General features: G+C 42.8%; 4 protein-coding genes across 6 annotated transcripts; 2 read left to right on the top strand and 2 right to left on the bottom strand.

Moving 5' to 3' along the window:
• Window positions 1–16,110: 16,110 nt before the first annotated feature.
• Window positions 16,111–18,240, bottom strand: LOC121548658 (ADP-ribosylation factor 6-like). 3 transcript variants are annotated; one of them, XM_041860175.1, is made up of 3 exons: window positions 17,863–18,240; window positions 17,407–17,708; window positions 16,111–16,913 (listed from the first exon to the last, which is right to left on the bottom strand). In XM_041860175.1, exon 3 carries the CDS (start codon window positions 16,883–16,885, stop codon window positions 16,358–16,360), a length of 528 nt encoding a protein of 175 aa, XP_041716109.1. In that variant the 5' UTR covers window positions 16,886–16,913; window positions 17,407–17,708; window positions 17,863–18,240; the 3' UTR covers window positions 16,111–16,357. The 3 variants fall into 3 exon arrangements, with proteins under 3 accessions (XP_041716109.1, XP_041716112.1, XP_041716113.1); XM_041860178.1 differs by having other exon boundaries at window positions 16,111–16,909; XM_041860179.1 differs by lacking the exon at window positions 17,407–17,708.
• Window positions 18,241–27,327: 9,087 nt separating this feature from the next.
• LOC121548657 (pre-mRNA-processing factor 39) lies at window positions 27,328–37,127 on the top strand. Its single transcript, XM_041860174.2, has 15 exons — window positions 27,328–27,466; window positions 28,499–28,632; window positions 28,851–29,402; window positions 29,899–30,024; window positions 30,242–30,360; window positions 30,557–30,724; window positions 31,925–32,111; window positions 32,658–32,765; window positions 33,053–33,217; window positions 33,697–33,823; window positions 34,061–34,329; window positions 34,495–34,679; window positions 35,266–35,340; window positions 35,507–35,609; window positions 36,536–37,127. Exons 1-15 carry the CDS (start codon window positions 27,454–27,456, stop codon window positions 36,626–36,628), a joined length of 2,424 nt encoding a protein of 807 aa, XP_041716108.2. The 5' UTR covers window positions 27,328–27,453; the 3' UTR covers window positions 36,629–37,127.
• Window positions 37,128–37,497: 370 nt separating this feature from the next.
• On the top strand, window positions 37,498–40,667 carry LOC121548655 (ubiquitin-like protein FUBI). The gene is made up of 5 exons (XM_041860173.1): window positions 37,498–37,586; window positions 38,700–38,781; window positions 38,951–39,095; window positions 40,211–40,266; window positions 40,445–40,667. Exons 2-5 carry the CDS (start codon window positions 38,707–38,709, stop codon window positions 40,568–40,570), a joined length of 402 nt encoding a protein of 133 aa, XP_041716107.1. The 5' UTR covers window positions 37,498–37,586; window positions 38,700–38,706; the 3' UTR covers window positions 40,571–40,667.
• Window positions 40,668–41,811: 1,144 nt separating this feature from the next.
• On the bottom strand, window positions 41,812–44,301 carry LOC121548654 (peptidyl-prolyl cis-trans isomerase FKBP3). Its single transcript, XM_041860172.1, has 7 exons — window positions 44,162–44,301; window positions 43,605–43,706; window positions 43,384–43,482; window positions 43,061–43,196; window positions 42,780–42,847; window positions 42,532–42,629; window positions 41,812–42,228 (listed from the first exon to the last, which is right to left on the bottom strand). Exons 1-7 carry the CDS (start codon window positions 44,264–44,266, stop codon window positions 42,174–42,176), a joined length of 663 nt encoding a protein of 220 aa, XP_041716106.1. The 5' UTR covers window positions 44,267–44,301; the 3' UTR covers window positions 41,812–42,173.
• Window positions 44,302–71,353: the final 27,052 nt, after the last annotated feature.

Raw genomic sequence — 71,353 nt, 5'->3', positions numbered from 1 at the left:
TGCCTCAGATGACCTGGCCTCCACAATCCCCCGACCTCAACCAAATTGAGATGGTTTGGGATGAGTCGGACCGCAGGGTGAAGGAAAAGCAGCCAACAAGTGCTCAGCATATGTGGGAATTCCTTCAAGACTGTTGGAAAAGCATTCCAGGTGAAGCTGGTTGAGAGAATGCCAAGAGTGTGCTTATATATGTATATATATATATACACTACCGGTCAAAAGTTTTAGAACACCTACTCATTCAAGGGTTTTTCTTTCTTTTTACTATTTTCTACATTGTAGAATAATAGTGAAGACATCAAAACTATGAAATACAGTGAGGGAAAAAAGTATTTGATCCCCTGCTGATTTTGTACGTTTGCCCACTGACAAAGACATGATCAGTCTATAAGTTTAATGGTAGGTTTATTTGAACAGTGAGAGACAGCATAACAACGAAAAAATCCAGAAAAATGCATGTCAAAAATGTTATAAATTGATTTGCATTTTAATGAGGGAAATAAATATTTGACCCCTCTGTAAAACATGACTTAGTACTTGGTGGCAAAACCCTTGTTGCCAATCACAGAGGTCAGACGTTTCTTGTAGTTGGCCACCAGGTTTGCACACATCTCAGGAGGGATTTTGTCCCACTCCTCTTTGCAGATCTTCTCCAAGTCATTAAGGTTTCGAGGCTGACGTTTGGCAATTCGAACCTTCAGCTCCCTCCACAGATTTTCTATGGGATTAAGGTCTGGAGACTGGCTAGGCCACTCCAGGACCTTAATGTGCTTCTTCTTGAGCCACTCCTTTGTTGCCTTGGCCATGTGTTTTGGGTCATTGTCATGCTGGAATACCCATCCACGACCCATTTTCCATGCCCTGGCTGAGGGAAGGAGGTTCTCACACAAGATTTGACGGTACATGGCCCCGTCCATCATCCCTTTGATGCGGTGAAGTTGTCCTGTCCCCTTAGCAGAAAAACACCCCCAAAGCATAATGTTTCCACCTCCATGTTTGACGGTGGGGATGGTGTTCTTGGGGTCATAGGCAGCATTCCTCCTCCTCCAAACACGGCGAGTTGAGTTGATGGCAAAGAGCTCGATTTTGGTCTTATCTGACCACAACACTTTCACCCAGTTCTCCTCTGAATCATTCAGATGTTCATTGGCAAACTTCAGACGGGCCTGTATATGTGCTTTCTTGAGCAGGGGGACCTTGCGGGCGCTGCAGGTTTTCAGTCCTTCACAGCGTAGTGTGTTACCAATTGTTTTCTTGGTGACTATGGTCCCAGCTGCCTTGAGATCATTGACAAGATCCTCCCGTGTAGTTTGAGGCTGATTCCTCACCGTTCTCATGATCATTGCAACTCCACGAGGTGAGATCTTGCATGGAGCCCCAGGCCGAGGGAGATTGACAATTATTTTGTGTTTCTTCCATTTGCGAATAATTGCACCAACTGTTGTCACCTTCTCACCAAGCTGCTTGGCGATGGTCTTGTAGCCCATTCCAGCCTTGTGTAGGTCTACAATCTTGTCCCTGACATCCTTGGAGAGCTCTTTGGTCTTGGCCATGGTGGAGAGTTTGGAATCTGATTGATTGCTTACTTCTGTGGACAGGTGTCTTTTATACAGGTAACAAGCTGAGATTAGGAGCACTCCCTTTAAGAGTGTGCTCCTAATCTCAGCTCTTTACCTGTATAAAAGACCCCTGGGAGCCAGAAATCTTTCTGATTGAGAGGGGATCAAATACTTATTTCCCTCATTAAAATGCAAATCAATTTATAAAATTTTTGACATGTGTTTTTCTGGATTTTTGTGTTGTTATTCTGTCTCTCACTGTTCAAATAAACCTACCATTAAGGTGGTCCTCTGTAGCTCAGCTGGTAGAGCACGGCGCTTGTAACGCCAAGGTAGTGGGTTCGATCCCCGGGACCACCCATACACAAAAATGTATGCACGCATGACTGTAAGTCGCTTTGGATAAAAGCGTCTGCTAAATGGCATATTATTATTATTATTTATTATTAAAATTATAGACTGATAATTTCTTTGTCAGTGGGCAAACGTACAAAATCAGCAGGGGATCAAATACTTTTTTCCCTCACTGTATATGGAATCTCAAGAGTGTGCAAAGCTGTCATGAAAGCAAAGGGTAGCTATTTGAAGAATCTCAAATATAAAATACATTTTGATTTGTTTAACACTTTTTTGGTTACTACATGATTCCATATGTGTTATTTCATAGTTGTGATGTCTTCACTATTATTCTACAATGTAGAAAATTGTAAAAATAAAGAAAAACCCTTGAATGAGTAGGTGTTCTAAAACTTTTGACCGGTAGTGCATATATATAGTAAAATCATTGCCCCAGCTGCAAAGATTTAAAACGGTTTAGGCCTACTCAGTGAAAATCAGACTGGGAAAAAAATCTGTGGTCTTCAATGAGACCATTTATTGACAAGCAACAGCAAGTAAGAGCTGCCAATGTGATGGGGTAATGAGTTCACACACTGAGTCAGCCAAATAGTCCCTTGTGGTTATAAAGGACCAGTGGCTAGCCAACCAACTCTCCATAACATGTTGTTTCCACAAGATGTTTCCATAACACAGACACCAGACAGTGAAAATTAATACACAGTACTAAGTTACAATAACAAGATATTACAAGACATTTCTTACTCAACATCTTTGTGTTTCATGTATCTAAGTGGCCACCTCTCAACAAAGGCATCACATCCCTGTTGCAATCCATCTAGGAAAAGAGGCAGTATTGTCCCAGTCTGTAATGTGAGACCATGAAACCAACCACCCTCATCACCAGCAATGCCTGTGGGACAACAACTGCAGACTAGGTTAGCGTCAGCTGGGAGGAACAGACTGGTCGCAGTGTGTGTGTGTCCTCCCAATGCATGGAAAGAATACTCACTTGCATCGTCTCCACAGACACAAAGACACACACGTACACACTGCTGGTCTGGGACCTGTTGACTGCCCTACAGAAAGAGCAGCTGGTTCCTCAGGGAGGTCGTTAGAAAGAATCAGTGGAAGGTGCGTGTGTGTGTGTCCAGCAGGTGTACATAGCAGGTGTTTGAGCTCTTGGCAGGGAGGTTATTTAAGGATAAAATGTCTTGTTGAGGGAGAGTGGAGTGGCAGGCTATTTAAGGATGCAGTGTTAATGTGAGGGTCTGTCTGCGGCAGGTGTGTGTGTGTGTGTGTGTGTGTAAGAGAGAAATAGAGGATAGACCATAGGGAGAGTGACATTTACAGTAATTGACTTCCTGTTCTCAGTTCCTCAGTATCAATAATTTAATTTACAGTGAATGGGAGCCTCCATCTCAGTTCCACCCCAATGTTTATCATAGTTGTCATAATGTTGGGTAACAGAAAAAAACAGGTATTTATGTTTTAGCATTTTTTTTTTCTCAAGCCATTTTTTCTGATCTCAGAGGCTTTGAGTGTCTTTATGAATACAAACAAGATAAAAGATACAAACGAAATATATGTGTGTACGTGTGTGTGTGTGTGTGTGTGTGTGTGTGTGTGTGTGTGTGTGTGTGTGTGTGTGTGTGTGTGTGTGTGTGTGTGTGTGTGTGTGTGTGTGTGTGTGTGTATGCGCGCAGAGGATATGAGTCAGCTGATTACACCGTTCCACATGGTCTTGCTGACCTGGCAGAATTCCTCTTAAACTCAATCCGGATAATTGCAGTGGCTTTACTAATTAACAAACACACAACACGATTGATATCTTGGATTTGAATCGGGTAATGTGTCTTTGATTGTTTTATTTTTTTGGATGTACTCAAGTGGATTAGAGAATGTCTGTGTGCTGTAGTAGAAGGGTTATTATCCCAGTAGGCTGGTGGGAGGAGCTATAGGAGGACTTGCTGGAATTAATGGAATGGAGTCAAACGTGTGGTTTCTATATGTTTGATACCGTTCCATTTATTCCATTCCAGCCATTACAATGAGCCCGTCCTCCAATAGCTCCCCCCACCAGCCTCCCCTGCCTGAATATGACCATCTGTCTCTGGACCTCACAGCAGCCTCTTTCACTCCTCTCTGTAGCACTGGATTGGTCCAATGCTTTTATACTGTATCCTACAGGTGGAGATAACTGCAGACTTCAGGAAGGAGGAGAATCAAGATTGAGATCTGCATTGGGGAACATAAAACACATAATTCCTTTTATATTTGGGACCTGTTACAACACTTTTCAAAAACACATCCATCCTTCCTCCCTTCCCTGGTAGTAATCACTAAGCAATCAGCATGATTGGATAAGCCTTGTTTTCACCTAACCAATCGTGATCAGTGACTCCAAGTAATCTAGAAAGGAAGGATGCATTAAAAAAATGAACAGGGCTCGATTCCTCTCATATTTATTTAGATCTGGCAGCTTGCATCACATCCTGTTTTAGAGAGCCGCAGCACGCATCCCTCTCACAAAACACCGCCACCAGATGCACTAGGCCCTCAAGGCCCTGTATAATTGTTAGCATGTGGCAAAGGCAGAGGGAAAAGCTTTCTGTGACATTTTCTAAAGCGGCTGGTTGCAGCCTCAAGGCTGAGCGACACTGTTGAAGCACAGCATGGCTGTTTTATAGAGCAGTGTAAAGCATCCACAGCTGACCAGACAGTGTGTATCTCATTAGACTAAAGTGGCTTCCTCTCCCATCAGCCTTCATATGAAGGCACACTGGGTATTCAGTGGGGGGAAAAAAGTATTTAGTCAGCCACCAATTGTGCAAGTTCTCCCACTTCAAAAGATGAGAGAGGCCTGTAATTTTCATCATAGGTACACGTCAACTATGACAGACAAAATGAGAAAAAATTTCCAGAAATTTCATTGTAGGATTTTTTATGAATTTATTTGCAAATTATGGTGGAAAATAAGTATTTGGTCAATAACAAAAGTTTCTCAATATTTTGTTATTTACCCTTTGTTGGCAATGACACAGGTCAAACGTTTTCTGTAAGTCTTCACAAGGTTTTCACACACTGTTGCTGGTATTTTGGCCCATTCCTCCATGCAGATCTCCTCTAGAGCAGTGATGTTTTGGGGCTGTCGCTGGGCAACACGGACTTTCAACTCCCTCCAAAGATTTTCTATGGGGTTGAGATCTGGAGACTGGCTAGGCCATTCCAGGACCTTGAAATGCTTCTTACGAAGCCACTCCTTCGTTGCCCGGGCGGTGTGTTTGGGATCATTGTCATGCTGAAAGACCCAGCCACGTTTCATCTTCAATGCCCTTGCTGATGGAAGGAAGTTTTCACTCAAAATCTCACGATACATGGCCCCATTCATTCTTTCCTTTACACGGATCAGTCATCCTGGTCCCTTTGCAGAAAAACAGCCCCAAAGCATGATGTTTCCACCCCCATGCTTCACAGTAGGTATGGTGTTCTTTGGATGCAACTCAGCATTCTTTGTCCTCCAAACACGACGAGTTGAGTTTTTACCAAAAAGTTCTATTTTGGTTTCATTTGACCATATGACATTCTCCCAATCCTCTTCTGGATCATCCAAATGCACTCTAGCAAACTTCAGACGGGCCTGGACATGTACTGGCTTAAGCAGGGGGACACGTCTGGCACTGCAGGATTTGAGGCCCTGGTGGCGTAGTGTGTTACTGATGGTAGGCTTTGTTACTTTGGTCCCAGCTCTCTGCAGGTCATTCACTAGGTCCCCCCGTGTGGTTCTGGGATTTTTGCTCACCGCTCTTGTGATCATTTTGACCCCACAGGGTGAGATCTTGCGTGGAGCCCCAGATCGAGGGAGATTATCAGTGGTCTTGTATGTCTTCCATTTCCTAATAATTGCTCCCACAGTTGATTTCTTCAAACCAAGCTGCTTACCTATTGCAGATTCAGTCTTCCCAGCCTGGTGCAGGTCTACAATTTTGTTTCTGGTGTCCTTTGACAGCTCTTTGGTCTTGGCCATAGTGGAGTTTTGAGTGTGACTGTTTGAGGTTGTGGACACGTGTCTTTTATACTGATAACAAGTTCAAACAGGTGCCATTAATACAGGTAACGAGTGGAGGACAGAGGAGCCTCTTAAAGAAGAAGTTACAGGTCTGTGATAGCCAGAAATCTTGCTTGTTTGTAGGTGACCAAATACTTATTTTCCACCATAATTTGCAAATAAATTCATAAAAAATCCTACAATGTGATTTTCTGGAAAATTTTTCTCAATTTGTCTGTCATAGTTGACGTGTACCTATGATGAAAATTACAAGCCTCTCTCATCTTTTTAAGTGGGAGAACTTGCACAATTGGTGGCTGACTAAATACTTTTCCCCCACTGTATGTGAAATCTTTCACCTCCCTCTTGACTATACTGGAAGATTCCATGCTCAAGTGAAAGGATAAAGGAAAGGAGATGAGGAGATAGGAAGCTATTTTGAGTATTGAAATGCACCCTGGGTTATGTCACACCTGAACAGGCTGGCAGGAGAGTAGAAGGCGCAGATAATTACTACTCATTGATCAGACTACCTGAAGGTAGAATCTCCCAGTGTGTCGGTTTATGTGCTTGTCACCAAACAATAGGCCTTCCTTCCTACTGATTCTGATGCTAAGGACTTTCTGTTTGATGTTTTACACATCAGATTGCTGCTTGTGTCTGAGAATGAAGTTTGGGACATAATCGGAAGGGATAAATATTACTCAAATAAAAATTAAATAAAATGTTATTGGTCACACATATTTAGCAGATGTTATTGCTGGTGTAGCAAAATGCTTGTGTTCCTAGCTCCAACAGTGCAGTAGTATCTAACAATTCACAACAATACACACAAATCTAAAAGTAAAATAATGAAATTAAGAAATATATAAATATTAGGATGAGCAATGTCGGAGTGGCATTGACTAGAATACAGTAGAATACAGTATATGCATACAGTTGAAGTCGGAAGTTTACGTACACTTAGGTTGGAGTCATTAAAACACGTTTTTCAACCACTCCACAAATTTCTTGTTAACAAACTATAGTTTTGGCAAGTCGGTTAGGACATCTGCTTTATGCATGACACAAGTAATTTTTCCAACAATTGTTTACAGACCCTCTGTAGCTCAATTGGTAGAGAATGGCGCTTGTAACGCCAGGGTAGTGGGTTCGATCCCCGGGACCAACCATACGTAAAAATGTATGCACACATGACTGTAAGTTGCTTTGGATAAAAGCTTCTGCTAAATGGCATATTATTATTTCACTTATAATTCACTGTATCACAATTCCAGTGGGTCAGAAGTTTACATACACTAAGTTGACTGTGTCTTTAAACAGCTTGGAAAATCACAGAAATAAATGTCATGGCTTTAGAAGCTTCTGATAGGCTAACTGACATAATTTGAGTCAATTGGAGGTGTACCTGTGGATGTATTTCAAGGCCTACCTTCAAACTCAGTGCCTCTTTGCTTGACATCATGGGAAAATCGAAAGAAATCCGCAAAGACCTCCGAAAAAAATTGTAGACCTCCACAAGTCTGTTTCATCCTTGGGAGAAATTTCCAAACGCCTGAAGGTACCACGTTCATCTATACAAACAATAGTATGCAAGTATAAACACCATGGGACTACGCAGCCGTCATACCGCTCAGGAAGGAGACACGTTCTTTCTCCTAGAGATGAACGTACTTTGGTGTGAAAAGTGCAAATCAATCCCAGAACAACAGCAAAGGACCTTGTGAAGATGCTGGAGGAAACAGGTACAAAAGTATCTATATCCACAGTAAAACGAATCCTATATCGATATAACCTGAAAGGCCGCTCAGCAAGGAAGAAGCCACTGCTCCAAAACCGCCATAAAAAAGCCAGACTACGGATTGCAACAGCATATGGGGGCAAAGATCATACCTTTTGGAGAAATGTCCTCTGGTCTGATGAAACAAAAACAGGACTGTCTGGCCATAATGACCATCATTATGTTTGGAGGAAAAAGGGGGTGACTTGCAAGCCGAAGATCACAATCCCAACCGTGAAGCACGGGGGTGGCAGCATCATGCTGTGGGGGTGCAGGAGGTACTGGTGCACCACAAAATAGATGGCATCATGAGGAAGGAAAATTATGTGGATATATTGAACCAACATCTCAAGACATCAGTCAGGAAGTTAAAGCTTGGTCACAAATGGGTCTTCCAAATGGACAATGACCCCAAGCATACTTCCAAAGTTGTGGCAAAATGGCTTAAGGACAACAAAGTCAAGGTATTCGAATGGCCATCACAAAGCCCTGACCTCAATCCTATAGAACATTTGTGGGCAGAACTGAAAAAGCGTGTGCGAGCAAGGAGGCCTACAAACTTGACTCAGTTACACCAGCTCTGTCAGGAGGAATGGGCCAAAATTCACCTAACTTACTGTGGGAAGCTTGTGGAAGGCTAACCGAAACGTTTGACCCAAGTTAAACAATTTAAAGGCAATGCTACCAAATACTAATTGAGTGTATGTAAATTTCTGACCCACTGGGAATGTGATGAAAGAAATAAAAGCTGAAATAAATCACTCTCTACTATTATTCTGACATTTCACATTCTTAAAATAAAGTGGTGATCCTAACTGACCTAAGACAGGGAATTTTTACTAGGATTAAATGTCAGGAATTGTGAAAAACTGAGTTTAAATGTATTTGGCGAAGGTGTATGTAAACTTCCGACTTCAACTGCATGAAAAGGGTAAAACAGTATGTAAACATTATTGAAGTGACCAGTGATTCCATGTATATGCACATAGGGCAGCAGCCTCTAAGGTGCAGGGTTGAGTAACCGGGTGGTAGCCGGCTAGTGACTAAGTTCAGGGCAGGGTACTGGGTGGAGGCCGGCTGTTGATGGCTATTTCACAGTCTGATGGCCTTGAGATAGAAGCTGTTTTTCAGTCTTTCGGTCCCAGCTTTGAAGCAAGGGAATAAGAGTGATAAATCTAAAACATTTACTTTTCACCATCCTTTAACTCAAATGTTTACAGTGGAATATTTGGAGATCCAGACACCTAGTTTGCATTCAACTCTCACTGTCCACTCAGTGTTGGTGGACCTCACAAGTGCGTTTTAGAAAACTTGTAGCATCAGTTGCTGGGACCAGTACTATCTGTCCAGGGATCCTGTCAACCAACAATAAAGGCGACTTATGGTTGAGAAATTAACATTGAATTCTCTGGCAACAGCTTTGGAGACATTCCTGCAGTCAGCATGTCAATTGCACGCTCCCTCAAAACTTGAGACATCTGTGGTATTGTGTTGTGGGACAAAACTCTACATTTTAGAGTGGCCTTTTATTGTCCCCAGCACAAGGTGCACCTGTGTAATGATAATGCGGTTTAATCAGCTTCCTGATATGCCACACCTGTCAGGTGGATGGATTATTTTGGCAAATTAGAAATGCTCACTAACAGGGAGGTAAACAAATTTGTGCACTAAATTTGAGAGAAATAAGCTTTTTTTGCAAATGAAACATTCCTGGGATATTTTATTTCAGCTCATGAAACATGGGACCAACACGGTACATGTTGCGTTTATATTTTTGTTCAGTATAATAGAACTTAATAATGGAAGCTTCTCTAATGTTAAACATGTAAAGTGTGGTGTATCTCAGGGCAGCTCTCGTGACCATCTACTCTTTTCTATTTTTACTAATGACCTGCCACTGGCATTAAACAAAGCCTGTGTGTCTATGTATGCTGATTATTCAACCCTATACGCATCAGCAACCACAGCTAGTAAAATCACTGCAACCCTAAACAAAGAGTTGCAGTCAGTTTTAGAATGGGTGGCCAGTCATAAACTAGTCCTGAACCTCTAAAACGAATAGCATTTTATTTGGTACCATACAAATTATCCCCGAAGTTCTAGACCTCAGCTGAATCTGATAATGAATAATGTTGCTGTTGAGCAAGTTGATGAGACTAAATTACTTGATGTTACCTTGGATTGTAAACTGTCACGGTCAAACCATATTGATTCAATGGTTGTAAAGACAAAGAAAGTCCTGCAGGCTCTGGTTTTAACATATCTTGATTATTGTCCAGTCATATGGTTAGGTGCTGCAAAGAAGGACTTATAAAACTGAAAAATGGTGCGTGCATATGTATTCACCCCATTGATATGAAGTCCCTAAATAAGATCTGGTGCAACCAATTACCTTCAGAAGTCACATAATTAGTTAAATAAAGTCCACCTGTGTGCAATCTAAGTGTCACATGATCTGTCACATGATCTCAGTATATATACACCTGTTTTGAAAGGCCCCAGAGTCTGCAACACCACTAAGCAAGCAGCACCATGAAGTCCAAACAGGTCAGGGACAAAGTTGTGGAGAAGTACAGATCAGGGTTGGGTTATAAAAAAATATCAGAAACTTTGAACATCCCACGGAGCACCATTAAATCCATTATTAAAAAATTGAAAGAATATGGCACCACAACAAACCTGCCAAGAGAGGGCCGCCCACCAAAACTCACAGACCAGGCAAGGAGGGCATTAATCAGAGAGGCAACAACGAGACCAAAGATAACCCTGAAGGAGCTGCAAAGCTCCACAGCGGAGATTGGAGTATCTGTCCATAGGACCACTTTAAGCCGGGCTTTACGGAAGAGTGGCCAGAAAAAAGCCATTGCTTAAAGGAAAAAATAAGCAAACACTTTTGGTGTTCGCCAAAAGGCATGTGGGAGACTCCCCAAACATATGGAAGAAGGTACTCTGGTCAGATGAGACTAAAATTGAGCTTTTTGGCCTTCAAGGAAAACACTATGTCTGGCGCAAACCCAACACCTCTCATCACTCCGAGAACACCATCCCCACAGTGAAGCATGGTGGTGACAGCATCATGCTGTGGGGATGTTTTCATCGTCAGGGACTGGGAAACTGGTCAGAATTGAAGGAATGATGGATGGCGCTAAATACAGGGAAATTATTGAGGGAAACCTGTTTCAGTCTTCCAGAGATTTGAGACTGGGGTGAATAGTTATGCACGCTCAAGTTCTCCATGTTTTTGTCTTATTTCTTGTTTGTTTCACAATAAAAAATATTTTGCATCTTCAAAGTGGTTGGCATGTTGTGTAAATCAAATGATACAAACCCCCCAAAAATCCATTTTAATTTCAGGTTGTAAACGCCAAGGGGGATGAATACTTTTGCAAGGCACTGTATGTACTGAAATGTAAGCTGTGTGACGTTTTAACTTTATGTAGTCCGGTCCTTGAGCTGTTCTTGTCTATTAATGTTCTGTATTATGTAATGTTGTCTGGACCCCAGGAAGAGTAGCTGCTGCTTTTGTAACAGCTAATAGGGATCTAATAAAATACCAGATTCAAGGACCCAAAACTGAAAACACTTATCCCTTCACTTTGAGTTTAGCATGCCAGCTCCTTATTATATAGAAAGACACAAACTAGAGGTATACAAATACAACCTTGAAGGGGGGTTAGCTTAAAGATTCAGAAAATAAAAGTAATTTTGTACTAACCAGAATTCCGTAGAGGTGTCTTGTAACAACTGCTGCTATGTTAATAGTAGTGTGTGAGTTGGGTTAATGTGTGTGTATGTGTGTGTGTGTGTATATCTGTTTCATAGGTAGGCTCGAATGAAGCTGTCACTAAGTGCAAATACACCTGATACAACATCATTAACACTTTTATTAGTCACCCCAGTGAACACAACAAACATCCCCTTTACTAATATTGTGTGACTGTAAATTTGCAGTCCAAATAATAAGTGTAAATCATTAATAACCAAAGTAACATTGCATTTGGTTGTGGTGTCTATAAATAGTTATGTTTTGTTCAAGAAAGAATTGTTGTGTGTGTGTGTGTGTGTGGTTCAACACAGTAGTAATACTATTAAAAGCAGGGAGGGACGCCTGAGTAAACTAAATTACAGGGAACTGGCAACAAGGTCCATTAAACATTTTTGTTTTAGTTCACTCCAAAACTAACACAATAGATCAGTCCACCCCCACACTGCAGCAGACAATGGTCAGGCTCAAGGCTAAATCCACCCAGCAAAACCCAAGCATGTTCTCTTTGCCTTTCACTCAATCATACTTACTATATGTGCCTCTCCAATAACTTTCAATTCTAAACCCTTCTTTACGAAATTAGAGGAAAATGAGCGATTCAATAGTAGTTCCCCTAATCTTGATGTAAAAATATTAGAACCAGAAAAGCAGGGGAATACAGCTTCAATGTGTGCGTTTCGCAGACATGGACCTATGTGTCTACTAACTTTAAAAATAGGTATTTCAGACAGACCATCATGATAAAGTTCAGAAGCCTTACTGAACACAGAAGAACACAAACTCTTTAACATATGGCCACAGGTGAGACTGACAGCAGAGGATGTTAGCTATTGTCTATTGTACATCTGGCTCAGAGTGCAGTGACAGCTGTAGAAAAGCCTCTGACGTGTGCTTCTGAGCCTCTCTAATCAAACACTACAGGGCTGAGTCTCAACAGTCTAAAATGGCTTCCTGTCCTTGGGGTCCTCTCTTTCGTCTGAGCTGATTTGGAGAGAAGTGGACTGGTGAAAGCAAATACCAACACGGTGCCTTCGCATCTCCTATGTTTTCAGATAATTTAAGATGAAAGATGGTAGACAAGGAGAGAAGACAAGGAGAGTAGGCCACATCAGTCGATTGAGACGGAGCCTGAGAGTTCAACTCCCCTCACTGTGTATGCTGGGATCGCTAGTGTGCATACCAGGCAAATGGAGACGCTGCTTATTCAAACATTTGCCATACAGCTAGCGAGAGAGGGACAGCAGGGGGAAGTTTTCCTTTTGTCTTTCTAGAATTTAGTCAAGCTTACAGACAGTTGCAAAGGCATCAGCGGTGAAAGCAGGTTGATTTAGAGGAGACAGCAGGCGGCTGCATCTGATCTCCCTGGTGTGGACTTTAACTACACGTCCTTGGTCCAGCCAGCCTGAGTCACTCAATCCTTTCAACACAGCGACAGCCAGGTCAAACTCCAAACCAACAGACACAGAACAAACACAGCCAACACTGCAGCCATGCCTCCATTTAATCAGAGAAGGGAGTGAGAGACAAGAGCAGGACTGACATTCCTTCACAGACTCAGGGCTGGGCACTAGCTGCCTGATTATTGTGAGTGGGTAACACAAACTGTAGAGTAGAATACTGCAAATATCCAATACCCTAAGCCGCTCCTTGTTTTTTCTCTTTATCAGAAAGGTCACACTGACCTCATCTAAGCACAATTATAAACTGAGTGGTTCGAGCCCTGAATGCTGATTGGCTGCGTTGCGTCGTGCCTAAGAACAGCCCTTAGCCGTGGTATATTGGCCTTATTGCTTAAAAGTGAAGCGTCACACTTGGCTGCCTGTCTTAGCACTCTGGAATGGCTGGGCCACACCCCAAACAACAATCACACTGACGTGCATGGGAGAATCGCAATTTCATACTCCTCGACGTCCCCTCTCCTTGCCTCCTTCTCAAAACCCATTGGAGGAGAAGGTCAGAGGGGCGGGACCTCTGGCTTTCTCATCCAATGGGTTTTAAGATGGAGATGAGGAGAGCGGACGCGAGGAATATGCAATTGAGATCTTCCCTCTGTCTCCCTCTAGCATTTCCTGACTTCAGTCGTTGATGTCATACCAATAACTCACCCTGCCTCTCCATCTGTCAGAAGATTAACTTGCCCATAGACACTGATCTAAGATCAGTTTTGCAGTCCCCCACTCTAATGGTTACAGTTAGGGGTTAGGGAGCAGGTAAACTAATACTAGATCAGGGCGAGCTGCCAGCCAGACTGGTTGGGTCCTTTTGTGTGGCTGACACCCTATTCCCTATACAGGTCACACAAGCATGAAGGATGACATCACTCTCCAGCCCAGTCGCCAAGCAAGTTCTCATTGGTGTGAACTCAAATGCATTACAGTACACTTGCCAACAGATTTGCCAATACAGTAACTTACTTTGAGCAACTAAGAGCATGTTCAAATGTGACTGACTTTTTTCCCCTTGCCTTATGTATTATTTAAATCTGTGGATCTATACAGTTGTACAGGCCAATGTACATACTCAAACACACGGAGTTGTTTGTTCTTGAGGACAAAGCCTTGTTTGAATGACCCACGTCAATCAGATTATCTATTCTCTATGTACACAAGTGTCAGTCAGTTTCATACAGTCGATCTCTCTCAACTGTGGCCATTTAAGGGTAATCGCCAAAGTGGTGGGGTTCAATCTATCAATCTGCCAGCAGTCTCCTACGTTCTCAAACCAACACCAACTTTAGGACTAACTTTGCTTAACTTCAAGTTTGACAAAGGATGAAGAAACCGTGTTCCAGAACAGAACCTTACAAATTCACTAAATAACAACGGCTTGGGCATGATTTGCTTACACGTCCCTAAATGTCAAAAAAGCACTTTGGGTTGAATACACCAGAGACTCCTACTACAGTATTCTAATGATAGACTAAGAAATACGTAGAGAGAGGTCTTGAAGTAGGCCCGGAAAGTAGGACCTAAGCTACCTGCCAATCACTACCCCGAAACCAGAGCTCGTATCATCACTTATTCACAGCCGGTGACTCACGAGCACAACGGAAACACACCAAACTGACTTCACAGTTCACACAACCTTTTTTTCTGTTCCAACTCTCATAAACACCCATATTTCACTTCCTCTTTCGTGACATTTCAAATAGTTTAGGCAAGTACATGCTCATTGATAATGTGAAATGTTGTAGGCTTCATATTGAAAAAGCTCCACTTCCATGTTGATCTGATACATATTTTTTTATTATTTCATCAGCATAGCAAATGGAACAAAAATAATAAAACAAAGCATTTTCATATCTATAACTTATGAACAGAACGTGTAATCTTGTCTGACTGCATGACGAGCTGTACAACTGATGTAAATTGATTTGAGCGGGAAGCCCCATTTACTGGAGAGCAGAGCACCATGGAAGTGGTGGTGGGTTGAAAAGTAAACACTTGCTTACTGGGGCCCAAGAGTCAGTCAGAAAGAGTCAAGTGTGCACTTTTAGTCAAGGGGCCCTATGGTATTGTGTTTCCCCACCCCCTCGTGGAAGGGGTAGTCCCCCCCACCCCCACCCCACCCCACCCCCTCGTGGAAGGGGGTAGTCCCCCCCCACCCCCCACCCCACCCCACCCCCTCGTGGAAGGGGTAGTCCCCCCCCCACCCCACCCCACCCCCTCGTGGAAGGGGTAGTCCCCCCCCACCCCACCCTCTCGTGGAAAGTGAAGTCCCCCCCCACCACACCCTCTCGTGGAAAGTGTAGTCCCACCCCCACCACACCCTCTCGTGGAAAGTGTAGCCCCCCCCACCCCCACCCTCTCGTGGAAAGGGTAGTCCCCTCCCCCCCACCCCTAGTGAAGACTTAGCTATGAGGGTGCTTTCCCCCATGCTGTCAGTCTTTCTGTTGGTGCACCTGTAACTCAGGGCTTCCCAAAAGGCAGCCGGAACTACAAATACTCAACTGGAAATGGAAGCTCTTGGAAGATTAGAGGCAAAAAGAGATCAGTGGTAACAGATTCTGACCCAAAACAGAACAAAAATACAATGATATCCATCCATGTCGCAGTGTCCATAGTGTCTTTTCAGAAAACCTCCCTAGCAGACATGGATGGAATCACTGTTTAAGGAATTAAGTATGAACACATTTTTCTCAATCATCTCAACAATTTTGTACAATCAATCAAAAGTGAAAATAGTACTTCTTCATGAGGTCCTTACATGTCCGTAATACACATGCTTAACTCTTTAAAAACCATGGTGGCAGTTTGGAACCATGAGAACTGATATGCTGATTCTGCCCCTTGGTTTCCGGCACAGATATGAGCGGGTAACGTCCTCACTGGGGCATTGGCCTTTCCCATCCTTTGGGTTGATGTTGGGTCATGAGAATACTGTATGAATACAGACAACCTTCTATTCAGTTATGTATCTATAACTGAGGGACAAAAAATAGCACGCCCTAACCCTGAACCCTGCCACCCCAGAAATAAATCCTACAAGAGAAAAAAAAAGTAATCTGCATCTTTCAGAGCTTCTGAAAATAATATTTTGCGAAGTATTGAGTGATTAGAGAGTGAGTAAAGTATACTACAGAGTCAAAGCGAACCAAAAAAATTAAAAAGCCAGCCAAAAATATTTGTTTTTTTGTTTATAAAAAACATGGGTTATAGGGGCATCATTCACCATTATCAAAAGAAAAAAAAGGGAGTATTATAATGAAACTTCTCTTTTATAAAGGCCTACTCATCTGAGAAGTCATGTTATTCATTAATTGCCTCAGCGTGTAATTATTTCCATCGGTTGTTCATTTCACTTATTTTTTGCTTTTTTGCTTGTTATTGTAACTAAACAGTCCAGGCTGAGCATAGAAGTGATGAACATTAAGATTTGTAATTTGAGGTGAGCCAGGTGAGACCCTCGTATAGTCCATCACCGGTGGAAGCACACGAGGGCTGAACGTACCAATTCCTATCTCTGATACGGGTCAGACCCAGCTTCTCCTGGATCTCGTGGGGCTTCATGGCGTCGGGCAGGTCCTGCTTATTGGCGAAGATCAGGATGATGGCGTCCCGCATCTCCCGGTCGTTGATGATCCGGTGGAGCTCCTGGCGGGCCTCGTCTATCCGGTCCCTATCGGCACAGTCCACCACGAAGATGAGGCCCTGGGTGCCGGTGTAGTAGTGCCTCCACAGAGGCCGGATCTTGTCCTGGCCCCCGACGTCCCACACGTTGAACTTCACGTTCTTGTAGGTGACCGTCTCGACGTTGAAGCCGACTGTTGGGATGGTGGTGACGGACTGGCCCAGCTTCAGTTTGTAGAGGATGGTGGTCTTGCCAGCAGCATCAAGTCCAAGCATCAATATCCTCATCTCCTTGTTGCCAAAGATCTTCGAGAGCATTTTCCCCATCTTGTAGGCTGTGCATAAATATCACTTCCTTGGGGGGAAAAAAAGTTAATTACTTCCCTATGATTTCAAGAGAGCAGAAATTGTTCTTCAAAATAAAAGCTTAACAGGTTTTTGTTTCTAATGCTGCAGCAGGTTTCCTGACAGCAGACATCCACGTGACAGTCTATCAGTGGTGGGTTGACACAAGTATAAATTAAGGTAGCAGTTACAAAAGTTTGTTCCAGATAACGTTACACTTATGTCTAGAACGGCGGTCAATCAATGGAAAATGATCCACTGAAAGATACAAATATCCCGTTACACTAACAGCTGTCAGAAAATAGCTGGGTGCTAGCCTATAAGAGAGGATTCAAAGGGAAATTTAAGTGCTTGAGAATTGGGCGTCTCAGTGCACGGGAGAGGGTGGGGAAATATTTTCATAATCGCACAACACTCCGATTCAAACACTGTCTCTTTGATTAAAACGATTAGTGTACCGTCATCTTTAAATCCCCATTTCAGTTCCCGGTGCGTAAGCCTACCTTGGTGTTTTTAATAATGTAGAGAGAGATACAAAAAATATAGCCTAATAGTTGCGTTTAAGAAATTAGGCCCTCTCAAAAGCCCGTGGTAATTCCGACTTCCTCCTTGTCTGCCGGCTGTCAACTTGCCCTTATTCCAATCGGTGGATTCAAATGAACGATTCTATTCGGTAGTTCATTGCAACAGAGACAAATAAGATCACTCCCGGTCGTATCTTCGCCGGGACATCCAGGTCTAGAATGCTCAAAATGTCATTGATTCATCCGACTTTCAGCTCTTCCTCTCTCTTCTCTCTCTCTCCCTGTAACACAGGAGCGGTTCAGAAAAGGGAGGGGTGTCAGACAGACAGAGCACAACTTTAATCGGCTACCGTTCTGTCCAAAGCGCACTGTTCTAGGCTGAAAATAGCGCGTAATATAAATCAAAAGAGTCACGTTGAAAAATGTGATAGGTACCTGCAACTGCGGCAACCCCCCGTTCCCCAGGTTGATTATCCCCGCTCTTGCCTCTCTCCCTCTTTCTACAGTCGTTCAGTCACAGCGGTGGCGGTGCTGTGTTACCGGAAAAGGTGCGGACCCAGATCACCCGCCACTTCCTCTCGATTGCTCATGCACAAACGCACTACGCCATTTGGCATGCGCACACGGAGAGACTCAACAGCAAACCGATCGTATGACAGTTGAAATGGACGCCATTTGGGCTCTGTGTCGCTCTGCGTTTTGTCTGTCTCGAAACTAAAGAAAAATGCTGTAGTTGCTTTGGTATTATTTAGGAATATCTCGTGCGTATTGATAGAAAACAGCACGGTTTAATTTTGTCTTGTGATTTTCTGGGTCTGTGTTTTACACGTCTAGAAACTGATCTCCCAATTGCTTACGTCATTTTGCTTGTCGGCTCATTATGACGTCGTGATTGTTCATTGGATGTAATGTGAGAATTTGCAATGCCCAAATTGAGAGAATGCCGGTAAATGACGTCAAATGTCCATCTATAAACTTGCTTTTTAAATGCTGTATTTGAGCCCTTCCTTTTGCAACAGCAATGGCATCAACAATAAACACAATAGTATGCCATATATTGAATTCACGGGCGGCTGGTGGCACCTTAATTGGGGAGGACAGGCTCCTAGTAATGGCAGGAATGGAATCAATGGAATGGTATCAAGCGCATTAAACGCATAGTTCCATGTATTTCATACCATTCCATTCACTCCATTCCAGCCATTATTATTAGCTGTCCTCCCAACACCAGCTTCCTGTGAATTTGAATTAGCTTAACATTACAGTACAAACAGACGAAACTTGTGGATATGAGATACATTTAGTATTGGGTTCATAAAGCCTTTAGATTTTTTTAGAAATCATTATCAGAATCAGAATCACCTTTATTCGCCAAGTACATTTACACATACTCAGAATTGTACTTAGTGATATGGTGCTGCTAGTAATAGACTTAGAGACAGAACACAGACAGCAGAGTTTAAACAAAGTTTACATACACTACCGTTCACTTAGAAATATCCTTGTTTTCGAAAGAAAAGCAATTTTTTTTTGTCCATTAAAATTACATAAAATTGATCAGAAATACAGTGTAGACATTGTTAATGTTGTAAATGGCTATTGTAGCTGGAAACGGCAGATTTTTAATGGAATATCTACATAGGCGTAAAGAGGCCCATTTTCAGCAACCATCAGTCCTGTGTTCCAATGGCACGTTGTGTTTGCTAATCCAAGTTTATCATTTTAAAAGGCTAATTGATCATTAGAAAACCCTTTTGCAATTATGTTAGCACAGCTGAAAACTGTTGTGCTGATTAAAGAAGAAATAAAACTGGCCTTGAGACTAGTTGAGTATCTGGAGCATCAGAAACAGACGCCTCACAGGTCCTCAACTGGCAGCTTCATTAAATAGTACCCACAAAACACCAGTCTCAACGTCAACAGTGAAGAGGCGACTCCGGGATGCTGACCTAGGCAGAGTTGCAAAGAGAAAGTCCAGTGTCTGTGTTCTTTTGCCCATCTTAATATTTTCTTTTTATTGGCCAGTCTGAGATATGGCTTTTTCTTTGCAACTCCGTCTAGAAGGGCAGCATCCCGGAGTCGCCTCTTCACTGTTGACGTTGAGACTGGTGTTTTGCGGGTACTATTTAATGAAGCTGCCAGTTGAGGACCTGTGAGGCGTCTGTTTCTGATGCTCCAGATACTCAACTAGTCTCAAGAAGGCCAGTTTTATTTCTTCTTTAATCAGCACAACAGTTTTCAGCTGTGCTAACATAATTGCAAAAGGGTTTTCTAATGATCAATTAGCCTTTTAAAATGATAAACTTGGATTAGCAAACACAACGTGCCATTGGAACACAGGACTGATGGTTGCTGATAATGGGCATCTGTACGCCTATGTAGATATTCCATTAAAAATCAGCCATTTCCAGCTACAATAGCCATTTACAACATTAACAATGTCTACACTGTATTTCTGATCAATTTAATGTAATTTTAATGGACAAAAAAAAATTGCTTTTCTTTCGAAAACAAGGACATTTCTAAGTGACCCCAAACTTTTGAACGGTAGTGTATATTATATATAACTAGGTAGAGTGAGCAAATATACAAATATACAGTGGGTATACGGTTGATATGCAGTGGATGTACAAATTTACAGTATCAGTATGAATCAGTGGAGGCTGCCACCAACCTCCTGTGGTATGAATATATCTAAATGCAGAGAGATTAACAGAGTGCAATTGCAGTATAGTGCAGTTATTTTGTGTACAGTTCAGAGATGGCTTGATGCGGTGTGCAGCATAGAGTGCAGAGTCCTTTAGTCTCTATGGGTCAAATGGTCGGTTGGTGAGGGCAACAACCCAGGGGAAGAAACTTTTCAGGTGGCGGGAGGTTTTGGTCATGAGTGACCTGAACCGCATGCCAGAGGTGAATTTTTGGAGGAGGGGGTGACTGGTGTGGGATGGGTCGGCAGTGATCTTTCCTGCTCGCTTCCTTGTCCTGGAGTCGTGCAGGACCTCGATGTAGGGAAGGTGGCAGCCAATGACCCTCTCTACAGCTAAAGTCCACAAACAATATCCTTGCATATGTCTTTGGGTTATCGAGTTGTTTGAAGATGTAGTGTAGGCCAATGTTGACAGTGTCGTCCACAGACCTGTGGAGCTTACAGTTTTTCTCGATTGCTAAGACACTTTTCTTGAAAGCTGCTCTCCTTTTCTCTTAACTGTGAACACAAAACCCAATTTTCAAGCTACATTCACAAAACCTCAGACTCTTCTTGCAAAACCAAACTTTCACCTCAAAACAGTTCAATCTGTGCTCAAAACTGAACTATGTTGTCAAATCGTGCCCCGAGTCAATCAAAATAAAAAACACTACTGAACAGTCACTAAACACTATGTAGAAAAATAGAAAACACAATGCTCAGGACATGAAGCTGGAGAAATAAATGTTTATTGTTCACTGTAGCCTAAATGCATGTTGCAAAACAAAAAAAACCTGTGCATTTAGCACTTGTACAAAAAGACAAAACAGAAATCTTGTGCATTTACATGTAGCACTTGTAAAAACAAACAGAAATCTTATGCGTTTGCCACTTTTGTACAGTAAGCCCATGTAAAAATAAAGTACAAAAATATACAAATAAGTGCATTACTCAGCCACAGCATCATGTCTCCGTACTGGGTCAGGCCACAGGACTTCATCCACATCACAGGCCACATTTTGTCTGGCCAGGCAACAGGGGAAAAAACCCCTGGCATGCCGTATCCAGGCTTGGCATGCCTCCACACCTATGTCACCACAGGCAAGTCCCATGGCTTGCAGGAGATTTACCCTGGTGTAAGGTTGGCGTTCATATAACTTCCACCGCCATGAGGAGAATAATTCCTCAATGGGGTTTAGGAAAGGGGAGTACGGTGGAAGGCAAAGATTGATAAAACCTTGGTTCATATTGTACCACTCTCTAACCTGGAGGGCTCTGTGAAAACTCACATTGTCCCAAACAACAACATAGATGGGATGCTCATCCTGCTGCCCTAACAAAGCATCTCGCATGTGATTGAGGAAAATGAGGAGCTGGTGAGTGTTGTAGGGCCCCAGGTTGGCATGATGGTGGACAACCCCATGACTGCTGATGGCAGCACATAATGTGACATTGCCACCACGCTGCCCAGGAACACCAACAATGGCCCGATGGCCAATCACATTACGGCCTCTCCTTCTGGTGAGATTAAACCCAGCTTCATCCATGTAGATGTATTGATGGGGTCTTTCCATTGCATCCAGTTGAAAAACCCTCTGTAGAAATAGATATAGTTTTGTAAGTGATACGGAAAAAGTGATTTAGGCCACTACAGTAAATCACTACTTAGAGTAATCAACATTGAATGTGTCTGGATATATGCCAACCTGTACATACTGGAATCTTTGCTCTTTGACTCGGTCTGAGTTGCGATCAAAGGGCACTCTGTATAGCTGTTTCATGCGCAGTCTGTTGCGCTTGAGGACACGATCAACAGTAGAGAGGCTGACACTGTTGATACCCTCAAAATTTAAATGGTCCTCAATGATCTTCTGCTGAATTTCGCTCAGTTTAATGGCATTGTTCTCACGGACCATATCAACAATTAGGGTCTCTTGGTGTGGGGAGAACATACCTGTCCTCCCACCCCCATGTGGCAGTCTTTCAATTCTACAAAAAGAGAACATGGAGTTACAAAAAATATACATGGAATACTAGGCCTACAAACAGTTAGACCAACCCTCCATTACAATACTACAGTACATTGGTACAGTGATGTACTGAAATATATTTACTTACAGTATACTGTGGTACAGTATATAGTATGTCATACAGTAATTGCTGTCAACATTTACATACTGTACTATAATGTCAAAAAAAGGTAATTACCTGTTCTCTTCTCTAAATCTTCGGATTATGGTGGACACAGGGAATCTACTGATGTTTGGTTGTACCCTTTGTCCAGCCTCCCTCATGCTCATACCATGGACAAGAACATGGTCAATCACAGTAGCTCTGATTTCATCAGATATTACTGTTCTTTGTCTTCGCTGACCACCTCGACCACCTCGACCTCCTCTCACACGAACTCTTCCTCTCAGATTTCTATCCATTGTAGGGCCTCACAAACCAGTGCTCTCTGAACTGGCTTACTGTATATGTTCCCTCACATCATTAGCCACAAGTGTGATCAATTTTGAGTTGTTGTGTTCAAGTGGTGACACCTGTGCTCTAATTGTGTTTGACTTTTGTCACCTGTGCTCACCATTATGCAGCACGGGTGCATCACAATGAAAATGTGTTGACAAGTTATGTCTAAACAGGTGAAAAGTGCTTATGGTTTTGCCAAAAGAGTGATTGATTCAATCAGTGGGTTCAGGCAACTGAGCATTTGGTTCAGACAATAGGGTTTAGTGTTTTAGCAATTGAGAAAAACTGTAAGTATTTCACTGCAACTTCATCTGTGACCCTGTTCATGTGACTAAATGAAAATCTAATCTAAACAACCGAAATAACACTGCATCAGTAATCCAAATGCTATCTATGCGTATATACACCAAAAATATATACTAAGAATGCTATGTACAGCAGTAGATATATTACAGTGAGCTATGTCAAGAATCCAGTATATAAATATGCGGTGTATATAAACAGTGTAGCAAAAATGCAATATATTAGAATGAGCTATGTAAAAAATACAGTATGCACTGAAACTTTTCTCTGTAATTTTACAGCATTATACTGGCACCAGAGTTGCCAGCTTAATACTGTCATTTTGCTTTAGTACTATTTTTCTTATTGTAAAAACATATTACAACATCCCTGCTGTTTTTATTTTTTATTTTATTTCACCTTTATTTAACCAGGTAAGCCAGTTGAGAACAGGTTCTCATTTACAACTGCGACCTGGCCAAGATAAAGCAAAGTAGTGCAATAAAAACAACACAGAGTTACATATGGGGTAAAAAACATAAAGTCAGAAATACAACAGAAAATATATATACAGTGTGTGCAAATGTAGCAAGTTATGGAGGTAAGGCAATAAATAGGCTATAGTGCAGAATAATTACAATAGTATTAACACTGGAATGCTAGATGTGCAAGAGATTATGTGCAAATAGAGATACTGGGGTGCAAAAGAACAAAATAAATAACAATATAGGGATAAGGTAGTTGGGTGGGCTAATTTCAGATGGGCTGTGTACAGGTGCAGTGATCGGTAAGGTGCTCTGACAACTGATGCTTAAAGTTATTGAGGGAGATAAGAGTCTCCAGCTTCAGAGATTTTTGCAATTCGTTCCAGTCATTGGCAGCAGAGAACTGGAAGGAATGGCGGCCAAAGGAGGTGTAGGCTTTGGGAATGACCAGTGAGATATACCTGCTGGAGCGCAGACTACGGGTGGGTGCTGCTATGGTGACCAATGAGCTAAGATAAGGCGGGGATTTGCCTAGCAGTGATTTATAGATGGCCTGGAGCCAGTGGGTTTGACGACGAACATGTAGTGAGGACCAGCCAACAAGAGCGTACAGGTCACAGTGGTGGGTAGTGTATGGGGCTTTGGAGACAAAACGGATGGCACTGTGATAGACTACATCCAATTTGCTGAGTAGAGTGTTGGAGGCTATTTTGTAAATGACATCGCCAAAGTCAAGGATCGGTAGGATAGTCAGTTTTACGAGGGCATGTTTGGCAGCATGAGTGAAGGAGGCTTTGTTGCGAAATAGGAAGCCGATTCTAGATTTAACTTTGGATTGGAGATTCTTTATGTGAGTCTGGAAGTTGAGTTTACAGTCTAACCAGACACCTAGGTATTTGTAGTTGTCCACATACTCTAGGTCAGACCCGTCGAGAGTGGTGATTCTAGTCGGGTGGGCGGGTGCCAGCAGCGTTCGATTGAAAAGCATGCATTTAGTTTTACTAGTGTTTAAGAGCAGTTGGAGGCTACTGAAGGATTGTTGTATGGCATTGAAGCTCGTTTGGAGGTTTGTTAACACAGTGTAAAATGAAGGGCCAGATGTATACAAAATGGTGTCGTCTGCGTAGAGGTGGATCTGAGAGTCACCAGCAGCAAGAGCGACATCATTGATATACACGGAGAAAAGTGTCGGCCCAAGAATTGAACCCTGTGGCACCCCCATAGAGACTGCCATAGGTCCAGACAACAGGCCCTCCGATTTGACACACTGAACTCTATCTGAGAAGTAGTTGGTGAACCAGGCGAGGCAGTCATTTGAGAAACCAAGGCTATTTAGTCTGCCAATAAGAATGCGGTGGTTGACAGAGTCGAAAGCCTTGGCCAGGTCGATGAAGACGGCTGCACAGTACTGTCTATTATCAATCGCGGTTATAATATCGTTTAGGACCTTGAGCGTGGCTGAAGTGCACCCGTGACCAGCTCGAAACCGGATTGCATAGCGGAGAAGGTACGGTGGTATTCGAAATGGTCGGTGATCTGTTTGTTAACTTGGCTTTCGAATACTTTCGAAAGGCAGGGCAGGATGGATATAGGTCTGTAGCAGTTTGGATCTAGAGTGTCACCCCCTTTGAAGAGGGGGATGACCGCGGCAGCTTTCCAATCTCTGGGGATCTCAGACGTTATGAAAGAGAGGTTGAACAGACTAGTAATAGGGGTTGCGACAATTTCGGCGGCTAGTTTTAGAAAGAAAGGGTCCAGATTGTCTAGCCCAGCTGATTTGTAGGGGTCCAGATTTTGCAGCGCTTTCAAAACATCAGCTGTCTGAATTTGTGTGAAGGAGAAGCGGGGTGGGCATGGGCAAGTTGCAGCAGAGGGTGCAGAGTTGGTGGCCGGGTTAGTGGTAGCCAGATGGAAAGCATGGCCAGCTGTAGCAAAATGCTTGTTGAAATTCTCGATTATTGTAGATTTATCGGTGGTGATAGTGTTTCCTAGCCTCAGTGCAGTGGGCAGCTGGGAGGAAGTGCTCTTATTCTCCATGGACTTTACAGTGTCCCAAAACTTTTTGGAGTTAGTGCTACAGGATGCAAATTTCTGTTTGAAAAGTTAGCCTTTGCTTTCCTGACTGCTTGTGTATATTGGTTCCTAACTTCCCTGAAAAGTTGCATATCGCGGGGGCTATTTGATGCTAATGCTGTACGCCACAGGATGTTTTTGTGCTGGTCAAGGGCAGTCAAGTCTGAGGAGAACCAGGGGCTATATCGGTTCTTAGTTCTGTATTTTTGAATGGGGCATGTTTGTTTAAGATTGAGAGGAAATTACTTTTAAGGAACAACCAGGCATCCTCTACTGACGGAATGAGATCTATATCCATCCAGGATACCTGGGCCAGGTCAATTAGGGAAGGCCTGCTCGCTAAAGTGTTTTAGGGAGCGTTTGACAGTGATGAGGGGTGGTCGTTTGACCGCGGACCCGTCTACGGACGCAGGCAATAAGGCAGTGATCGCTGAGATCCTGGTTGAAGACAGCTGAGGTGTATTTAGAGGGTATGTTAGTCAGGATGATATCTATGAGGGTACCCATGTTTACGGATTTAGGGTTGTACCTGGTAGGTTCGTTGATAATTTGCGTGAGGTTGAGGGCATCTAGCTTGGATTGTAGGATGGCTGGGGTATTAAGCATATCCCAATTTAGGTCACCAAGCAGTACAAACTCTGAGGATAAATGGGGGCAATCAATTCACATATGGTGTCCAGGGCACAGCTGGGGGCTGAGGGGGGTCTGTAGCAAGCGGCAACAGTGAGAGACTTATTTCTGGAAAGGTGGATTTTTAGAAGTAGAAGCTCAAACTGTTTGGGCACAGACCTGGATAGTATGATAGAGCTCTGCAGGCTATCTCTACAGTAGATTGCAACTCCACCCCCTTTGGCAGTTCTATCTAGACGGAAAATGTTATAGTTGGGGATGGAAATTTCAGAATTTTTGGTGGCCTTCCTGAGCCAGGATTCAGACACTGCTAGAACATCAGGGTTGGCGGAGTGTGCTAACGCAGTGAATAACTCAAACTTAGGAAGTAGACTTCTGATATTTATGTGCAAGAAACCAAGACTTTTGCGATTACAGAAGTCATCAAATGATAGCGCCTGGGGAGTAGGAGTTTACAGTGGTTTACTTTGTGAAAAACAGTATAAAGAAACGGTCCAGTGTTTAATGTCTCTATCATGTCTGTGTGTGTGTGTGTGTGTGTGCGTGTTTGTTTGTGAGTATGGGCGTATGCGTGTGTGTGAGTGCATATGTGAGTACAGGGGTCTGCTTGTGTATGAGGTGTGTGTGAGCTTGTGTATCTGTTTTGTGTGAGGGAGTGTGTCTTTGTCTGTTACTGCAGGAGATTGCGTGATGGCTGTTCAACAGTCTGATGGCCTGGAGATAGAAGCTGTTTTTCAGTCTTTCGGTGTTGTCTTTGATGCACCAGTACCTTCTCTGTCTGCTAGATGGTAGAAGAGGGAACAGACCGTGACTCGGGTGCTGAAGTCCTTGATGCTTTTCTTGGCCTTCCTTTGACACTGAGTGCTGTAAATGTCCTGGAGGGCAGGCAGCGTGCCCCCGTTGATGCATTGGCCTCTGGAGAGCCATTCGGTTGAGGGCGGTGCAGTTGCCATACCAGGTGGTGATGCAGCCAGACAGAATGCTCTCAATCACACATAGGCTATTGTTGGATTTCTATGTTGGCTACATTTACATTACATTTAAATTATTCTACATTATTTATAGGAATAGTGTCAACTATTTATAGGAATGTTATTATCCTATCATCTTATTCTTATTCTGAATGGCAATGGTAACTTTCACCTTTTGCATAAATCAGTGACTGCAGCCTCTATTGGCTACGGTTGTTGGATTCATTACAGACAGACACTGGATATATAGCTTCACTACAAGAATGGTTATATTGTAGTGGACCCGCCCCCATAACACTACAGTACGCATGCGCTTCTCTGTGCCCTTCTCGAAGTTGTCGCTGGAGAATGAGAGTAGAAACGCGGCTACATGTTGTTGGTTAGATACGTTTAAACTGTCTGAAATATACATTTGTCTCATCTAAATTTCATGGAAGATACTGGTAGGTTGTCTCAAACACCCTCTTTGATCAAATGTTTATTTTGAGAACTTTCTAGTTCGCTTGCTGTAACGTGAAGATGGTGGACGTGTGCGGTCTGGCTAGCTAGCAGCTAACTTTAGCTAACTAGGCCCAAACCGAGGCAAGGTTGAAGCCCTAACTTCGCTGTTTGTAACGATAAGACTTTCAGCCTATTATTTGGGATTAGAATGAAACGGTCGCCTTTCCCTAGTTACAGTCTTTACAACAACACGCAGTAACGTTAACCGTAACTAACGTCTTATTTTTTAGGATACCTACAGAGTGGGTAGCTAGTTAGATATGTTTGAATTACCTAACTATGCTAACGTGTAGCTAACATCATTGAGTGTGCACTGACCAATGATGTAGCTAGTTATATACAGATTGACTGCAGTAGGTTCCTAAGCCAACTTTACAGTTGTGTGCCGTGCTTGAATGATGACCAAAAGCTTTAGCTAACTATCAAGAAAAATAGGCTAACTAGATAACTAGTTAATTGACCGGATTAAATGTTATTTAACTTGCTACATAATGTGCTACTATCTACCAGCACGCGCACCTGTAGTCAGCTAGCTAGCATGCTAATGTTGCTAAACAAGGATGTGCGCATGCTATACAGCTCAGTGCGACTCTTAACAAGTCAACAGATGCGGTCAGAGTGAGGATTCTTCAGTTGAGCTTGACTTGAATGTTTTAGGTTAATATCTGGAGCACGTATGATAAATACATTTAACTTCGTTACCTATCTAGCCATATCTGGATATGTGCACACATTTGGATGAGCCATACAGATTTTATTGAATGTCAAACCTTGGTTGATAAGGATGTTTTCGTGCACTAGTAGATATGCCCAAGGAACCCACAATAACCCAGTTATGTCTATTGACTGGATCCACTCCTGATTCTACACCATTTTCCTGTAAGGCAAAGGTAATTATTACCCTCAACCCGTTTTGATGTTGTGATATTGATTGACGTGCAATCTGTGTCCCTCTTCAAACCTGCATGTCTCAGACCAGCCCATGATGGGGATGTTGGACACAGACAGCTCTGAGAGTGGGGACTCCCCAGCCATGGAGGGCAATGGAGAGGGCTTCCTCCCAGACCTGCCTGTCCTCACGCACCCTGCTGAATGGACCGTGGACCAGGTCAGTGGTGAAAATAGACAGGGGTTTACTCTAGGAAATCGAAAAATGCCCCTGAGCAGAATCATAAAGACAATGCCCTGTCATCATTACTCTAAACAACAACCCATAGCAAATGTCATGTTTTTTCTGCTTGCAGTCCTAGTAAACCACAACACTTTCAACTTTAAATAATGTTGATGTTTCAAACAGTGCCCTTTGCCTACTTTTCTTCCTACCAGGTTCCCCCTGACAACCTCACCACGGTTATCCACGACACTGACTCAGAGTCAGATCAGTCGTCACCAGAAGTAATCAAGCTGCACCAGGACCAGCAGTCTGATCTGGGATCAGTTGAACAAGCGGTGCAGCACTTCCAGCTAGCGAGCGCCAAGCTCTTCCAAGAGGAGGATTCAGATGATCAGTCTCGTTCTCCCCAGGTAGAACAACAGAACCAAATGGAAGCGTCGTCAGAAGAAGAGAGCCAGGATGGACAGAACAACCAAGCGGAAGCCACAGAGTCTCTGATACAGGGTGAGATGTCAGAGCCTGTAGATCAGGAACAAGATCCAGCCCAAGCCCAGCCACCAATGGTTGCAGAAGATGGAAGCCCAGCTAACATGGAGCTGGAAGAATCCAAAGAGACGACAGGACAGGGGGAAGCTGTTGAGGAACCAGCTGTCCCCACAGAGCCTCTCATCCCTGCTGAGTACGAGAAGCTGGTTAAAGGGTGTGAGGAGAACCCTGAAGACTTCAATGGTTGGGTCTACCTGCTGCAGTATGTGGAGCAAGAGGTGAGCATAGAGAAGTCCTGGAATTTTATGTTAACCCTTGTATTGTGAATAGGTGTAATCTGCTCTCATAGTCTTCTGTATTGAAAACTACATTTAAAATCTCAATGCGACTAAACCTGGTTAAGTAAAGGGTTAGATCAGGGCTCCATCCCTGTTCCTGGAGAGCTACTGTCCTGTAGTTTTTTTTTTGCTTCAACACTAATCCATCACACCTGATTCTAATAATTAGCTGGTTGATTAGCTGGGGTGGTCAGTGCTATCAAGCATCCTTGGGATGTCCCTACCCTAAACCCTAACTTTAACCATTTTACATTTCAACTTCAATGTGGTAGGGACGTTCCAAGGATCCCAGATAGCACGGATCCAACAGGAGAGTAGATCTCCCGAAACAGCGTTGGCGAGCCCGTGGTTTGATGATGAGGCTGGATTTGGTTAAAGTCACATTGATGAAAATTGTCTGGCAGGAAGCAAGTTATAAATGTTATTTTTTCCTCAGAATCATCTCGGTGTTGTGAGGAAGGCGTTTGATGCGTTTTTCCTGCACTACCCCTACTGCTACGGCTACTGGAAGAAGTTTGCTGACATTGAGAAGAAGCATGGCAATGCGCAGGTGGCAGAGGAGGTAAGCGTGAAAAGAGCTCTTCTTTCGCGGATGTGCTGATGTAGTCAATAGTGTAAATGGACTTCTTCTCTACCTGTCCTCTGTCCTGATCTGAAAGGACTTGACAGGGTTAGTCTGCTTTGTTCGCTCTACTTTTTGGGTCCTTGCTGTGGCAGTCATTGGCATTTCACACGGTCTTTGTCTCATTCACCAGTGTCCTTTTGTGTCCTGTCCCCAGGTGTACCGGCGGGGTGTGCAGGCCATCCCCCTCAGTGTGGATCTGTGGCTTCACTACATGTCCTTCATCAAGGACAACGCTGACCACGAAGACCCAGAGACACCAGGACGCATTAGAGCGTGAGTAAAGATCCCTGTCGTCACTGAAAAGTGAAAGACCTCATCTCACTCACCTCAACACACACACTCCTGTATATCCTCAAGCTGTGTGCATGGGAAGCTTGTGACACGTCAACAACCAAAACGACAAGTGTCTTACTGAACTTTTCAGGTCATAGTGCATTGTTAATTATGTAGTCTATGTTCTTTCCCACAGTGCGTATGAGCATGCTGTGTTGGCAGCAGGGACAGACTTCCGCTCTGACCGTCTTTGGGAGGCCTACATCAACTGGGAGACGGAGCAGGAGAAACTGGCCAATGTCACGGCCATCTACGACCGCATCCTGGGCATCCCCACCCAGCTCTACTCACAGCACCTCCAGAGGTACGAGGGGTCAGCTCATTCACAATGGGTTTTGATAAACCATCCATGAGGGTTATGGTTATATAATTAAAAGAAAGGTCTTGGAAGCTCTAACCCTGACAATTTGACTAGTAAACTCATAGGTACACATGCAATGGCTGCCTGGTGTTATGATGCAATAAGTTCCATGGTCATTTGGAATGCTCTATCTACTGATGCTGGATTGTCATGGAAATGTAGAATGATGCTAACTGATGTGGCTCATGCAATGGAATGTATTTGTTTTAATGTCAGTTGAGTTGACTCAATCAGTCACAGCACATATTGAAGGGTCTGTGCAAACCCTGGATCCTTGGGAATGTTTAGGGTAGGGAGGTCCCAAGGATCCCAGATAGTACTTACCTAGATTGAAGGGTACACCTGCTTTTACTTCCTGGCATGGGTGCACTCAAAATGGATGCCAGTCCATCCATTATGCCATCATTGACTTGAATGGGGACGTCCATTCTATTCATTCTATATCTATGGTTATGGTCAACATCTCAGGTAGTGGGTAGCTAAGAGAAATCAAATACTGAACACTGGCAATAGTTTTACCCTTGTCAGAAACTCACTTTCGGGCACACTATGGCAACTGCTTGGCTTTCGATGGCAAGGTGCAACAGAGGGTAGTTCATACGGCCCAGTACATCACTGGGGCCGAGTTCCCTGCCATCCAGGACCTCTACCAGGCGGTGTTAGAGGAAGGTCTTAAAAAATGTAGTCCTCCAGCCACCCAGGTCATAGACTGTTCTCTCCGTTACCGCACGGCAGGGCCCTGAACCGCTTCTACCCTCAAGCCATAAGACTGCTAAATAGTTAACCAAATAGCTACCCGGACTATCTGCATTGACCCTTTTTGCACTAACTCTTTTGACTCATCACATACGCTGCTGCTACTGTCTATTATCTATCCTGTTGCCTAGTCACTTTATCTCTACCTATATGTACATATCTACCTCAATTACCTCGTACCCCTGCCTCGTGTATATAGGCAAGTTATCGTTACTCATTGTGTATTTATTCCTTGTTAAAAATATTGTTGGTAAGGGCCCATATGTAAGCATTTCACTGTTAGTCTACGCCTGTTGTTTACGAAGCATGTGCCAAATACAATTTGATTTTGACTTCTCTGGTAGTACTTTTGGTTCTCCTAGTGATGTACTGAATGTCTCTCTGCAGGTTCAAAGAGCATGTGCAGAACAACAACCCCAAACACTTCCTGTCAGAGGAGGAGTTTGTCCAGCTGAGGGTGGAGCTAGCCAAAGCCAACGTAGCAGCTGCAGCCAATGAGGAAGGAGAGGAAGCAACACCCACCGAGTCCGAGGAGCTCCCAGCAGGCACCGAGGACCTCCCAGATCCTGCAAAGGTACGACTCCACCTCCTCACCCTCGAGGAGGGGTTGATATGCCACAACATGCCAGAGGGTTAGGAAAGAGGCCCTTGCCTCTTCTTCATCATCATCATCATCCATGGAGAGAAACACAAATCTGTGCAGGTTTGAAGAGGTGTCTTTCCATCAGCAGCCAAGCCAATGAGTACGTGGGGGATTCAAGTTGGCATCATCCAGTCAGGGACTCGGCTTAAAGCGGGTCAGGAATGGCTGGATCGTGGGCCGGCTGGCCAAGTCGAGTGACCCCTCGTCCTTTCCAGTCCCCAGCACCAGGGCTGGCCTACAGGCAGGGTGCATACGGTACATACCCTGCCCCGGGTCGGGCCTCGGTCCCTGGGTCGGCCCCCTCGCCTTCGACAGGCAGGGCCCCTGCTAGTCTCTGGCTCTCTCGGCCTCATGGTGATGTAAATAATCTTGGCAGCTGGACATGCAGTTTGCACATCAGTGGAGAATGAGATTGTTACGAGATTGTTTTAAAGTGGAGTGAGAAGGTTAACATTGAGTGTCTTGTGTTCTGTGTAGAGGGTGACGGAGATTGAGAACATGCGCCACAAGGTGATCGAGTCGCGCCAGGAGGTGTTCAACCAAAACGAGCAGGAGGTCAGCAAACGCTGGGCCTTCGAGGAAGGGGTGAGTACTGACACCTATTTTTTTTTTTTATGGTCAGAATATCATCCACTTATATTTCATTATGCTAAAGGAACTAGTTCACTTCAAAGTTTACATACCTCTAAAGTGGGCTTTGTCAAGCTGGGTCGAGATGGAATTGGATGGTGCCACTCTTTCCCATTAATTTGGGATTGAGGCCTACAGAGGTCTACACAATAGATGGAATACGAGATATGAAAATATTGGACAAATGTTGATTTTGGGGTGAACTGTCCCTAATTATTACTCTGAAATTGTTATTTTTGTAGATAAAACGTCCCTACTTCCATGTCAAAGCCCTGGAGAAGACCCAGCTCAGCAATTGGAAGGAGTACCTGGACTATGAGATCGAGAACGGCACTCCCGAACGTGTGGTCGTTCTGTTCGAACGCTGCCTCATCGCCTGTGCTCTCTACGAGGACTTCTGGACAAAGGTAACCCAACCCTTAACCTTTGACCCACCGACACCCCAAAAATAATGAACTCCCCGCACTTCCCCTATCAACGATTTCATCACTTCCTGACAACAGTAAATCGTCCTGCACATCTCTTCTTTGCGTGTATCGTTGATCTGTGACTCACTGTATCTGTTGTATTAGGGGATGGCCAGCTTTGCCACACAAGATTTGACTCCAGCATTTGCCAACTACTACGTTGCATCTTCTCCGTCTCCCACTACCTTACAGAAACTTATCTTATTCGTTCCATGAAGGTGCTGATGGGTTTACAAAGAATTTCTAAAAACACGATCTTGTCAATGAAGAAATTCACTGGTTGAGTGACCCGGAAATGGGTGTTTAAAATGTTGTCGTCCCCTTCCCCTCCTCGTCTTCTCTCTCCACCTCCTCCTTTCCATCCACCCTGTCCCCCTCTTCCTCCAACCCTCCTTTCTTTCTCTCGCTTCACTCTGAAGTATGCAAAATATCTAGAGGGCTACAGCATTGATGGAGTGAGACACGTGTACAAGAAGGCGTGTACCATCCACCTGACCAAGAAGCCCAACATTCACCTGCTGTGGGCTGCATTCGAGGAGCAACAGGGTGAGTGGTGTTTCTAGATCCCTCTTGACATCACATTCACACATCTCACATGTCATTAGACCTTTAGCAGATGCTCTTGTCCAAAGTGATTTACAAACGGGTACATTCAAATAAGGAGGCTGAGCCAATCACATAATACAAGTTCAAAAGCATTGGTAGCCTCTGTCTACAAAAACTAGTAAGAAACATTCAACCCAGAAGTGGAACTGAGTTTGTCTGTCATTCGTTTCCCTGTAGGGAACATAGCAGAGGCGCGCGGCATCCTGAAGGCTCTGGAGGAGGCGGTGCCAGCCCTGGCTATGGTGCGTCTGCGGCGGGTCAGCCTGGAGCGGCGCCACGGCAACCTGGAGGAAGCGGAGGCCCTGCTGAGAGAGGCGATTGCGTCGGGGAAAAACACCAGCGAGACCTCGTTCTACGCCGTGAAGCTGGCCCGGCAGCTGCTGAAGGTGCAGAGAAGCCTCATCAAGGCCCGCAAGGTGCTGCTGGACGCCATAGACAAGGACCAGGTAAGATCACAAAGCTAGATGAGAAATGGAGTCACTTGGTTCAGGATCTTGATATTGAGATGTGGTATTGATACGCATGGTGCCGAATGGAGTTTGATTCAGAGAAAATGTGTTCAGAGAAACCATTTGAGTTCATAATGAATCTATTTTATGTGTCTCTCCCAGGCGAGTCCTAAACTGTATCTGAACCTGCTGGAGCTGGAGTACAGTGGGGACGTGCAGCAGAGCGAAGCTGACATCTTGGCCTGCTTCGACCGTGCCCTGAGCAGCCTGCTGCCCCTCGACTCTCGTCTCACCTTCTCTCAGCGCAAGGTCGAGTTCCTCCAGGACTTTGGCAGCGACATCAACAAGTCAGTTCACCTGCAGTACCTACTCTCAAATACAATTAATGAATGTTTCATGACCAGTGTTCAAATTAGAGTCTGTGAATGACTGTGCCCTTTCCACTTAAAGCTACAATATGTACTTTTTTGGCGACCTGACCAAATTCACATAGCAATGTGATTTATAGATCTGTCATTCTCATTGAAAGCAAGTCTAAGAAGCAACAGATCTGTTATGTGCGCACTTTCTATGCTTCGCGTTCTTAAGTTTTGTTTTTGCGTTTGTTACTTTCGGTTTAGTACACCAGCTGAAAATACAATATTTTGGGTTATGGAAAATATATTTCACAGCGGTTTAGATGGTGCAATGATTCTTTACACTGTGTCAAACTCAGTCCACGGACGGCAGAGTGTCTGCGGGTTTTCACTCCTCCCTTGTACTTGATTGCTGAATTAAGGTCACTGATGAGTAAGGAACTCCACTCACCTGGTTGTCTAGGTCTTAATTTAAAGGAAAAAAACAACCAGCAGACACTAATTTTCGCAAATGGCAGAGGGATTTCTGCATAGTGCATCTTTAATCTTAACCATGTATTATTTTTAACCCTCACAGGTTAGTGGCTGCTTACGATGAACACCAGAAGCTTCTGAAAGAACACGAGTCGACAAAGAGGAAAGCAGAGAATGGGTAAGATTTCAGTTTATTCACTTCCCTCAGCTTAACATTGACATCATGGAGTACAAAACAATAGGATTGGTAGGACACTTCATAGCAGGGTGTGAATTGCCATGCTTGAATTGGTTATTTGGGTGCTCTTGATTGACATTTAACCTGTTCCTTTGTGTCCCTGCAGCTCGCAGGAGCCTGAGTCGAAGAGACAGCGTACCGACGAGCACTCAGGCTCAGGGCACATGATGCAGGGAGACAACTCTGCCTACAACTACAACTGGTACCAGGTGAGTCCTATGATAAAGAGCAGACTCAAACATACTGTTTTACACCCAATTTATTTTTGCATTGAGCGATATACTCAGTGGCCAGTTTATTAGGTTCATGAAAATGGTTCGGTCCTACAGACAGTGAGTCACGTGGCCGTGGCTTGCTATATAAAGCAGGTAGACGGGCTTTAAGGCATTGTTACGGTTCGATTAAACGTTAGAATGGGCAAAATGAGTGATCTAAGCGACTTTGAGTGTGGTATGATCATCGGTGCCAGGTGCGCCTTTTCCAGTATCTCAGAAACGTCCGGCCTCCCGGGCTTTTCACACACGACCGTGTCTAGGGTTTCCTGTGAAAAACATCCAGTCAGCAGCAGTCCTGTGGGTGAAAACAGCTCGTTGATGAGAGGTTTGAAGGAGAATTGCATGAATCGTGCAAGCTAACAGGTGGCCCACAAATGGAGTAGTACAAGAGTGGTGTGCAGAATGGTATCTCAGAACGCACAACTCGTCGATCCTTGTCATGGATGGGCTATTGCAGCAAACAGATGGCCACACCGGGTTCCACTACTATCAGCTAAAAACGGTGTGGGGAATGTTTTCCTGGCACACATTCGGTCCCTTGATACCAATTGAGCAACATTTGAACGCCACACCTTATAGAATTCAGGCTGTTCTGGAGGCAAAGGGGGGTCTGACCTGGTACTAGATGGGTGTACCTAATTAACTGCCAACTGAGTGTATTTTCACCATACTGTGCATAGGTGACAAATGTCATACCATCCCTCATGGCAAAATTGGTTTCTTAATGAGTAAAAAACGGGAGTGTGATAGTGTTGAACTCTATTCTCTTCATCTGGTGACCCTAATGCTGGAATGAGATGTTCCTAAGTATTTGAAGGAATGCCAACTAACCCTGTCTTTCTTTTGCTTTCCTTCTCCAGCAACAGTACAACAACTGGGGCCAAAACTCCTGGGGACAGTACAACCAGTATTCCCAGCAGTATAACCAGTACTACCCCCCTCCACCAACATAAGGTCTTGCAGAAAGAAGAGATTAGAGGAGGCATCCTTTCTACCCAGTCCAACTGCTCATCTCAGCTAGCCCCGCCTCCTCTTTTGTTGTTTGATGTCATTTGTTTCCATTGGCCATTAGATTGACACATTCACTGTCATCATCATCTCCATCATTCATCGACTGGCTGCTTTTTGTGTTCCTTGCGCATGTGTGTTGATGCAGACTTCATATGAATTTAATTTTTTCCTCAGTTGAAAAGACACAATGATGTTTTTAATTTTTAGATTGGATCACTGCATAATTTGGTTCCTCTTCAATATGTCTGTGTGGGGAAACTAGTTGTTTGATACAGATGATAGATTTGTATGGAGGTAGTGGTAACAGCTATGCTCCTTCCTGAGCCTCTCCTCTGCTTTCCTAAAATGTGAGCTTTTTAAGATTAAGGTTTTTGTTTCCTGGGACAGAACAGAAATGAAGATTTTTGTTTTTTATTTCATAATAAAGAGATTAATATCCTATTTCATGTGTTTTGTACTCCCCTGAATTAACCCATATTTGTACGATATTAACAACACTGCCATTGCGGCTACATGAAAGCAAACGGGAATAGATTGGTTACATGTGAATGCTCTCCAATCATGATCCATTTGAAACTGACATGTAGGTACTCATGGAGAGATATAAGGTGTGGCCCAGCACGAAAAAGCTCATTCAGCTTACTGTCTTGATCCAGCAGTTGAAACATAGCATGATGTATCATATCATTACATGTTTCTGTATGACAGGCAAAAATGTACAATGTTATTTGTATACAAAATCATAGAAAAAAAAAAAAATTTTTATTCATGAATACATTTCGCATAGGCTTTTTACGGTAGTGCCCTCAGCCTTATCTACGTCACACGTTGACACATGCGCACTGCCGACGCTCCGAAAGTCCTTTTTTGCCTAGTGTTGAACGTCTAGCATCAAACGAGGTAAGGCCTGTGCAAATTGAGATAAAATATTGCATTTTATACCCATTAGAGACAATATATCAGCTCGGAATATTGGTCGTAAGTACATCATCCAAACGAATAATTGTTTGTTTGATTGCCTTATATTTAGCACACAAAAAAGTAAAGTGTTTCTGGAACCGCGTGCCCCATGTGGCTTGCTAGCTAGCATTATGTTTGCTAGCTTAGTTACGTGACTGTGTGGCTGACTAGCTAATCAAACGACCATGGATGCCTAGCTACTAGTTATGGTCGTAACTATAATAAATCCTCATGATTTGCAAACTCTTATTGCCTGGCTAGGTATGTCTAAATACAACTTTAGCTAGCCAGTCAACTTCAAACATGCCTCAACCTTACTGCTATGCTAGCTAGCATTGCGCTGTCTTTCCTGCGAAGTGGTAGTTATTGGTTCCTAAATCGCTAATTTCTATTGCTTTAGGTATCTAAACAGATGGGCCACCTAGACAGGCAGTATGTCAATGCGTCTACATCCCTAGCTCAGTCATTGTTGCTTTTTAGGGCGGATTCAAGTCATGTGGGCGGCAGGTATCTTAGTGGTTAAGAGCGTAGTGTCAGTAACCGAAAGGTCGCTGGTTCTAATCCCCGAGCCGACTAGGTGAACAATCTGTCGATGTGCCCTTGAGCAAGGCACTTAACAATAATTGCTCCTGTAAGTCGCTCTGGATAAGAGCGTCTGCTAAATGACTAAAATGCAAATGTAATGTGGAGCAATGACACCCCATTTACTGTTCTCATACTCTCCTGAGTGGCGCAGTGGTCTAAGGCACTGCATCGCAGTGCTAGCTGTGCCACTAGAGATCCTGGTTCGAATCCAGGCTCTGTCGTAGCCGGCCGTGACCGGGAGACCCATGGGGCGGCGCGCAATTGGCCCAGCGTCGTCCAGGGTAGGGGAGGGAATGGCCGGCAGGGATGTAGCTCAGTTGATAGAGCATGGCGTTTGCAACGCCAGGGTTGTGGGTTCGATTCCCACAGGGGGTATGAAAAAATAAATAATGTAAGTCGCTCTGGATAAGAGCGTCTGCTAAATGACGTAAATGTAAAAGCTAACTAACCATATTTTCCTATCCACAGCATCAAGATGCAGCTCTTCTTGCGTGCACAGAACACTCACACCCTTGAGGTGACAGGACAGGAGACCGTCAGAGACATAAAGGTGAGAGGCCACGCTTGGATAAATCAATGATTGTGGTGTAATTGGTGTACTGTCTGTAGTCTACAATTACAGTGTTCCACATTGTCTGGATTTGTCACATGCATGTACATTTTTGGGATATATGCATGTCTGGAGCAAACCATTGAGTGTGTCTGTGGGGTTGTTTCAGGTCCATGTCCAGACTCTGGAGGGTCTCCTAGTGGAGGACCAGGTGCTGTTGCTGGCCGGCTCCCCACTGGAGGATGCTTCCTCTCTGGTGGACTGTGGCATCTCTGAGCACTGCACCCTGGAAGTAGCTGGCCGACTTCTGGGAGGTCAGTACTCGGGCAGCAGATATCCTAGCGGTTAAGAGCGTTGGGCCAGTAACCGAAAGATTGCTGGTTCAAATCCTTGAACCAACTAGGTGAAATCTGCAGATGTGCCCTTGAGCAAGGCACTTAACCCTAATTACTCCTTTAAATCGCTCTGGATAAGACTAAAATGATATAAGACTAAAATGATGGAGCACCAAATACAGCTCACCACAATGGCTTACTAAGTCCTGTACATGATCTCAATGTGTCCTGATTTGAATATTTTGCAAATGTATCCTTCCTCCATTGAATAATCACAGCTATGAGAAGATTGGATTTAGAAAGAAATAGGGTGGGAACTTTGCTTTGACTTATCCAATCACATACAGTGCACTTGGAAAGTAATTCAGGCCGTTGACTTTTTCCACATTTTGTTACGTTGCAGCCTTATTCTAAAATTGATTAAATAAAAATTTTCCTCATCAATCTACACACAATACCCCATAATGACAAAACGGAAACAGGTTTTTAGAAATGTTTGCAAATGTATTAAAAATAAACATAACTTATTTACATAAGTATTCAGACCCTTTGCTATGAGACTCGAAATTGAGCTCAGGTGCATCCTTTTTCCATTGATCATCCTTGAGATGTTTCTACAACTTGATTGGAGTCCACCTGGGATAAATTCAATTGATTGGACATGATTTGGAAAGGCATACACCTGTCTATATAACGTCCAACAGTTGACAGTGCATGTCAGAGCAAAAACCAAGCCATGAGGTCAAAAGAATTGTCCGTAGAGCTCCGAGACAGGATTGTGTTGAGTCTGCAGCATTGAAGGTCCCCAAAAACACAGTGGCCTCCATCATTCTAAAATGGAAGAAGTTTGGATCCACCCAAGGCTCTTCCTAGAGCTGGCCGCATGGCCAAACTGAGCAATCGGGGGAGAATCAATTTTAGAGTTAAGGTAAAATGTTGAAAAGGTAAACGGGTCTGAATACTTTCTGAATGCACTGTACAGCTCCATTCCAGATCAGCAGTTAACTAATGGGTGCTCTGTGAAGGTATTTTGTCATCAGTTCCATTGCTGTATGTTCACTCAGGATAATCTCTTTGCTTTCTCTCCCCACCAGGAAAGGTACATGGCTCCCTGGCCCGTGCCGGTAAAGTGAGGGGACAGACACCCAAGGTCAGCAGATGCTTTCTGCATATTTTTAAACATACTCTTTGACATTATGGTAGTTGGTATTGTGGCAGTTGTAACAATGTCTGATTGTTTCAAAATCGTTATAGTTCTTGGATTAGTGTCTTCTAAATGTAATATATTTCTGCATAGTAATGGTCACTGTCCCCCTCTATCACTACAGGTTGACAAGCAGGAGAAGAAGAAGAAGAAGACTGGCCGTGCAAAGCGTCGCATCCAGTACAACAGGCGCTTCGTCAACGTTGTGCCCACCTTCGGCAAGAAGAAGGGCCCCAACGCCAACTCCTAAGAACCCTACCCCCCCCTCAGGAGAACGCTTGGGATTTTTTTTTTAAGCACTGAAAGGTTTTCCTCCTGTACAGAATAAAGATTTGGCTTGGACTGTCTTGGGTGTTTATGATTTTGAGACAGGGTTGTTTGATAAGTGACTTATTAGAAAGTATTGTTTGGACAGCACACTGACAAAAGATTTGGTACATTCTTGTTCAGGGGTTTTCAAATCTGAGCCTGGAGGTCTGCAGTTATGCTGGTTTTCTGTTCTACCTGATAATGGCACCCACCTTGGCTGGGTTGACAGGCAGCCCAATTCAGATTCCACTAATTGGTATTTTGACCAATTTAGATCAGCGATTGGTAAAGACCAATTGGTGGGGGGGGGGAATCAGAATTGGTCTGCCTGTAAACGCAACTTGTGTACCAAATCTAAATCAGTCCTTGATTTGAGGGCAATCAGCAGTGGAACTGACTTAAGGTCCAGGTATGAATTTGCCTGTTCTAGTCTAATGGAGTTTGGAAATGAATGTATAAGGGATGTCAAAATGAAACCGGTAATACCAGCACCATATGATCGTTCTGACAGCTATCCAAAGTGACAAACTTAAGACAAGTCTGCCGTTGAGTATACATTTCCATGAACTGGGCCAGTTCGTGCTGTTCGGACCGACCAGTTGCGATTGTGTAATGTGTACTACTGCATGAAACTACACCTTCAGGTGGGTGTTTGGAAGCCCTTTTAGATGGCAGGGAGGACTGGTTCTGATTAGAACACGTGATTTAAAGAGCAGGAACTTACTTCCAAACCATTCACTACTGCCCACAGTTTTCTTCACCATTCAAACACTCGCTGAAGGCACCAAATAAACAAGACCTGCTGCACATGTCAATTTAGTCTCCAAAATTGGTTTATTAATCTTTAAAAAGTACATTATACATGCAAAAGAACAAGAAAAAACAGGAAGGCTTTCCTCTGCGGTGTGTAACTGTCAGGAAGGATGCCCCATCTGTACAGTGTTGCCCGGTCATCACTACCTGGCCATGCAGGAAAGGACAGAAGCATGGCACCTTCTCAACTCACCACAAATAACCCTGGTCTGCTTCAGACAATATGCCAAAACAATGATAAAGGACTTGGCTTAAGCAGAAAAAGAAAACCAGACTAACCTTAAAAAAGGATACTTTGGGATTTTGGCAATGAGTCAGATGAACTAGTGGATAACATTTTTATGTCTGTGTCCAGTATGAAGGAAGTTAGATTTAGTTTCACGAGCAAATGCTAACTAGTGTTAATGCATGTTAGTAGATACCCATAGACTTCCAGTCATTGTGCCAACACTAGTTAGCAGTGGCTCGAGAAACTACCTTTAACTTCCTTCATACTGGACAGACATAAAAATGGTATCCAAAAGTTCATCTGACTCTGGGGAAGTAGATAAAGGGCCTCATTGCCAAATTCCCAAAGCATCCCATTAAACGTAAATTAAGACAATATATCAGACTCCTTTAACGTTCTGACAACGTTACAACCACTTCTGTCCTTTCGAGCATAGCCGTCTAGTGACTACCGCATTTTCCCCGTCCACGGAGAGAAGGGCATGCTGGGTAGGTTTCTGCCGTTAATCGACGGCCACCAGCTCGACCTCGAAGATCAGCTTTGCGTTTGGTGGGATTCTGGTGGTGGGAGAGTTAAGGGATGCACACAGAAACTGTTGCATATCCATTTAATGAGAGACACATTCATATAAAAAGTGTTACAACTAAGAGATAGTTATAAATCCGGCTCAAATTCAATGAGTATCAACAAGGCTATGATAGAGCCATTGTACAGGAGACGACTACTCTGAGGCTTAGCAATCTTCCTGACCATCACTTGTGGTGAAAAACATACCATTAAAGCCAAGACTCATCACTTTCTGCCATCTCCTAATTCAATATTAGCCCATAGTTCCCATGATGTTCCAATGTAAAGGATACTTTGAATCAGGAAGTCCCTTCTTCCCGTAGGCCCATTCTGGCTCAATCTCCAGTTTGGCTGTCTCGCCTTTGCTCATCGTTAGGATACCTTCATCCCACTGAAAACAACATTTCTCATAAGACAATGAAAACTGGTGCATTCCATTGAACAAGGAAATCATAATTATTGCTAAATTGAGGCAATAAAGCACCTTTAGCCATATAAATCAATATGTAATTAATATAATACAGTATCGCTATGGTCTTACCCCTCTGATGACCCGGCCCAGGCCAACTTTGAAGCTCAGTGGCTTGCTCTGTTTCTTCTTTCTGGCAGCTGCAGAGGGGAGGACAGAGGAAACAGTAGAATCATTATTGGTATTACTGAGAGAAAGGTAATTGAGGTAAAGTGAGTATGTGACAGAGTAACAATACGTGTGTGTGTGTGAGAGAGAGAGACCAAGAGGATAAAATTGTGTGTCACAGAGATAGTAAGAGAGAATGCATGCGAGTGAGTAAGTGTGACAGAAGTATGAGAAAGAAAACATACTTGCAGGGATGTTGGTGTCGAACACTGTGCCATCCTCCAGGGAGCCAGTGTACCAACAGCTCACATTGTCTCCCTTCTTAGGGAAGTTAGTCTTGTCTCCTTTCTTCAGCACAGACTTGAAGAACTTAGGAGGACCCTGGGAATTGTAATACATAAGTTACCATTTTAACAGTACAATTCTTCTGACAACCTTCTGAATGTAGAGGAGCAGAAAATTGTAGACTCGTTAAACTTAAAAGCAAAATACAGCACTTTTATCCTGATGCCTATTTCAGTGGAAAGCACTTAATCAAAAGTTTTTCAAACATGGGTTGTGTACATACCTCATCAACGACTTCCACAACTTCTTTGGGCTTGTCGTCGATCTTCACATTTTTCACATGCTCCGTCACATCTTCAATGGGTTCTGAACCTAAAAACCTCTGGTGGTTGCACAAACAAAATACTACATTACAGGAATTCATTATTTAAATTTGAGCCCTCATGTGTCATACGCTTTTTAAAATAGGTATCACATTCAATCCATTCATGTGGTCCACCCTACCTTGCTCTCAAACAAATCGTTGTAGGCAATAATCAGTTGCTCCTTCTTTGCCGTTTTTGCAACATTCTTGATATTTCCCATCAGCTTGTGCTCTGCAAGAAACTGGAAGAGAGAAGTCACTACGTCAGAAGAGTAGTAATTTTGCCACGAACGGAATGAATTACAACTTAAGTCCTTTTGTACACCTGCATTATTTCCTAAATCTGGCAAGAAACACTTTCCTGCGTAGCTTCCCTACTGCCTGGTGCCACAAAAATAACTACTTCACATAGGCCCAAAGGCTGGGGAAAAAAAATACTTTAAATATGTAGCCTTTTCCACATGAACTTGACACGGCATGGTGATAAGCAAAATTAATGGTACTAGCCAGTAAAGACCTGCATACAATGCTGAACTACTACATGCTAGGCTAACAAGCTAGCATCAAGCTAAATTGGCAGCGGTTCGCCAATGCGGAGGTAAACTGATATCACCATGCGTGCGCTCTAAAAGTAAGCAATGGCATTTCAATGAGCGCTGTCACGCCAATGCATGCATGGATCAAACATAAAACATACCGAATGAGCAGAATTGTCCTGAATGAACTTAATAATGTCTTTTTTGGGTAGATCATCACTTTTTAGCTGCTCATCGCTCCACTCTCTGGTCAATTCAGCCGCCATTTTACAAGGCGCACTGCTGAACTTTCACCTCCGCTTTGTAAGGACCTGGGAGGCGCGATGCTTTTACCATGTTTCCTTGCCTTGGTCAGAGAGATAGGGGCAAAGCGAGAGTGACAACTGGGCCCAAAATCTGTCTTCTCCAACAGGTGGCGTTTTTTAGTTTTTTTCTGTCATCAAGCGAGGAGTTTTTGTATGAAGGTCAATGACAGTGTCGAATTTGGTTAACAAAAAATGTAATATTTTTAGTGTGTTGCCCTCTATCCACCATTCATAGTGACAACAATATTGGTAGGTGCATCGTTTGTCTAGATCTGCAATAGGCTAACTAGCAATCATACCACACATAAAATCATTCAAAGCGGCATCAGTTTTTAATATGAACCCAGAAGAACAAATAGCAATAGCTGATAGGCAGCGGAGAGGCCAGGTGCATCATTGCGCATGAAAGAACAGTGAAGAAATGAGACACGCAGCTCAAAAACCTCCCCTATTGATCTTGTTTAGGGACAATACAATTATCCTACCTAGACTAGCCTACAACACCACAATGCAATGAATAATTGCATTATCGTTTTCAAGTGAGTACAACATTCTACTCTAGGCTGCAGTGAAAATGTCATTTGAAAACAGCGCAAAAGCCCTGTGATTTGAATGTTTCATTGCATTTGGAACATTTGTGGGTCTACGCTCAACAGTTTATAAGGTCTAGAAAGGTACAGTAGCAGGCCAGTCTGGCTGTATTGTTACTTCTGATACTGAATGCGCTGTCTGTTGCAGATCATCATTCTCCCAAATCGTCCTATAATAATGTGGCCACATATGCTCTGCCTCCTCTCCAATCGGCGGCTATTCCTTGTGCACCTAGAACCTAACGCTTCAATAGCCTTTAGCCTAAATATTTAGAACTTCTAAATTGTATTACCTTTTATATATGTCATAAACACAACCAGTCACAATGTTTTAATCTGATTAGGTTACTTCAAAAGTCTCCTGTAGGCTTGCACACATTTGTCCAAAATATAATTCCAGCACCCTGCTTGCTGTATTTCTGTGTTTTGAAAGTTATATATCTTGAAAACTTTGATTGCTGACATGCAAAACATTTTGGGACTATATCGACAATTGACTAATTAAATAAATGGGGTGGAGTTTTCCTTTAACCAGGTTTACATCCAACCCTTCTATGTGAGTAAAGTCCATGTTGGATAAAAAATGTCACAACATTATGGGAATGCATGCAGTTTATTAGGCTACAGATGAAATAAGTTATGATGAACTTCACAGGGTGGTGAAAGTGCACGGTAATAAACTTGATGGTCCTTTCAACAAATATCTAGGGTCTTTTTCTGGTGACATGATGATAGATGCTTGGCGGCCATTTGACAAATGAAAATAATCTCGCACTTTTGTCCATAATAATCTCATCATGTAGGCTTTACCAGCACTATATCAGCTAGCTGTTGACTAAAGCGCAAGTGACAATACCAGAGTGGACATGGGAACATTCGCTATACCTTTGCAAATTTTTTTGTGACCAAACCATCAGAGTTGAAAATGGGATGGAAACCCATTTAACTAGTATTTTTTATTTGTTCAGCAAAAGTTATTTTTTTATGTGCGCTACATACTTACACACAGACTTTTACCTGCAACAAGTCAATTTGATGAAAACACAACTCTGATGGGAAAATGTGCATATTGTTTTTATGCAGATTTTTGAATATTTGTATGAAAATCTGTCTCAATTGGATGGAAACCTAGCACTAGGCAACATAATATCACACTCAATTCGTGGAAATATGTACAACAAGTATTTAATCAGATTTCATGCGTTTTTGTGTGGCTTAATTTGTGTGAAAATACACACATTTTTGTGCAACCTAATTCGTAGGAAAATACACACATTTTTGTGCGACTTCATTCATAGGAAAATACATGTTTTTGGGGAAAACTTTGGAACAATCTTTTGAAAGTTATTGGAGCAATGCATTTTGGGCAATGGTGTTCTACACTGCTTTTTTTTGTGTCCCACATTTATTTATATGAAAAAAACAATATTGTTAATCAACCAGGTTGTCACAAAAATACTTAATAGTAGCCTTACGTTTTAAAAATTAATTTATTAATGACAATGATGTTTTCTATGCTTGTTTTTCGCTTAATACTTTGGGATACTGGTGCTATCTCCGATTTTATGAGGGTTGCCAGATTGGAGTAAAAATCTGTATTCTGCAGTTTTTTTTGTTGTGGTATCGATGAAGGTATTTGATTGGTGCAACTGCATGGTATTTGCAACTATAACGAGTCTGGACTATGATCAATTAAGCCATATCAATGCAGTTAAACAGGTTAATGTAAAATAATGAATTATGTTGGCTGACACTTATTTACTTAGGCTATTGTAACAAAGCATTTGCCAGCATTGTAGGCCTATTGCCTCTGCCCAGAGGCCTATTAGGCTTTCATGGCAACGGCCGTTAGAGTTCACTTTGCCACTTATGAGTCCTGGTTAGAGTCCCTGTTGCAGCTTTCACTTTTTTCCGCTACATTGGTGGCAGCGTTGGGATCACGTCCAGCTCACGTCTTGTTATGTGATCTAGTGGTGGGAAGCATTATGTTTTTCAACATTGTGTTGTACATTGTTATATCTAGTGAACAATGGATAAGCAACAATGGGTGTGATGGATAGACGTAATCATTACAAGTGTGATCAAGCCTTACATCAAAGTTGCCTGGAGCTGAATGGAAAGTGCTATGCTCTGACCAGTTATTCAGAAGAAAATCCCCTGTGACTGTCTAATTTACATAAGTTAACTTACCAGTGTGGACCCAAAACAAACACATTCTACACATTTACAAACTACCTGTTTAAAGTGTTATTACAACCATGGTGTTCTTTTGTTACTGAAGCTTACATATCAAATAACCTGACAATGATCCACATCATATGGGTAGACAAATAATGTAAGTGTCTTATGCAGCAAAACACAACTATCTTTTTTTAGGATGCAAACCAGTAGTATGAATCACTGTTGATCCATCCTGTTCTGATCTAATGAAATGGATGTAGGATTTTCTACGACCTAGAATCGAGGCCTTTCCCAGTCATGAAGGACGAAGCTAGGCCCCTCTTGGTTCTCATTGGCGAAGACTGAACTCAAGTTATATGTCAGACTCTCCTATACCACTCCTATACCCAACATGTTATACCCCAGAGGTTGTAAATAAACCCTTTTTAAGGTGCTATAACTTGTATCATTATTATAGGGCTGTGAAACCCGTAGCCGGATGGCTTCAGACTGAGCATTTCTCACCATTTTATAACAGGTAGTGTCCATTTATTTACAGTAGTGTGTTGATTAATTATTGCTTTCTTCAGTGGAAATACAGAATATGTATAAAAATGCCAAATATATCAAAAGCTAAATCAAGCAGAGATTTACAACTATTTAACCAAGTTAATCATTACTGAAACATGCAAACTACAAACATTTAACCAGTTAAAGATATGAATACATGACAACTAGATACAAATATTTTATAGAAAATAATTCAAACAAAATTCAAGATTTGGCTATAACATGAGTACAAACAGTGAGTGTGTGTTTTTTTGAGGGAAGGCCCTCAAAATTGTCAAAGACTCCAGCCACCCTAGTCATAGACTGTTCTCTCTGCTACCGCACGGCAAGCGGTACCAGAGTGCCAAGTCTAGGTCCAAAAGACTTCTCAACAGCTTCTACCCCCAAGCCATAAGACTCCTAAACAGCTAATCATGGCTACCCGGGCTAAATCCATGGCTGTCCTACCTTATCAGAGACTGAAACCAGACTGTGGCCTTTTGCCTCCCTCCTCAAACAAAGTGGAAAGAGCGGCGCCAGGGTTGAACAGAGTTCAGGCTAAACCTTGGTCTCTTTTTGGCTATATTCTTGATTGATTACAGCATGATGGGGTGGGGTTTGTGTATGTTTGAAAGATTAAGTGTGAACCTGTCATGTCCAACAATTAGTCTTCAGGTCAAGGCCGGGAGAGCCGGGGTTGAACAGAGTTTAAACTGAACATGAGTGTTTTTGCATGACAAGGGCGTGATTGATTGTAATAATATTGTTTCTAAACTGAATGACAGTCGAATTTAGCCACCATTATAGACAAAGGAAGTGGGCGGAGCGATAGAGAGCGGGCAACTGAAGAGGGAGAGATTTTAAGCTAGGATGTGTGTGAATGGGACTATATACTGTAGATGGGGGGCAGACAGAGAGAAGGGGGCTACTCTGCAGACTAGCCTGGCTTTGTTGAATTGTAAATAAAGTCAATCTTGATTCTACAAAAACTCTGGAAGAACTTATATTTTTATAAAGTATAGTGACAATTTTCCACATCATAATTGGCGCCCAACATGGGGCTCGAAAGAGATTGTTGAGTGCTTTGCCATCGGAGGAGGTTTTGACGAATCACACAGATACAGTGGCCACTGTTAAATAATGGTAAGCGACGTTCTTACTTTTAGCATAAAAAAGCTGTGTGTTTCGATCAGGCTGAATCTGAGGGTAAGGTACTGAAGGGGTCTCTCCAGCATTAAGGACTAAATTTAGGAAAAGTACAGAGTTTCTGTTGGAATGAGAAATAAGCATGCATGCAATGTTATTGTATATAAGTGTAAATAACTTAAATCCTACGATACCGCTTTGGAGAGCTAAAATTAGCACTCCAGAGGGCTGAATGGGTAGGTGGCTAGCTCTACGGTTACCGCTCTAGCGTGTTTATCATTGTTAGAGGCTGCTCGGGGGTAGGTGGTTAGCCAAGAGTCCCCTACGGTTACCGCTCTAACATGTTTATCTTTGTTAGAGGCTGCTCGGGGGTAGGTGGTACATACATTACTAAAACGGCCTACGGTTACCGCTCTAACGTGTTTATCATTGTTAGAGGCTGCTCGGGGGTAGGTGACGCATCAGCCTGTGGGGGTGATGCACTAATTAGACAGCTAATTGGGTAAAAAAGTAGGTAATCCTGAGTAGGTGACACCATAAATTGGAAGTCGAGCCGGTCATCTCAGGTAGGTGGATGGTTGTGAACAGCCACCAGGGCTTCAAAGTATAGAGAAATAATTTGATAGAGTAGGTCAGCTCATCTCGTACGGTGAATGGTTTGCTTGAGCGGCTGTGAGTCATTCAGTGATTAAGGTGTATGTTTCATCTGTCTCATTCAGGTTGCTCATTTGGTCAGCTTGATCAATTAGCTTTGTTCAATTGTCTGATACATTTGTTCATCCTGCGGGTCATTCTGTCTGATTAATTTAAGCACGAGTGGCTGCTTATCTGTGTGAATGATCGGACAATAAAAATAAATCCTGCAAATAATAGCCTTTTCTGTGTGGTGGGAGTGTCAGGATAGGGACTATATTTGAGGGTACTTGAAGCTTCTAAGGCTGGTGGAGAAAGGGCAAGCCCAATCTTGCATTAGGAAGAGGAGAATTAATAGTATGTGGATATTCTTGTTGGAGGAACAGGTCACATGTACGGGTGTGATCATATGACGTCAACACATTGTATTTCGGCCAAGCTTTTAGGGGTTCATTATATTTGGGAAATTTAGAAGGAGTGTAGGATTGTGGTAAAATGGACCATAGAGAAATGTCAAATGTGATAGGATTAACATTCCAAATTTGGGCACTATTATAGAAGAAAATATTCCTGTAGGTTGTACGAATATTGATTGTGTGTTGGGAAATAGCGTTATGTGAAATGAGAGGCATGTGAATATGGGAATGGGTTTAATCTAAAGTTTGGATAATAAGCTTTTGATGTAATGATATGTTGGGGTTTGTACAAACACTGCTAGTCATAGAATATTGTGAGATGTTAGTTCAGGGAATAGTGACCAATCTATAAGATTCTGGGAGGATTTTATGACTAAGGGGGCAGGGTATAGGTAGTTAAAGTTGTTGTTCTGCTGAAGGTAGAGTATGATGAACTAACTTATTGTAATAAAGAATCATTAGAAATACGAATGGTTTGGTTGATATGAATATATTAATATATGATGAATGTTATGTGCGGGTAATTGATTACTAGAGATTGGATAAAAGTGGAATAATATATAAATGCTGACTTGCACACTCAAAACTACTACGTGAGGGGTGGGAGACAGTACATAGATCATTTGATAGAAATAAGATAAAGCATTATTATAACTATCTATCATTTCGGAGCAGATGTGATATAGTAAAGGAATTTTAGTATATGAGGGGGAAAAAAACATAATCCATTTGATTAAATTCTTTCAATCCGTTTCCAAATCAATAAATGTAGATTTGACTCATTGACTGCTAAGTCATTCCCTTTGAGCTTGTGAGATCTTTGTCCGGTAAAGCTATTTTCTGATAAGTGTGGTATGTGCCAGATACTAAGTGTTAACATATAGACTAATATGTTATAAATTGTGTTCTTACACTGGTACAGTTATGCCCTATGAGAAATGTACAACTGCGCATGTGCGAAAATAAAGAAAGGGCATTTTCCCGCGTTCTGGTTGAATCACCAACGATGAACATGTGTGTTTATTCCTCCGTTAAGTAAGCCGGTATTCCTGTCCTGAAGATGACAGCACCAACAGGTTATGGGCCCAGGAGGGAACATGGAAGCCGATGGAATAGATTATGTTTCGACGGAGATGAAAAAAACTACGAGTTATGGGAGACGAAGTTTTTGGGACACTTGCGTTTGCTAGGGCTAAAGGCCACCATATTGAACGTGGATGAAGATGAAGAAGACGGAGAGAAAAATGAAGAAGCCTACGCCGAATTGATACAGGTTTTGGATGATAAAAGTCTTTCCCTGATAATGAGAGAAGCAGCAGATGATGGGAGAAAAGCGTTGAAGATATTGAGGGAACATTATGCAGGTAAAGGGAAGCCACGTGTGATTAGCCTCTACACTGAGCTAACTTCTCTTCAGAAAGCCAGTGACGAAAGTGTTACGGATTATATCATTCGTGCTGAGGCGGCTATTACAGCACTGAGGAATGCTGAAGAGACTTTAAGTGACGGGCTGTTGATTGCAATGATTCTGAAAGGTTTGCCCGAATCATTTAAGCCGCTTTGCCATCCACATAACGCAGAGTGACGAGCCGACAACTTATGGCAAGTTCAAAACCAAGTTGAGGAGCTATGAAAGCACCGAGAAGTTTAGCGCCATTTCCACTGACGACAACGTGATGAAGGCAAGTAACATTAAAGTTAGCTGGCCAAGAGGAAGAGATAAAGGGACCGAGATAACCTGCTTCAACTGTGGACAGAAAGGGCACAAGGCCCGGGAATGTAGTGTTACTGGAGAGCACAGAGAACGGAGACAGTGGTGTAGTTTTTGCAAGCGCTCCACTCATACTGACGCAAATTGCAGACGAAAAAGAAGAGACAATGTGAAACAAGCAACAGATGCTGAAGGCCACACATTTGCATTCAAAATAAGTGACTGTCAGGTTCGTGGACTGAAACATAAAGGGCTGATGGTTGATACGGGAGCAACGTCACATATAGTCACGGACATCGGGAAGTTTAAGGAGTTTGACGAGACTTTCAAACCGGAAAAACATTCCGTGGAGCTGGCTGACGGAACAAGAACAAATGGTGTCGTGGAGAGGAGAGGTGCAGCGGAGGTTTACCTGAGAGACAACACGGGTCGTCGGGTGAAAACAACGCTGACGAAGGCGCTGTACGTGCCGTCGTTTCCACAGGACATTTTCTCTGTTAAAGCAGCGACAGCCAACGGAGCTTCAGTCAACTTTCGACAGGGGTGTAACAAGCTCATCCACAAGAACGGTACCACTTTTGACATCGAGGAGTACGATAGACTTTACTATCTTAACACTGTAAGTGATGAAAATGATGATGGCTGTCATGGGTGCTATGATATTCACACATGGCACAAAATTCTTGGCCACTGTAATTTTGAGGATGTGTCAAAGTTAGAAAATGTGACAGAGGGAATGAAAATCACAGGTAAGATTGACAAATCTACCCTCAACTGTGAAATCTGCACACAGGGAAAATTTGTTCAGAGCAGAAACAGAGAGCCTGATGAAAAGGCAAAAGCAGCTCTTGAGCTTGTGCACACTGATTTGGCTGGCCCTATTGAGCCAGAGGCGAAAGATGGGTTCAGATATACTCTAGCATTTACGGATGATTATTCAGGGGCAGTTTTTGTGTATTTCCTAAAAGCAAAAAGTGATACTGTAAAAGCTACTGAGAAGTTTATTGCTGATGTGGCCCCTTATGGAAAAATAAAGTGTGTCAGGTCAGATAATGTAAGTCGCTCTGGATAAGAGCGTCTGCTAAATGACTAAAATGTAAATGTAAATAATGGCACAGAGTACACAGCCAAAGAGTTCCAGTCACTGCTCAGTAAGAATGCCATAAGACATGAAACTTCAGCCCCTTACTCACCCCATCAAAATGGGACCGCTGAGAGAAATTGGAGAACACTGTTTGAAATGGCAAGATGCATGCTACTTGAGAGCAACCTACCAAAGAAATTGTGGACATATGCTGTAATGACTGCTGCAGTAATTCGCAATAGGTGTTACAATAAGCGTGTAGGACAGACTCCACACTACATGTTTACTGGGAGAAAGCCTGATCTTTCAAAGATGAAAGAATTTGGATATGTTTGCTATGCATACAGACAGAACAAGAAAAAGTTGGACTCAAGATGTGAAAAGGGTATTTTTGTCGGGTATGATAAAAATAGTCCAGCATACCTAGTCTACTACCCAGACACTGGAAAAGTTCTTAAAAACAGATTAGTCAAGTTCGTTACAAAAGGTGTAGTCGAACGCCAAACTCAGACAGATTTGGAAATGAGTGATGATCTTCATGGGGAGAGATTTCAATCCCCCATGCCAAAAGCCAAGATGGCAGATCAAAATTCGAAGAGACACAAGATGTGCAAATCGAGACTTCAGATAGTCAGAGTCCACGCTATCCAGACAGAGAGAGGAAGAAGCCCCAGTACTTAAAAGACTATGAGTGTAAAGTGAAGTGTGATGACCAGATACCACCTAGTGTTGACTACTGCTACAGAGTAATGTGCAATGCACCACAAACCTTCAAAGAAGCAATGATTTCACCAAAATCAGAGATTTGGGCTACTGCTATGAAGGAGGAGATGGATTCCCTTAGGGAAAATGATACATTCACATTGACCACACTGCCAGAGGGTAAAAAATGCAGTGGGGGGGCAGGTGGGTCTATGCGGTCAAAAACAATTCAGATGAGACTGAGACATACAAGGCAAGATATGTTGCAAAGGGATATAGTCAAGTGGCAGGAATAGACTATAAGGATACTTTTTCTCCAACTGCAAATATGACATCAGTACGTTGTTTGATGCAGCTAGCAGCTCAGTATGACTTAGAGTTACATCAGATGGATGTCAAAACAGCATATCTACATGCTCCTATTGACTGTGAAGTGTACATGGAGCAACCAGAGGGTTTTGAAGTCAGGTCAGATACAGGTGAGCAACTAGTCTGCAAACTGAACAAGTCACTGTACGGCCTGAAACAGTCAGGAAGGAACTGGAACAAAATGTTGCATGATCACCTTAGTGAAAATGGTTTTACACAGAACCCAGCTGATCACTGTGTTTACAACAAACAAACTGCAACAGAAAGGATCATTTTGATAATTTGGGTTGATGATCTAATTATCGCTGCTAGTGATAGTGACTCACTCACAAGTGTAAAAGAAATGTTAAGTGAAAAATTTAAGATGAAAGATCTTGGGAGGCTTAGACATTTCCTAGGCATTGATTTTACACAAAGTGAAGGGAAAATAAAGATGAGCCAAACAAGGTACATAACCAAGATACTGGAAAGGTTTGGTATGTCAGACTGTAAAACAAGGTCAACACCATGTGAACAAAAACAAACTTTGATGGTGATGGTGAACCTATTGATTCAAAAAGGTATCGTGAAGTGATAGGCAGCTTGATATATGTTATGACATGTACAAGACCGGATATCAGTTGGATTGTCAGCAAGCTGTCACAATACCTATCAGAACCAAAAGAGCAACACTGGATAACAGCTAAACATGTGTTGAGGTACTTGAAGGGGACAATGAATCAGGAGTTGTGTTACAAAAAGGGGGGTGGAAAAACTCAACCTCGTAGCATATAGTGATGCTGATTGGGCAGCAGATCAAAGTGACAGACGAAGCATAACAGGGTATTGTTTTAGTTTAACTAAATGTGGACCTGTTATTTCATGGAGGTCTAAGAAGCAGCCAACAGTAGCTTTATCTACATGTGAAGCAGAGTACATGGCACTGGCTGCTACTACACAAGAAAGTTTGTACCTTGTACAGTTATTGGGCCAGATGGATAGTGAGTGCCAATATGCACCAGTAACAATCTTTGACGATAACCAAGGTGCAATTGCTCTGTCAAAGAACCCAGTATGTCGTCAGAGATGTAAACATGTTGACATCAGATATCATTTCATTCGATCTGCGCTCAGTGATGGCAAAATAAGTATTGAATATTGTCCAACGGCAGACATGGTTGCAGATGTTTTGACTAAACCTGTAACGAAGTTCAAAAATGAAAAATTCTTGGGTTATAGGTTTGGAATGTAAACTGACATTTGTGAGATGTATAACTGTAAGCTAAATGTGTTGATAGTTAGGTTGAATACGACTTGTACAGTATAAGAGCAAGTAGGGGTGTTAACATATAGACTAATATGTTATAAATTGTGTTCTTACACTGGTACAGTTATGCCCTATGAGAAATGTACAACTGCGCATGTGCGAAAATAAAGAAAGGGCATTTTCCCGCGTTCTGGTTGAAACACCAACGATGAACATGTGTGTTTATTCCTCCGTTAAGTAAGCCGGTATTCCTGTCCTGAAGATGACAGCACCAACACTAAGACTACAGACCATTATAATTGGAATAAAGGAGGATTTACTTGTCATTTCAATAAAGCATAGATTCTGCATTACTGACTAAAATCTAGATTTTCTGATTATAGTTCAACTATGGTTATGGGTTGTGTAGATTGATAGAACAGTCAGTGTTGATTTTGTGATGTAAGACTGGGATTTAGTAGTTTGTGGGGTTCGAATTGAACGACTCACTTATTCAACAGGAGTAAGAGAGTCCTTTTTTGTGTTGCCTAATGAGTTGATAGTTTAAAAACTAGTGAGAATATAGTTGTAATGTGGACTATTGAATTGAATATGGATATGAATTAAATGTATGCTTGTCATCTATAGCAAGTATTTGTTTTATTACAGTTTTTCTCAATTGCTAAAACACAATTTCTGAAACCTTGCTCCATTTCCTGAAAACATTAAACACAAAACCTAATCTTCAAGCACTATTTACAATACCTCTGACTCCTCTCGCAAAATGAAACATTCTTCTCAAAACAGTTTTACCTGTGTTCAAAATCAAACACTGCTCTCAAATCATAAACAAAGTGATCAAAATGATATAAACTCTCAAGCAGTCAGTAAACAATACACCGAAAAATAGAAAACACATTGTTCAAAACATACAGTTCTCAGGGAGAAGTACATTTTTAATCTCAAAACAAATGTCATATTTTTTCGTCATTGTCTTTTGATGAATGAAATCATGTTCTATCATAGTAGCTCAAAATTGATCAGAAATTACTACTCTGCTTTGTTCTTTGCAATTTTGTTTTTTGTTCTTCCTCCTCCTTGTACCCCTATTTTTACAGTACTGTACCCTGCATCTCACAAACTTGTCCTTTGTCTCTGTGATACCGTAATTCTTGTTCTTTGTTGATATGAACCTGCAACCAGTCAAAATCTATTGAGCAGTCAGTACTGTTAACAAATGGAAAGCACAATGTTCAGGGCCATACAATTTGTCCATTGTACAGTATACAGCCTACAATGCACTGTACTACAGTATACAATACTAAAAGGGACAAAAATCAAAGGAGTAAACGTGATCAATGTGCTTCTTCTTGTCTTTGGGCTGGGTCAGGCCAGAGCACTTCGTCCACATCACAAGCAATATTGTCCCTCCTGAGGCAACGGGGGAAGAAGCCTCTTGTGTGCCATATCCAGCCCTGACATGATTCCTCACCTATATCACCACAGGCTAAATCCATGGCTTGCAGCAGATTTACTCTGGTGTAGGGTTGTCTATCATACACTTTCCATCTCCAAGAGGAGAAAAACTCCTCAATCGGATTCAGGAAAGGCGAGTATGGAGGGAGGTACAAGTTCATAAACTGCCCATTGATGTTAAACCATTCCCTTACCTGAGCAGCTCGGTGGAAACTAACATTGTCCCACACTATCACATAGGTGGGAATGGGATTCTCATTTAGCTCTTGACCCTGCCGCTCTTGAACCTGCTGCTCAAATAAAATATCTCTTAGATTGGCAATAAATCTTAGAAGGTGCTGGGTGTTATATGGCCTGAGTGTAACATGGTGATGTAGAACACCATGGTTGCTGATAGCAGCACAGATTGTGACATTGCCACCTCGTTGACGAGGGACTTCAACAATGGCCCGCTGTCCAATCATGTTTCGGCCTCTCCTTCTCCTCTTTGTTAGATTGAAGCCTGCTTCATCGACAAAGATGAACTCATGGGGTCTGTCCAAGGATTCCAAGTCAAATATTGTCTGTTAGAAATACAATATACTGTATGTAGGATTTTGTAAGTCGTACAGAGACAGTGCTATACTGTAGAGTACAATTAGGCCTACTGTATGCACTTCTGATTCACATACATTGTATGTACTGAAGAGTAATGTCATTCACATAGTATGTGTTAGTACTGTAGACAATCTGGATTACAGTAAATGTTTCTGAATGTACACTTACTTGCACATACTGAGCTCGCAGTTCTTTCACCCTTGGTGAGTTGCGCTCAAAAGGTACTCTGTATACTTGTTTCATTCGCATCCTGTTACGATGGAGGACACGGTCAATTGTGGAAATGCTCACACTGTCGATTCCCTGAAGTGTGTGTTGTCTTGTATCACTCGTTCCTGGATTTCTCTGAGTCGTATTGCATTATCTTGAAGGACCATGCCAACTATAACGGCCTCTTGCTCCCGAGTGAATATAGCTGTCCTTCCACCTGCATGTGGCAGCCTTGCAATTCTACAAAAAGTAGTTGTACAGTTACAAAACATATTCATGCAGTACAATACATACAGTGATTAACTTTACAAATGTCTATTGAAACAGCTGCATATAGTGTAGTACAGTGAATTTGCAATTACAAAAATACAGTAGTATACTGTACCTGTTCTCTTCTCTGAATGTCCTTACTATGGTGGACACAGAAAATCGGCTCAAATTGGGTTGCACTCTAAGTCCTGCTTCCCTCATTGTCAGTCCATGGACAAGAACATGGTCTATGACTGTTGCTCGAATTTCATCAGATACAGTGGGGGAAAAAAAGTATTTAGTCAGCCACCAATTGTGCAAGTTCTCCCACTTAAAAAGATGAGAGAGGCCTGTAATTTTCATCATAGGTACACGTCAACTATGACAGACAAATTGAGGAAAAAAAATCCAGAAAATCACATTGTAGGATTTTTAATGAATTTATTTGCAAATTATGGTGGAAAATAAGTATTTGGTCACCTACAAACAAGCAAGGTTTCTGGCTCTCACAGACCTGTAACTTCTTCTTTAAGAGGCTCCTCTGTCCTCCACTCGTTACCTGTATTAATGGCACCTGTTTGAACTTGTTATCAGTATAAAAGACACCTGTCCACAACCTCAAACAGTCACACTCCAAACTCCACTATGGCCAAGACCAAAGAGCTGTCAAAGGACACCAGAAACAAAATCGTAGACCTGCACCAGGCTGGGAAGACTGAATCTGCAATAGGTAAGCAGCTTGGTTTGAAGAAATCAACTGTGGGAGCAATTATTAGGAAATGGAAGACATACAAGACCACTGATAATCTCCCTCGATCTGGGGCTCCACGCAAGATCTCACCCCGTGGGGTCAAAATGATCACAAGAACGGTGAGCAAAAATCCCAGAACCACACGGGGGGACCTAGGGAATGACCTGCAGAGAGCTGGGACCAAAGTAACAAAGCCTACCATCAGTAACACACTACGCCGCTAGGGACTCAAATCCTGCAGTGCCAGACGTGTCCCCTTGCTTAAGCCAGTACATGTCCAGACCCGTCTGAAGTTTGCTAGAGTGCATTTGGATGATCCAGAAGAGGATTGGGAGAATGTCATATGGTCAGATGAAACCAAAATATAACTTTTTGGTAAAAACTCAACTCGTCGTGTTTGGGGGACAAAGAATGCTGAGTTGCATCCAAAGAACACCATACCTACTGTGAAGCATGGGGGTGGAAACATCATGCTTTGGGGCTGTTTTTCTGCAAAGGGACCAGGACGACTGATCCGTGTAAAGGAAAGAATGAATGGGGCCATGTATCGTGAGATTTTGAGTGAAAACCTCCTTCCATCAGCAAGGGCATTGAAGATGAAACGTGGCTGGGTCTTTCAGCATGACAATGATCCCAAACACACCGCCCGGGCAACGAAGGAGTGGCTTCGTAAGAAGCATTTCAAGGTCCTGGAGTGGCCTAGCCAGTCTCCAGATCTCAACCCCATAGAACATTTTTGGAGGGAGTTCAAAGTCTGTGTTGCCCAGCGACAGCCCCAAAACATCACTGCTCTAGAGGAGATCTGCATGGAGGAATGGGCCAAAATACCAGCAACAGTGTGTGAAAACCTTGTGAAGACTTACAGAAAACGTTTGACCTGTGTCATTGCCAACAAAGGGTATATAACAAAGTATTGAGAAACTTTTGTTATTGACCAAATACTTATTTTCAACCATAATTTGCAAATAAATTCATTAAAAATCCTACAATGTGATTTTCTGGATTTGTTTTCCTCATTTTGTCTGTCATAGTTGACGTGTACCTATGATGAAAATTACAGGCCTCTCTCATCTTTTTAAGTGGGAGAACTTGCACAATTGGTGGCTGACTAAATACTTTTTTCCCCCACTGTATTTCCACTCTTTGTCTTCCTCTTCCTCTTCGTCCTCCTCTTCCTCTTTCTTGCCCTCCTCCTCCTCTTCCTCCTCGTCGCCCACCTCGCATACGCACTTGTCCTCTTCCTGTCACATTGTTTCTTCTATCCATTCTCAGACTTTCTCCTTCCCACCTTCAACAACCTGTTTGCTCTCTGAACTGGCTTATATTGGTTGTGTTGCATCATTTGAAACAGGTTAAATCAATTTTGAGTGGTTGTGTTCAATCAATTACATGTGTTCTCTATTTGTATTTGATTGTTGCCACTTGTGTTTACCAGTATGGATGACATGTACATTAGAGTGCAGAATGTGTTTTGAGAATGAGAATGTGTTTAGAGTTTTGCTGAAAAGTCTAAGTGAGATCTGCAAATTGTGTTTTACCATGTGAAATGGTTTAAGGTATTGACAACAGACTGCATAATTAGCTAAATGAGTCCAGGCAACTGAGAACTTTGTTCAGCCAATGGGTTTTAGTGGTTTTAGCAATTGAGAAAAACTGTAATTAGAGCCTAATCAGAAAGGACAGTTACATAAATGTAATAGCGGACTGGCAATTGCGATAGAGCTGTGGCAATGATTTGAATTGATAACAAAGGAAAGTAATTTACAGTTTTTTTTGATTGCTTAAGCACGATTTTCAAAACAGGGCCCGTGTTTTCAAAACACTACACACAATTAGCACAACCACACACCCAATTAGCAAAACACTACAGATCCTTTGCAAAATTAAACACTCTTGTAAAAACTATACACTTCTTTTTAAAAACCACACTTTGTTACCATATGAAACACACACGTTTCACATTACTATACTCTGTTTGCACGAGTTACACTCTGCTGTGATAAACCTAAAACACTTTTAGCACTTCTACTTCCCTATGATTAGAGTAGGCTACTCTCAACAAAGTACAAATATAATGTAAATTCACCAAACACTACACAAGACCAATGTTGCAGACTGAAGAAACTCATTTATTTCTCAACACGCCCAAAATGTTGACATGGAGATTCATAATACTGTAACCAAACGTCACTTTACGTATTGTAAGTTCAAAAAAATAAAAAATAAATAACTAGACATTGTCTCTTCGCCTAGCTGGATCTGGCCAGATAATTTCATCAACATCGCAGGCAATGTTGTCATTAGCAAGACACCTTGGAAAGAAACGTCTTGAATGACGAATCCATCCTTGCATTGCTGCTACCTCCATCTGGTCACAGGCCTTCTCCATGGCTTGGATGAGGGGTACCTCAGCCTGGAGACGGAGATCATAAACCTTCCACCGCCATGCCGAGAAAAACTATTCTATAGGGTTGAGGAATGGAGAGTATGGTGGAAGATATAGGACGGTGAAATGTGGATGTTGCTGAAACCAGTTCTGAACCAGAGCAGAGCGGTGGAAAGACACATTGTCCCAGACAACAATGTATTGCATATGATCGATTTGATTTGCTGCTGTTATGTTGTGCAATTGGTCCAAGAATGTAAGTATGAGTGCTGTGTTGTAAGGGCCCATATGGGCATGGCGGTGGAGGACCCCATTCTGTGTAATGGCTGCACAGAGTGTTATATTACCCCCACGTTGCCCTGGGACATTGACTATAGCCCTGTGGCCAATGATGTTTCTTCCCCCTCCTTCGTGTTCTCGTCAGGTTGAACCCAGCCTCATCTACGTAAATGAACTCATGCTGGATCTCCTCTCCATCCATTCGTAAAACTCTCTGAAAAACAGTGTCAGGCAAAATTGTGTAGTTCAGTGTAGATCTAGTATACATATTACAGTACAGTAAAAGATTATGAGACAGTATGCAAGATCACACTGCTAAAGTGAATACATACCTCTGCATAATCATGCCGCAGTCGTTTCACCCTTTCGGAATTGCGCCGAAAGGCACTCGATAAATTTGCTTCATTTGAATATGTTTTTTTTTTAGGATGCGTGCCAGTGTTGATGTTGAGACCTGATGGATATCGTTGAAAATGGCGTGGTTATTGACAATGTTAGCTTGGAGCTGCTTGAGTGTTATAGCATTGTTGGCCAAAACCATGTTTACTATCTCCTCTCTTGCTGTTCTATGAACATAGGAGGCCTTCCCCCTTGTCGTCCCTGACCCTCAATCCTATGTAGAAAAAAAAAACAGTATACAATAGTACAGTAATTTCACAGGAAAAGGTAACAGAAGTGCTGATAGTGCATAGAATATAGTACTGTAAGCAGTTACTGAAACCGTGCAGATGTTTTTGATATGATGATATTTTTACAATACCTATTTTCCAGTCGAAATGTTCTCATCACACTTGCCACTGTATATCGGCTTAGATTTGGCTGTACTCGCAGTCCAGCCTCCCTCAGCGTCAGGCCGTGGTTGACAATGTGGTCAACCAGTGTTGCGCGGATCTCATTTGTCAGATTCGGTCCTCTTTGAGCACCTTCTTGTCTTCCTCTTCCTCTTCCTCTTCCTCCCCTTCCTCCTCCTCCTCCTCGTTCTCCTCGTTCTCCTCCTCGTCCTCCTCGTTCTCCTCGTCCTCCTCGTCCTCCTCGTTCTCCTCCTCCTCCTCGTCCTCCTCCTCCTCCTCGTCTTACTCTTTCTCTGACTCTTTCCATTGTGCTTGAAGACCGATGAACTCACCTGCTGCTTTTTATAGTGCTTATACACCTGATTGGTGTGTCTACAATTAAGCAAACGAGTGTTTGCACACCTGATGACTGTGTTGAACCAATTGGTTGGACGGTGTGGTAATTTGACAGTCAGTGCTTTGGTATTGCAAGGACGTGACTTCATGATAGATTTTTGTGTGTAATGTATGTTAAGTGTGTTTAGTGTTTTGCAAATCACTGTGTGTAGAGTTTTGCAACAAGTGTAAGGTTGACAATGTGCTTATAGTTGTGCAAATATGGGCTGATGTTTTGCTTCTTGAGTGTAAGGTTTTGCTAATAGTGTACTACTTTTAATTTTAGTGTGTAAGCAATCCAAAAAAACTGTAATAGGGAAGTTAGAATTTCAGCTGTGAATTGTTTGGGTAGACTGAAAGGAAAGTAATGTATTTTAGTAATATGAATGCAAATATACTATTAGTTATGGGTGGTTTGTGAATAGACTTTACTAATGCCATGTTCTAGTTTGCGGGTAAAAGAGAGACAGTCCAGCAAGTACGAATTGAGCTGTAAGAGACATTTGAAGCAGAAGTCTGAATAGTTGAATGGAAAACATTTATTTGACTAATTCTAATTGCTATTACTTTATTCTATAGTTTGCGTAACACCAGTGACGTATGCAAATAGTTAATGAATTCTAAAACGATAATTTGTTTTCGTTACGTGGACCAGTGGAGTGTAGGTAGTTTTAACTATTATGCTGATGGGATAGCACCAACTTTATGTGGGTTCTAGATTTGTTAAACAACAAGTTTGTATTTTAAACTAAATTAATGCAATAGGCTACAATTACAACATTATCAGAAAAAGGCACAATCTAATGCGAAACAGTTATTACATATGTCATTGATCCAGTAATGATACAAGGATAAGAAGAATATTAAAAGAAAGGCAAGGGATAAAATCTCATTTTTTGGAAAGAAGAAGAGTATGAAGAGATATTAGGAAGAAGAATACCATTAACTGAGGAATATAAAAGCTTTTAGCTGAGAAAGTTAACAGAAATAATTTACCTTGCACCCTAATATAGACACTGAACCACACAGGGAGACCAAAAACACAGGGAGTAGAGATGGCAGGAACACCAGTAGCAATCATGAAGAGAAGGTTCCCAGAAAATAGTAAAGAGATTGGTAAAATCTCTGATAAATGGGAAAAAAGAACCAGGAAACTAGCAACAAAATGGCCAAAGGAGGGAACGTTTGATGTAGCAGTGTGTGAGGAAATGGATGCCCTAATAAAGAACTATAAAACAGGAGAGAAAGAGGAGAAAAGAGAGGGGCCACAGAGCATGGGGGAAAGTACAACCAACGAGGCAAGAGATAGCATATTTGGGGATTTGAGTTTTCGAAGTCACGAAGCATGGTGGGTGTGATCGAGTGGGAGCAGTGTGACTAGGGAAAAGCCTAGGGGTTTAAATCTCATGAGACTTTATTTTGTTTTATGTGCACTGGATTGTGAAATTCACCGGGGAAGGGAGCAGTCACGAGTGATGTTCTTGAGGATTTTCTGAGTGGGGGGATCAGGAGATGTGGACTAATTAATTAAATAGTGTGAGAATTTCGAATTTGAAATTGTTTGGACTGGTTAAGAGGTATCAAAATGGAAACTAATGAAATGTGCACTAGTCCCGAGACTATTAAAAGGCCTGGCCATTTTTGTTTTACTATATGGTTATCAACTTACCACAAACAACCCACTTAGTATGAAATGTTAGCTGTATAGGATTTTTATTTATTTTTATTTTAGGGTTCTTTTCACGGGATAGAAGTGATATATCTTAAAGGGGCAAACACATGTAATTTGAGGTTTTATGTACTGAGTGAGTTTTAAGTAAATACATGTGATTTCTTTTGAAAAGAGCTGTACTAAGGACTTACTGTACACTTGGGATACAAAAAGTATGAAATGTTTTGACGGTTGTTAATGATTAGTCTACTATAGAATGAAACACTTATTTGAACGGTTTGAATGACCTCTTGCCTTTGTCCTGACTTTCTAGTGTGATTTGATCACCCACACTGGAAAACCGAGTGACATAGGATGATGAGTTTAAGGTAATTTATTATACCGAGTTAAGGGTAATTTATAATACTGATATTTATGAAGAAGTTTATAATTTGCAATAATCCTATATATCATTCCAAACAGGACAAGGATGACGTGAGAGAGTTAGTCCTGAATGAGGGATATTCCTTGAATAATGTTATGGGATAAAATTAAGTTAAGATATTCTCAAAGGTTGTCATTTTAATTTAATTTATTATTTTGGTTTAACAGGCAATGTTGTTGTCACGAATTCAGCCGAGGCTGCTCCTCTTCCTTGCTCGGGCAGGCTTCGGTGTTCGTCGTCACCGGAGTACTAGCTGCCACCGATCTATGTTTCTGTGTTCTGTCTATATTGCACACACCTGGTTCCAATTACGATAATTTGTTTCGCTATTTTACCCTCTGGTTCCCTCATGGTGTTGTGCGTGATTGTTCGTTGTTTTGTTGTCATTGACATGTGAGTCGGTATTTTCTTCCCTGCGTGGAAGATATGTTTATTTACTTGTGACAAGTAAAGTACGTCGTTGACTAGTTCTGTGTCCTGCGCCTGACTCCGTCCTACCACTACACACTGACGCATGACAGAATCACGCACCATTATGGAGTCAGCATGTACATCCATTCCTCCAGGATCAGTGGAGGAACGCATCCAGCAGCACTCGACCATGCTACAGACTCTTGGCACAGCCATGGATCGAGTGGTACAGACTATAGAGCGATGGGAGGGGGGGGTTTCTACATCTCCTTCCACTACTATTCACTCCACACCGCTGTCCACCCCTTCACCACCTGGATCCAGTGGGATTCGGCTCTCGCTCCCGAGGGCATATGATGGAACAGCTGCCGGGTGCCAGGGGTTTCTGCTCCAGGTGGAGCTCTACCTGGCAACCATCCACCCGGCTCCCTCGGGATACAAGAGCGTGTCCGCCCTCATCTCCTGTCTGTCGGGGAAAGCGCTCGAGTGGGCCAACGCTGAGTGGGGAGGAATAGACGCGGCATCAGTGCGTTATGAAGATTTCACCCGCCGTTTCTGGACGGTATTTGATTATCCACCGGAGGGGACAGCGGCGGGGGAACGGTTGTTCCACCTCAGACAGGGGAAGAGGAGTGCACAGGACTTTGCAATGGACTTCAGGACCTTGGCAGCCCGCGTGGGATGGAATGAGAGGGCCCTGATCGACCATTACCGATGCAGCCTACGGGAGGACGTTCATCGGGAGCTGGCCTGCAGGGACACCACCCTTAACCTGGACCAGCTGGTGGATTTATCGATACGACTGGATAACCTGTTGGCCACCCGCGGATGTCCGGATCAGGGTCCGACTAGTCCATTCCCCAGCACTTCCGACCCTACACCGATGGAGCTCGGAGGTGCTGATCTAAGGGTGACCGGAAGGGGGGCTGTTTCCTGCACCAACTGTGGCCGCAGAGGACACACTGCTGGTCGGTGCTGGAAAGGGTCCTCAGGGAGTCGAGGCAGCAGGCAGGGCACTGGTGGACCATCCCAGGTGAGTAGGCACCCGACTCACCCAGAGCTCCCTGTTGCGCACCTGTGTTCACGTAGAATTTCCTGAGTTTTCCCCGCATTCCCAGCATAAGGCGCTCGTAGATTCAGGCGCAGCTGGGAATTTTATGGACTGTCTATTTGCACATAGATTAGGGATCCCTATTGTGCCTGTTGATGTGCCCTTCCCTATACATGCCTTAGATAGTCACCCTTTAGGGTCAGGCCTGATTAGGGATGTCACAGCTCCACTCTGGATGAAAACGCAGGAGGGTCATGAGGAGAGAATTAGTCTCTTCCTGATCGATTCTCCTGCATTTCCAGTGGTGTTGTGGCTTCCCTGGTTAGCCTCTCATTACCCCAATATTTCGTGGCAACAGAGGGCTCTCAAGGGATGGTCCCGTAAGTGCTCGGGGAGGTGTGTAGGTGTTTCCGTAGGTGCAACTACGGGTAGAGAGTCCAAACCAGGTCTCCACTATGCACATTCCTCCCGAATATGCCGATTTGGCTCTCGCCTTCTGTAAAAGGAAGGCGACTCAATTACCACCCCATCGACGGGGGGATTGTGCGATAAATCTCCGGGAGGGCGCTGCACTTCCTCGGAGTCACGTGTATCCTCTGTCACAGGAAGAGACGGCAGCTATGGAAACATATGTCTCCAAATCTCTGGGTCAGGGATACATTCGGCCTTCCACTTCCCCTGCCTCCTCAAGTTTCTTTTTTTGTGAAGAAGAAGGATGGAGGTTTACGCCCGTGCATTGACTATCGAGGTCTCAATCAGATAACGGTGAAGTACAGTTATCCACTACTTCTCATTGCTAGTATGATGGAGTCATTGCATGGGGCGCACTTCTTCACCAAATTGGATCTCAGGAGCTCGTACAACCTGGTGCGTATCCGGGAAGGGGATGAGTGGAAGACGGCATTTAGTACCACCTCTGGGCACTATGAGTACCTCGTCATGCCGTACGGGTTGATGAATGCTCCCTCAGTCTTCCAATCCTTTGTCGATGAGATTTCCAGGGACCTGCACGGACAGGGTGTAGTGGTGTATATAGATGATATTCTCATATACTCCGCTACACGAGCCGAGCATGTGTCCCTGGTGCGCAAGGTGCTTGGTCGACTGTTGGAACATGACCTGTACGTCAAGACTGAGAAATGTCTGTTCTTTCAACAGTCCGTCTCCTTCTTAGGCTACCGCCTGTCCGCATCAGGGGTGGAGATGGAAAATGACCACATTTCAGCCGTGCGTAATTGGCCGACTCCAACCACGGTTAAGGAAGTGCAGCGATTCTTAGGGTTTGCCAACTACTACCGGAGGTTTATCCGGGGCTTTGGTCATGTAGCGGCTCCCATTACCTCCTTGCTGAAGGGGGGACCGGTGCGCCTGCAGTGGTCAGCTGAGGCGGAGAGGGCTTTTGGTCACCTGAAGGCTGTTCACCTCGGCTCCCGTGCTGGCTCATCCGGAGAACTGTGTATAGAGCTGTTTTGTAATGGATAAGAAAACCACTATAAATCTGCAGATTAGGATAAAGGGAAGTTAAGAAACTTCAAAGTAGAATTTGTGTTTTATGTTGGTTTGTGAGTTCTGTTAAGTGTTACTGTTTGTCTATGAGGGGAAAGAGAGGAAGTACAGCGGGACTGTCTACTTTCTGTTGTCTAGCTGGGAGAGAGCTCCCTCCACTCTGAAATCGTATTGGTGAATGAACTACGCATGCGTGGGATTTTATGAGTTTAGAGTTACGTAGGGCAAATATGCCACTCCTCTGCCTGCACTGAGTTGCTGGGAGACGCAGACTCAGAACAGAGCAGACAGACAGGGAGTGGGGGAGATTTGAACACGAATAGAATGTTCTGTTTGTTAAATTGGCTGTTGCTTAATGATGAAACTATTTGTTGAGATCTATTGAATTGATAAATGAGAGAGATATGTTGACGGATTTAAAAAAATTAAAAAAAGAAAAAAGAAAAAAAAGAAAATGTTATTGAGCTATTTATACTATTCCTGAGTTAAGTTGTTTGCTTATTTCTTAGAGCGAATGTGACTAGAGGAATATTGAATGGTTGTAATAACCCAGTGAGTGCATAAACTACTAAATTCTTGTCTGTTTCTTTGTTCTTCTGTGATATGAGAGACGATAAGAAGGAGGAGACAGAGAGAGAGAGGAAGTGCTGACGAGTGCATCATGCGACAGGGTGTGCTGCAACGGATCCAGTCAAACTAAGGCCAGTACTGTTCTATTTACAAAACTTACCTTCCCATACAGGATATTTTGTGTGCCTAGCATATTTGATGTTGTGACAATTTGACAGGGACTTGGCAACAGACTGATCAATTGATGTAATTGCATATTGGAGTTTTTGTGCATAAGTTGGTTTGATTGGAGTTGTGTTGGGAATCGAGCACTGACATTATTCTGTAAAATTAAGGTCATTGGGTGCTTATTAAGCAATGGGTTTGTGAGTGCTGTAGTGTTGCTGGATTAGAGGTCTTTATTTTTTGGATTGCTCTGAAGTTGACTACTTTCATTTACTTTTCCTGATTGGATGTGGTAAGATTGCCACTAATCAATAATTTGGTAAAATAAAATAAAATAAAATGAATAAATAAATAAATTGATTAATAAATAAATTGATTAATTAATTAATTTTGAAAAAAAAGGGAACTATAGGCTACATAGTCTAAAATAATAAAATAATTCACAATAAAGGAATATAAAAGAGTTGTTACAAGGGGGAAAAAAGGACATAAAAACTATGAAAGTAATTACTCCTGTTGATGTAGTAGAAAATAGTAATCCTTTAGTTAATGGTATTGCAAGGTTATCTGGAAAATGGAATAAACATTGACCTGACATTGAACAACCATGGCTAGTGGAAGGGACTCTTAACCCTGACGTCATCAACATGATGAAAGTGGTTGAATAATAGAGAGAGGAAAAGCAGAAACGACCATAAAGATGAATCCAAAACTCCAAAAGTGAGAAGAAAACGAGACGTCTGGAAACTAAGGGTGGAGTGAGGTTCAGGAGGATGGAACTTGAAGATGATGATGATGATGATGATCAGAGTGATTCAGAAGAGATCATGGGTGGATATGACCCTGTGATCAGACGGAGGTTGGCCAGAGCGGAAAGAAGGGGTGATGGATGTTTGAAGAAGAAGAATACAAGATATTCTAGTTCTGATGAAAGCGAAGATGAAGACAGCGATAAAGATTTGGAGATTAAAGGTGCTTCATATTCAAGAGGATTTTATCCTACAATGACTAGCACAGAAGAAATAGAAAGAGATATAGACCGATGCGTATCATGCCTGGATAAAGCGAATAATTTAGAAGAAGTAAGAGAACTGGAACAACAACTCAAGAAGCTGAAGATACAGAACAAAAACTGCTGAGAAAAGGATGCCAAGAATTGGAGAAGAATAATATATTGAGGCCAAGGAAAGAGAGCACAAGTAAGAAGATGATGCAAGATTATATTTCGAGGACAGAACTTAGAATATAAGCCTTTGAAGAATACCGATATGTCAACAACCAGAAAGAACAGGACCAAGAAACTCTCAGAAAACTCAATCAAATACAACTGGGGGAGAATAAGAAGGAGAAGAAAAGCTTTGGTTATGAAGAATCAGTGTGCACCAAATCAACAATCACTGCCACAGCTTCAACCGAACAAGGTCAAATGCAATTGTGCCAGCCACAACTAGTGGTACAAGTTGTTTCATATCCATAGACAGTTTCTGGAAAGAATTGGAGAGGAAGAGGACGAGAAGGCTTAGAAAGAGGAAGAGGAGGAAGATTTAAGCCATACTTCCAGCAATCTTCAGAAGTGTGTTATAGTTGTGGACAGGTTGGTCACTTTGCCCGTGAGTGTAATGGGCCAGAAGGAAACACAAGAGGGAATTTCAGAGGAAGATACAGGAGCAAGTGAAGATCATCTGGAGGACAGGTGAACCCCTATAGGGGCCCGGAGCAAGGATTCTAGGGGTGCCCAGAAGATCCGAAAGGGGGGTGTCAGCTGGTAGCATCAGGACCGGAAAAAGATCCAACAATTGAGGTGAAAATAAACAACGGACCATGGGAAGTGATGGTGGATAGCGGAACTGCTTTTATCTGTGTTCGGCCTGAAGATGCTACACATCTCCCTATGTCCAATCAACTAATTAGGACAATCGGATTCGAGGGAGTAAAACAGCTGATTCCTCTTACGGAACCAATTGAGCTCTGCTATAAAAATCAAAAAATTACAATACCCATACTGGTATCAGAACATACACCTATTGCATTGTTGGGAAGAGATGCATTGTGTAAGTTGAACTGTACAATAAGATGTACACCAGACGACTGTCTGGTAGAAGTGCCAAAGGAAAAGGTTTACCAATTGTTGATGATGACAGAGATGGATTCGTCTTCAGTATTCTGGATTGGAAATCTCAGTGAAGAATTTTTGAAGCAGGCTAAGATATGGGAGAAATTTATTGTGGCAAATATGCCAGATGCGAGGCTTCCGGAATATCCATTTCATTGTACGCTCAAGTATTTCAAGAATGCTGCCCAATCGAACTCAGGGGAATGGTTGAGTCTTCAACCAAAGAATGTTCAACTCAGCTCATGTTGCATTATTTTAGGACCACAAGAAGCAGCTATGAAGATAAACACAGACGATTATCTGAATAAAGAATTTGAGATTGAGAAGAGTGTGCCACATGTGACCTTGTTGGTTTCGGAAGGCTATGAGCAGAAGCAAATAGGAGAAATGATGACAGAAGCAGAGAAAGCTGTTTTCATACCGATGAAAGAGAATTTGGCGATTTGGAGGAGTGAAGATCAACGATTTCTCAAAATAATGATTTCGGCTCAAGGACAAGGAGAGCCACAAGCTGTACGGATGACACATGAATCTATTTGAAGTGTGAAGATGGATTGAAAATCTATGGAAGAGGAGATGTTGCAAAAAGTTCAAGAATGTTTGTGATATCTGTCACGGTTTCGGCCGAGGCTGCTCCTCCTCCTGGTTCGGGCAGGCTTCGGCGGTCGTCGTCCCCGGAGTACTAGCTGCCACCGATCTATGTTTCATGTTCGTTTAGTTTTGTCTTGATGTTGTACACCTGTGTCTTGTTAGTCCTCGTTAGTGTCCTATTTAGTTCTCGTTGTGTGTGTTTGTCTTTGTGTGTGATTGCTCTTCTGTTTTGTGTTGGAGCTACGTACTTCCCTCCAGTGTTTTGGAGAGGTTTTTCGCACATGTTAGTGCGCCGTTTGTTTGACGCCTGTGTGCGCCGTTATTTCGCCTTCGGGCTTATTGTGCTTATTTTCTACGTGAATATTACACTAAAGTCTTTTGGACTGAGCTTCTGCGTCCTGCGCTTGATTCATGCACCACACCCACCTTCAGCACCCCTTGACAGAATCACACACCAAAATGGAATCAGCAGGATCTGCAGTTACGCCTGAGTCGCTCGAGGAGCATGTTCTCGGCCAAGATGACCAGATACGACAACTGGGGACCGCTCTACAGGACGTCATCAACACCCTGCACCGATGGGAGGCCAGCGGGGTACCCACACCTCCACCTACCCTGCCAACCCCATCGGCCGGGCCACCAGTCCCAGGTCCGGAACCCAGGGGGATTCGGCTCTCGCTCCCGAGGGCGTATGACGGAACAGCTGCCGGGTGTCAGGGGTTCCTCCTGCAGGTGGAGCTCTACCTGGCCACTGTACACCCGGTGCCCTCGGGACACGAGAGCGTTTCCGCCCTCATCTCCTGTCTCACGGGCAAGGCGTTGGAGTGGGCTAACGCCGAGTGGAGG

Source organism: Coregonus clupeaformis, chromosome 33 (assembly GCF_020615455.1).
Source record: "Coregonus clupeaformis isolate EN_2021a chromosome 33, ASM2061545v1, whole genome shotgun sequence".
Taxonomy (NCBI): Eukaryota; Metazoa; Chordata; class Actinopteri; order Salmoniformes; family Salmonidae; genus Coregonus; species Coregonus clupeaformis.
Note: the sequence above shows the minus strand (reverse complement) of the source record. Positions and strands in the feature narration are given on the sequence as shown.

Excerpts from the sequence above, each read along its gene's own strand:
- LOC121548658 (XM_041860175.1), bottom strand. The coding sequence starts at position 16,885 with ATGGGGAAAATGCTCTCGAAGATCTTTGGCAACAAGGAGATGAGGATA.
- LOC121548657 (XM_041860174.2), top strand. Across the intron at positions 32,112-32,657 it reads ACCTCCCAGATCCTGCAAAG|AGGGTGACGGAGATTGAGAA; the intron begins GTACGACTCCAC and ends TGTTCTGTGTAG. Across the intron at positions 32,766-33,052 it reads GCTGGGCCTTCGAGGAAGGG|ATAAAACGTCCCTACTTCCA; the intron begins GTGAGTACTGAC and ends TTATTTTTGTAG.
- LOC121548655 (XM_041860173.1), top strand. The coding sequence starts at position 38,707 with ATGCAGCTCTTCTTGCGTGCACAGAACACTCACACCCTTGAGGTGACA. Across the intron at positions 39,096-40,210 it reads AGCTGGCCGACTTCTGGGAG|GAAAGGTACATGGCTCCCTG; the intron begins GTCAGTACTCGG and ends TCTCCCCACCAG. Across the intron at positions 40,267-40,444 it reads TGAGGGGACAGACACCCAAG|GTTGACAAGCAGGAGAAGAA; the intron begins GTCAGCAGATGC and ends CTATCACTACAG.
- LOC121548654 (XM_041860172.1), bottom strand. The coding sequence starts at position 44,266 with ATGGCGGCTGAATTGACCAGAGAGTGGAGCGATGAGCAGCTAAAAAGT. Across the intron at positions 43,707-44,161 it reads AGGACAATTCTGCTCATTCG|TTTCTTGCAGAGCACAAGCT; the intron begins GTATGTTTTATG and ends TCTCTCTTCCAG. Across the intron at positions 42,229-42,531 it reads AAGGGACTTCCTGATTCAAA|AATCCCACCAAACGCAAAGC; the intron begins GTATCCTTTACA and ends TCCCACCACCAG.